The following is a 61,036-nucleotide window of genomic DNA, read 5'->3' as shown; positions in this document are numbered from 1 at the left end:
GTGTAATAGCTCACAGCAACCTTGAACTCCTGGACACAAACGATCCTCATGAGTGGCTGGGACTAGCACATGCCGCCACACCTGGCTTGGCTTTTTTTTTTTTTTTTAAAGAAATGGGGTCTCACTATGTTGTCCAGGTTGGTCTTGAACTCCTGGCCTCAAGTGATCCGCCTTGGCCTTCCAAAGTGCTGGAATTTTAGGTATGAGCCACTGCACCGGGTCAGGACATTATAGACCAATTAGTAACTTGTTTATTTGTTGAATAAGTAATTATAAGGCATCTCCTATGAACTAGGTACTGCGATTCTGTAGTGAACGCTACAGACATAGTCAATAGCTAGTCTAGGCTAGATAGTTTCTGCAATATTAGCCAGAAAAAAGAAAGCCTGTTGGGGACAGGGAAATGCCTAAAGGACTCCAGAGCAGTCACAGATAATGACATTTCTGAGTAGCTGGGATTACAGGCGCCCACCACCATGCCCGGCTAATTTTTGTATTTTTAGTAGAGATGGGGTTTCAGCATGTTGGCCAGGCTAGTCTCTAACTCTTGACTTCAGGTGATCCACCCGCCTTGGCCTCCCAAAGTGTTGGGATTACAGGCATGAGCCACTGCGCCCAGCCATGACATTTATTTTTTAAAACGTGACCCATAATGCCATTTTCCTTTGCCCACTAGACTTTTGATTTGTGACTGTGCCTGAGGGGACCACACAAGGAAGGGTGTTAGAATTCAACAACTCATAAATGACAGAAATTTAAAGCAAACAGCTAAAATAATCATATTAGCTCATAAAACGGAAAAGTCTACAGGTGTTCTGAATTCAGGTTTGGCAGGACGCAGGGGCTCACATGATTCATCAAAACGTGGTCTCTCTAAGCTCTGTTTTTCTCTTTGAGTTGAGACTTACTAGACCAGCTCAGCAATCTCAGTGGAAAGTGCATTCCCAGTAGTTGCAGTGGAAGTCCCAGGGCAGGCTCTCATTGGTCTGGACTGGGTCACGTGCCCACCCCCTGAACCAATCACATTGGCCAGTGGGGTGAAATGCTCTGGTTGCCCAGGGCTGAAAAATGTCCATCTGGATTTGCAGGGTTGTGATCACCTCTTCCTAAGGCATTACTACAAAAAGAAGTCAATGGTGGATGGGACAGGCAGCTAAATTCTTTAGAGGCCATAGGAGTAGCCTCACGACTGTGGTGTTGGTTTCCAGGCCCCACCAATCTGTGTCAGTTCACCTGGAGTCGACAAAAAAAAACCCTCAGCCTGAGTCCAGAGAGGTAAAGTGACTCCCCCAAGGTCCCACAGGTAGTAAGGGTAGAGCAGGCCTCAGACTCAGACCATTTCACTTCTGAATTCTGGGGGCTGGAAAAAAATCCTTCTCAAAACCAGAAGGTGTGCTGCATTGGGTCTGAGAGTGTTGGGGCCACTTGTGAGATCAGGGACTTGCAAACAAGTGCCTATGAGGGCCAGACAGGGAAAAATGCTACTTAATATTACTGAGCACTTAACTTTGCACCAGACTGTGCAGAGAGCTCTGGCATGGGTCCTGTCAAGCAGTCCCTGCAGCTCTGAGAAGTGAGTACTCTTTGCACCATTTGCAGATGGGGAAACTGAGGCACAGTGGTCCTGTAATATGCCCAAGGTCACACAGCTGGTAGGTGGCAGAATCAGGATTTGAGCCAGCGTCTAACCCAAAGCCCCTGTGCTTTAACGCTCCCATTGTGGAGAGGGAGGTGAGACAGGTGGCAGGCGAGAAATGTGTCCACTATGAGACAACTGCAGCATGCCTGAGAATGGGCTGCTGACGCTGGGGACTGGGATGACCTGGAGACATCAGGCCTGAAGGGCAGCTGCTACTCACAGCAGCTGGTTAAACAGGAGCCAGAAATCTAAACTTTAAAAATGCTGGCTCCGTGTTTAAAACGTACCATGGGCAAAACAAAATGAGTGCATAGGCCAACTGCCTGCAGCCTCCCTCCCAGCTGCTGTGGGATGGCTTGGTTTCAGGTAGGCATGTGCTGCTATCTGGTGGTGGCACAGGGTAGTGGCATGCAGGGCAAACATGGGTTTCCAGCTCAACCGGGGGAGCTGTAGTGAACTTGCATACCCCTGTGTGCTCACTGTTCTTTAGAAGGGGCCTGGGCACATACCTTAGGGCGCCTGCCCCCAACTGCAACTCCATCACCCCGCCTTTTTTTTTCCTTGAGACGGGGTCTTGCTCTGTCACCCAGGCTGGAGCACAGTGGCATGATCTGCGCTCACTGCAGGCTCAACCTCCCAGGCTCAAGCAATCCTCCCATTTCAGCCTCTTGAATAGCGGGAACGACAGACATGTGCCACCACCCCCAGCTAGTTTGTTTTTGTATTTTTTGTAGAGATGGGGTTTCACCATGTTGCCCAGGCTGGTCTCGAACTCCTGAGCTCAAGCGATTGGCCCACCTCAGCCTTCCTAAGTGCTGGGATTACAGGCATGAACCACCGCGCCCAGCCAACCCTCTTTTGATAAACCAAAAATATTTTTCAAGCTACCCACATATATATATGGGTATATATATATATATATATAGCAATATATATATTGCTATATAAGCAATAGGTAATGCTTGCATAGGTAAAGGATAAGAATCACGCCGGGTGCAGTGGCTCATATCAAATAATATAAACAGGGCTAGAGTATGGATAAGCTGACCCTGGACAGTGGGCCAAATCCAGCCACTTGCTTTTCTATAGCTCAGAAGCTTTTGTGGGTTGTTTGTTTGTTTGTTTGTTTGTTTTTTAGAGACAGGGTCTTGCTCTGTTGTCCAGGCTGGAGTGCAGTGGCACAATCACAGCTCACTGTAACCTCAAACTCCTGGGCTCAAGTGATCCTCCCACCTCAGCCTCCTGAGTAGCTAGGACTACAGATGGACACCACCACATCCAGCTAATTTATTTATTTTTTTTTTTAGAGATGGGGTCTCGCTATGTTGCCCAGGGTGATCTCAAACTCCTGGCCTCAAGTGATCCTCCCACCTTAACCTCCTGAAGCACTGGGATTACAGGTGTGAGCCACCATGTCAGCCACGAGCATTTTTTAAATGGCTGGGGGAGGGGGAACAATATTTCCTAACACAGAAAATTCAAATTCCAGTTTGTAAAGCTGAATTGGCACACAGCCATGCCCCTCATTTACATATTGTCCGAGGCTGCTTTTGCACTGCAGCGGCAGAGTTGAATCGTTGCATCAGAGACCACGTGGTCCACACTGCCTAAAATATTTACGATCTGGCCCTTTACAGAGAAAAGTTACCAACCTCTCCCTAGTCTAGAATGAAGGGTAAATTGCTCCCCATTCATGTTCCCTCAGGTACTCAGTTCCCCTCCTTAGAGGCCATCATTTTGACAAGACACTTGCAATGCCTTATGTAGGCAGAGGGGTATGTCTGCCCCACTCCTTTTCACACAATATGTAGGATATTATGCACACAGTTCTGCACCTTGCCTTTTTTCACTTAATATATTTTGGAGATAGTGTTATCATTAATGTTCACAAACCATTATTATTTTTTACAGCTGCATAGTGTTCCACCTTCAGGATGGAATGGACTTGACTTTTTTTTTTTTTTTTTTTTGAGACAAAGTCTTGCTCTATTACCTGGGCTAGACTGCAGTGGTGCAATCCCAGCTCACTACAGCCTCTGCCTCCTGGGCTCAAGCTATCCTCTCTCAGCCTCCCATCCCAAGTAGTTGGGACCACAGGTGCATGCCACCATGCTGAGCTAATTTTTTTTTTATTATTTTTAGAGACGGGGGTCTTGCTTTGTTGCCCAGACTCGTCTCAAACTCCTGTACTCAAGCAATCCTCCTGCCTCAGACTCCCAAAGTGCTGGGATTACAGGCTTGAACCACGAGTGTGTTTTAAATTTTGATAGTGCATACCAAATTGTCTTCCAGAGGCCATGCCGGTTTAAGTTCACAAGTTTTCAGAGTCCCTGTTTCCTCACACCCTTGCCAACACAGCGTGTTATCAAATGTTTTGTTCTTTGCCAATCTGATAGGTGGTTTTAATTTGCATTTCTCTTACTGTATTTCATTGATTCTAAGATGTCACTGATTCTAAGATGCATCCTGATTTCAGAAGTTCACATGTAAAAATATGGCTGGGTGTGGTGGCTCACGCCTGTAATCCCAGCACTTTGGGCGGATCACAAGGTCAGGAATTCAAGACCAGCCTGGCCAACATAGTGAAACCCGGTCTCTACCAAAAATACAAAAAAAATAATTAGCTGGGCGTGGTGGTGGGTGCCTGTAGTCCCAGCTACTTGGGAGGCTGAGGCAGGAGAATTGCTTGAACCCAGGAGGCGGAGGTTGCAGTGAGCTGAGATCGCGCCACTGAACTCCAGCCTGGGCGACACAGCGAGACTTTGTCTCAAAAAAAAAAAAAAAAAAAAAAAAAAACAAGTAAAAACGTATAGCTTCAAATCACTGAAATACAATATGTTTTGTGAGATTGGGTATCTTACTGTGAGTTTAAAATGCATTTGCATTTCCTCATCTGTTCATGTCCTTTTCCTATTTTTCTTGGAAGGCAGGGTAGTAGTATTGGTTAAGAGTGTAGGGTTCAAATCCCAGTTCTGCCACTTACAAGCTTGTGACTTTGGGCAAGTTACTTAACCGTTCTGTGTCTCAGTTTCCTCACCTGCAAAATGGGAATAATAATGGTACCTACCTCATAGGATAGGTGTGAAGATTAAATACATTATTATATGCAAAATACCATGTTCCTGGAATATGGCAAATGCTCAATAAATATTTGCTATAACTGTCATCTTTGAGTTATTTTTTCTTAATGAGTTTCGAGGGCTCTTTATAAGTTAAGGAAACATCCTTTTTGTCCCCCCACCTCCCTGCCCCAAACCCCGGTTTTCATTCCTTTTTCCTTGACCACAGAAGTAACATATAATACAAAATTAAGACATTACAAAAATTGTATCAGAAGAAGCCAATGGAAACAACTTAGATGTCCATTGATAGAGTGAGTTAATGAAGTGCACCAAGACCCCCTGCCCACCCATCCCCACCGCTTTTTGACTGTATATTTTGGAAACTACATCAGACATTAAATAAGATGTCTCAGCGCCATGGCTAGACACACCTCAGGGAGCCATGACTCCACATAAATGCCATAGAATTTCACTAGCAAATGCATCACACATCCTGTTTGTTTGTTTGTTTGTTTGTTTGTTTGTTTTTAGATGGAGTTTCGCTTTGTTGCCCAGCCTGGAGTGCAATGCTGCAGCAACCTCTGCCTCCCAGGTTCAAGTGATTCTCCTGCCTCAGCCTCCCGGGTAGCTGGGATTACAGGCATGAGCCACCATGCTCGGCTAATTTTTCTATTTTCAGTAGAGATGGGGTTTCACCATGTTGGCCAGGCTGGTCTCGAATTCCTGACCTCAGGTGATCCACCAGCCTTGGCCTCCCTAAGTGCTGGGATTACAGGTGTGAGTCACCATGCCCGGCCTCATCACACACTCTGTTAACCACACATCCCTTCTCCTCTCTGTCTTCTGCAAGTCCACAGCCCTTCCTGTTGACAGGTTGTCAGCTTTACTTTCTGTAGCTTATGCTACAAAAACTATAGCATGAGGTTGGGGGGGTTCCTTAACTATAAATAGGAAATTGAAGGTTGTGGATAACATTATATAATTTTTGTTTTTTCACCTTTCGAATATACTTTTTCAAACTACTCATGCCTTTTACATCCCAGAGATTCCAAACCAGCCCTAGTGTTTTCCCACTTGAAAACAGAGTTCACGAATGGACATTGTGGAACTGTCAGGTCTATATGCCTCTCAACCGAACCACTGCATCAGCTTCCTGTATCTATTAGGTATGCTTTTTGGTGGTAGGTAACAAAAACCTACCTTTAAGAACAACTTAAGCAACTGGCACATTATCTCATGTCTTCAGATGTCTGCAGGTGGGCAGCCCCGCAATTCCTTCAGCAGCTCAGCCACATCACCCAGGATTCTAATTCTAACCATTACAACCTCATATTGTAGGAAGGAGGAAAGGGGACAAAAATAGGCTTTTTCTTCAGCTTTTTTGTTTGAGACAGTCTCGCTCTGTCGCTCAGACTGGAGTGCAATGGCACGATCTCGGCTCACTGCAACCTCTGCCTCCCAGGTTCAAGCGATTCTCGTGCCTCAGCCTCCCGGATAGCTGGTATTACAGGCCTGAGCCACCAAGCTCGGCTAATTTTTGTATTTTCAGTAGAGACAGGGTTTTGCCATTTTGGCCAGGCTGGTCTCGAACTCTTGACCTCAGGTGATCCGCCCGCCTCGGCCTCCCAAAGTGTTGGGATTACAGGTGTGAACCAGGGCGCCCAACCTTCTCTTCAGCTTTTATGAGGGGAGGGAAAGTTTCCAAACACCCACCTTGCCATGTGGGGACATGGCGACTGGAATGGCGGCAAACAGTGCCCAATACACCTTCTCTCTGGGTTCCCTGCTACCAATATTGCTGCTGCCCAATTGGGTGTCCTCGCCCTCTCTCCTCATGGCAGCACGATGCACTTTGTAAAAAGGCAAACCTGCCCACATTTAGCTCAAAACCTCCCAGGCTCCACCTCCCTCATCACGGGAGAGCCAGAGGGTGACACAGGGTAAAGAGAACTGGATTCCAAAACTGATTTTACTCCTTCCTTGTTGTGTGACCTTGGAAAAGCCATCTAACTCCTCTAAGTCTCAGTTTTCTCATCTCACAAATGGAAATGGTAACAGCTACTTTGCAAGGTTCATTGAGGATTAGGTAATAATAGCAGCTAATACTTATATTGCACTTAGTGCCAAGCCCTCTTCTAAATTCTCTAGTTCTATTAACCATTTTAATCTTCCCCAAAATCCGATAAAACAAGACTCTTATCCCATCAGCTGAGTTTACCAGCTCAAGCGCAGAGCGGTGATCAGGCGCAGGCGCCGGAAGGAATCCTGCTCTGGGGACCGGCTGTGACGTCCAGGAATGGGGCAGAACCTCTTCGAGGGAGCGTGTGCGCGGGACGTACTACAACTCCCACCAGGCACCGCGCCAACTCTAGACTACAACAACCAGCATGCCTCGGGCTGTCTCGCTTAACCTCTTCCTGCGATGAGCTCTGCACGGGAATTATTATTGTCAATTTTACTTGCAAGAAGTTTCCTACAAGAGCCAAGGAATCCATGCGAGTAAACATTTACGGGCACCATTAGATAAAAGGCTTGTGTTTTAATCCTCATCCTCTCCACCTGTTAGCTCTGAGTCTCAGTTTTCTCATCTCTAAAAATGGGGATATTCACAGGAGTTGCTGCATCGAGTTGTGAGGATTAAAAGCTGGATGTAACGGCTTGGTAATTATGAGCTCTTCTAGTGTCCCTTCCTCTTCCCTGTGCCAAGGGGTTTTAGGAAAGCATTTTATCTCCACAGCAATTCTATGAGGTTGATACTACTATCCTCATGGAAGGGGAAACTGATGCCAGGAGAGGTTCAAGCGTCTTACCTGAAGTCACAAAGCAAACTGAGTGATGAAGGAAGACTTGAACCTAGAAAATTTCACTGCAAAGGTGAGTCCACCTTAGGAACCCAAATGCTTCCACTTGCTACTGATGCTTTACAGTGACCCCAAGTCCAGGGCAAGTATTTTCTGTGCTCCCCAAAGCAAACTTGTATCACGTGATACACGAAAAGTCAAGTTGCTTCACCTGTAGCCAGTGCTGGCACTTTGAGAGCTAATTATAGCTGAATTTGATGTGGTTGGAGGAATCGAGGAAGGCTTCCCTGAGGGGATGGTGCTGGATCTGAGAACTGAAGAGTGGGAACAGCACAGGCAAAGCCCCTGAAGTGGGAGAGGGCATGTGTTCCAGGGGGCTTGCAAAGGGCCAGTGTCGCCGCAGAGGTACAGAAAGTCTCAGAGGCGCAGGCTGTGCCAAGGCTATGGTGAGGCAAGTGGGGTACCTAGGGTGCAGATTTTTTTGTTTTTTTTTTTTGGAGACTGAATCTGTCTCTGTTGCCCAGGCTGGAATGCAATGGTGCGATCTCGGCTCACTGCAACCTCTGCCTCCCGGGTTCACTCGATTCTCCTGCCTCAGCCTCCCGAGTAGCTGGGATTACAGGTGCGTGCTACCACGCCCCACTAATTTTTGTATTTTTAGTAGAGACGAGGTTTCACCATGTTGATCAGGCTGGTCTCGAACTCCTGACCTCAGGTGATCCGCCCACCTCGGCCTCCCAAAGTGCTGGGATTACAGGCGTGAGCCACCATGCCCTGCCCTAGGGTGCAGATTTTAAGGAGTCACTCACCTGCAGCGCTGTGCATGTGCAGAGTCAGGACCTGAGTGAAAGCCCCGTTAAATCTGACCACCCCATCCTCGTCCCTGCCCTGGGTGCAGAGCCTTGTGCACAGGGTGTCCGGGCATCCTGCTTTGCCCTGGAGAGCCCTGGTTTCCACTTGTCCTGGTGAGATTATAATAGGTCCCCTTTTAATCTGATGTGTGTCCTCATTAGGTGATAATTCTATGGTCGCTCAACTTGTAAAGTTTGTATTTTATCCAGAGGGAATGGGGAGCCACTGAAGGCTTTAGCTGGAGGGTGTTTTGAGCAGATGTTGGTCTATATGGAGAATGGACCATAGGGGAGAGAATGGAAGCTGCTGGGGGCTTCCAAGTGGGAGATAAAGGCAGCTTGCCCTGAGTGGAGAAGTGAATGGAGTGGAGAGATGCAGAGTAGGCAACGCTGTCAGACAAAGGTGATGAATTGGATGTGCTGGGTGAGGGCTTCCAGCTTCCTTGTCCTTCTATGTTTAGAGTCCTGGTCCTTCTGCCAGTATTTTGCTCTGTGACCTTAAGCCAGTCCCTTCACCTCTCTCAGCCTCAGTGTCTACATCCATATAAAGGCTTCTCAGACAATTTATAATAAAGGAGGAGTACCTTCTTGGGTTTATTTATTTGCAAAAATATTTCCGAAGGGCCTTTGCACAAGCTGTTCCCTCTACCTCCTCATTGTTACAGTCTCTGCTGAAATATGACCACCTTAGGAGGCCCTTCCTGACCATCCTCTGCTGCTCTTTTCTTGGTTTATCTCTACCCTATCAGAATTATAGTTTCCTGTTTATTTACTTGCTGTCTACGACTAGAATGTAAGCCCCTGAAAGCAGGGATTTGCTTCTTCAGAGATGTCTATCCATCCCCAGCGCCTAGCACAGTGTCTGGTACATAGTAGGTGCTTAATGTTTGTTTGGTTGAATAAATGAATGAATGAATGAACGAACGAATGAATGAATGAATTGGGTAGATGGTTAGCAAATGCTTTCCCTGCCACCTTCATGCCCCTAAATCATTTAGCTGCACCCACTCCAAGCCTTCTCTGGCCGGGGAGCATGAATCCTAGGAGCCAGATCATCTGATCTGGAGGGTGATGATTCAAAAAATTTGAACCTGGAGGTTAAAATTCTGCCTGTCTCTGCCACTTAACAGCTGAGTTTAGACAAATCGCTTGATCTCTCTCGGCTGCATTTTTCACATTAATTCTGACCTTGCGGAGATGTGGTGAGGATCTAGATAGGAACTAGACAGGAAAAAGCCCCAAGCGAATTCGGCGCTTTTGTTTGAAGCTATCTTTTCTTTTTCTTTCACAATCGCGCCTTCCCAAGCCTAGTCACCCCTGCCCTTCTCACTAAGCACATCACAACTTCCCTCGCACCCGATGTGTGGGGACTTGCAGGTTGCTGGGCCCTCGAGCACGCTGATATTTCCTTTCTCTAAAAGGGAAGGAAAAGAGCCTTCCAGGCCACGGGTCGTGCAGGTCTCCGGGGCGGGCGTCAGCGGCGGCGTATGTGCGTGCGCGCGCGCCTGCGCATCAGGGCCAGGGGACGGGGGCGGGAGGGGGGTGAAGAAGGGGCCGGCCTTCAAGCAACAGCGACGCAAGATGGCAGCCACCACGGGCTCGGGTGAGCGGGGGCGCCGGGCCCGGCCGGCCGAGGGGGCATGGGCTTGGGCCGGGGGCCGGGGACCCTCAAAGGCTCCTGCAGCGGGGCCAGGGTCCCCGCGCTGCCTCTGTCTGCTGGGCTCCGCGGCAGCCACCGGCGCGGCCTGACCGGGGGAGGAGGAGCAGGCGGTGGCCGGAAGCACGGGCGGGGGGCTGAGGGGCCTGTGGGCGGCGCGGCGAGGCCCTGAGGCTCCCCCGGGAGGCATGAGGGCCCTCTGCGCTGTCTGGGGGAGCCGGAGTGGGCGAGGAGCGAGTTCCGAGGCACTCCTGAGGATACCGGGGCTGGCGACTCTTAAGGGGCGATCGAGGGGTCCCCTAGAGGAGGCGCCCCACAGCGGATGGAAGTCCCATACTGGGTGCCAGGGGTGCGGCTGAGAGGGGCCTTGGGATGTCTGGAGGGGACATCAGAGAGGCCCCTCAGGCTGGATGGAAGAAACGGGATCCTGAGGGGGTGACTTGAGAGGATCCCCTATCGGTTGAGGGAACGGCTCCGGCGTTAGTTTTAGAGATGGGGTTAGCTGAGGAAATAGCTATGTTGACTAGAAAGGAGGAGCCTTGGAGCAGCTGCTTTTGGGGAGAATGAAGGGGATCTCCGCATAATAAGTGAGAGGAGGGAAAAGGATTCAGATGCCAGAGGGACCTAATAGCGGTGATAGTGAAATGACCCCATCATTACCAGTATCTTGTTCGAGGATACAGATGGATTGCTTCAAGTTAGGTTTCAGGGGACAAGGTCCGAGTGGGGCAGTTGGTGGAAGCCTCTGATATTGGATGAGGGAGAACAGGTGAATTGGGAACCCCGAGGATGTCTCTTTGGGAGTGGGGATTCACCTGAGGGAAGCCCCTGAAATGAGGGAGTGGAAAAGGTCGGGTTCCAGAGATGTTTCCTGTAAAGGAGAAAAGTCTCCTCTTTTTGAATTGAGTGAGGGAAGCATATCCTAGAAGTGTCTCTTCTGTGGAGACGCTCACTCTCATCGACTCCTTTAATAATTGGGACAGATATGTGGGTTCAGCTCAGAAGTTCCCCACTGGCTGGTGGGAGTAGGGAGGTGAATAGATGAAATGGGAACTCTTGGGTGAGGCGGCACCCTCAGGTGCCTGGCAGTGAAGTTGGCCAAGGAGGTTCTCTCAGATGGGGTGAAAATGGGTTACCTCTCTGATGGAGGAAGCAAACAGGGCCACAGTGTTCCCCACTGTGGGGCTGCAGGGACACCAGCCTGAGTACAGCAATCATTGGCATATTTAAGGCCACAGCAGCAGCAGTGTTGGGAAGGAATTGGTGATCCATGGGAAATAGGGTGAGGGGAATTCTTTATAAATGTTGCTCCTCTGCGGTCTCAAGGAGCCATACTTGCCTGATGGTTGGGGTGGGAATAAAAGAAATTGAACGTGGGGGATCTGACTGAAGTGACCCACCACAAGCTGCTGCCTTTTGCGTTTAAAACAGTGGGGTCTTCTTGCAGAATAGCAGAGACCATGAATCCTTTTACTCGATTTTGGTTTCAGCTGGAACAGTGCTGAGTCAATTCATTTACCATGACGCTGCCCCAGGCACTCCCAGAAGAGAGATTCTGAGTCAGGCCAGACTGCTGGGTAAAACTTCTCACCAGAATAACACTCCTACCAGGTCGTAATAAACGAAGGGGCCCAGTGTGCTGGTGGTAGCCAGCAATAAGGTGCTGTTGCAGCTCAGCCCTGCTTGCAGTCACTCGGTTGGCTACCTACAATCTGGGTTAACAGCTGCCCGATTCTAACTTCTCCAGACCCTGACAGTTAAAAAGTGAGTGCTTCATAAATGGCTATGGTGATCAGATAAAATGTCAGCTGCTGTCTAGTGGAATACAAGAGCACTTGGCATGGTTTAGATAACACAGGACAGGCTTTGAGGTGCCCTAAAATGGACTTCCCAAAATTCTTTTGTCTGTTTATTCAACAGATATTTACTGAGGGCCTGTTATGTCCCATCGTGGAGAGCAAACAAGATGGACATAGTCTGTGTCCTTCAGGAGCTTCCATTCAAGTAAGGGAGAGAAGGCTGTTAAGGAGTAAATAAGACAATTTCAGATAGCAGTAAGTGCTATGGAGGAAATTGTGTGATGTGATAGTGTCTGGAGAGGTGGTCAGGAAAGTGACATTTCAACTGAGTCAAATAATGGAAAGAACCAACCCTACAGTGTCACAGGCAGGAGAGAGGGTGGGCTGTGAGTGTAAAGGCCCTGTGGTGGGACTGAGCTTGGCATGTTGAAATAACAGGATAAAAGGCCTTCATGTACAAGCAAGGCTTGTTAAGGAGATGAGTTTGAGAGACATGGCTTTGGATTTGAGATGGTGTGAGGGGAAGCCATCAAACAAGTGTCTGGTATGAAGTAGGCATTCAGTAAATATTTGTTGAATGAATGAATAAGAGTCTTAAAAAGAGGAGTGTGATAAGATCTGACCTTCGTCCCTAGGCAGTGAAAAGAGTGCAGGGTGCTAAGAGTAAAGCAGACCTTACTTGGGGTAAACTAAAATGAGTGTACAGGCCTCTCTGCTTTCTAACCCTGAGAAGTCTTCCAGGTGTGGTCAGGGCCCTGAGGCCTTCCTTAGTCAGGTTTAGAGTAAGGCTCTTGATTAATCTGTGCCTCCGGTTGCCAGGAAACAGCTGTGAAGCCTTTGAGTTCCTGTAAGGGCTGAACTTAGTTTTTTATGGTCACTGCTTTTAGCATTTGGCTACACCGCCTTCCCACTTCCTTTGGTTCTGCAATGTGTGATATCTACATATGTCTTAGAGGGTGGAACTGTGAAAAGCCCACCACAGATCCTCAGAATCCCCATGTTATGACGGGTGACTTCCTCCTGCCTTGGCCAGGATTGCAGCACATCAAATAGTGGCCCTTGGTTGCCAGGCCCTTCCTCTCACTCAGCAGCCCACGAGCTTCCCTGACATTTAATCAGAAAATAAGTGCCAGAGGGGTAAGCCCTGGTGGGGCATGATTTTAAATTTGCATACATCGGAGTGGCCTTATATGCACATTCAGCTTATAAAAACCATGTGGGCAGCAGAGATTAGTCTTCCCTTCCATTCAAGGGTCTTCCCCAGAGAGAGCTGGAAATGGATGAAAACTCACAGTCCCTTAGTTCTTCTCAGTTCCTGTGTGTCTCACTGTGTGAGCATCTTATGCCAATTGTAATTAAGTGCCTTTTGTACAACATGGGCCCTACATTCAAAGAACAGCTTCATATTGTGCTCAGCCAAAGAAATAGCAGCCTGCTCCGGTGATGGAGGGGAAACTGGCTTTGTTGGGCTAGTGCAAGCTTTTTTTTTTTTTTTTTTTGAGACGGAGCTTCGCCCTGTCACCCGGCTGGAGTGCGGTGGCATGATCTCGGCTCACTGTAACCTCTGCTTCCCAGGTTCAAGCGATTCTCCTGCCTCAGCCTCCTGAGTAGCTGGGATCACAGGCACGTGCTACCATGCCTGGCTAATTTTTGTATTTTTAGTACAGACAGGGTTTCACCATGTTGGTCAGTCTGGTCTCAAACTCCTGACCTCATGATCCGCCCGTCTCAGCCTCCCAAAGTCCTGGGATTACAGGCGTAAGTCACCGTGCCGGGCTGCAAGCTATTATTTTCTTAAGGGATTACCAAGGTTAATTTTGATGATCATGATTTTCCCCCTTCACGTTAGCTGAAAACCACTCTATTTCCCCCACCACATTCTCTTTTCTCTTCATATCTCTATCCCTCCCACCTCCCCCCAAATTGTACCTCTGCAGTAATTTGATAAAAGTAGAATGCAAAATAGGAAGTCAGGAATCCTCTGCTTAATTTTGAAGGGGCACAGTGAAGTTCAGAGCAGCACATTTGGCAAAGTAAATGTTTGAATACTATTACTGTTGTATTGTGGATAGTGCTTTAGAGTGTCCCATAGACTTCGACTTACCTGTGATGTTGTCTCATCTAACTCTCCACAGCCTGGTCACCAACCAGGGGCAGTATCCACCCACATTACTGAGGGAGGAGCCAAAAGCCAAGGGAGACTGGTGATGCTCGGACTAGAGCCCAGGCATTTTTAACTCCTGTTCCCTCACCAGCCTGCTCCAGTACCTTAGGAAGGAAATGGAAAAGGCATGGATTTAGGGATATGTTCTTCCTAAGTCTTGGAGTGTTTAATCTTGGAGAGAGAAAGGGCTTTAGTAAGAAATGTCTACTGCTACCCGTTTCAGGAACCCTTTTTATAGCATCTCTGGCCACTGTTTGTCCTCTTCTGGGTTATGTGCTGTCCAAGGAGAGTGAGGTCCTTTTTTCAGGAAGCTCTTGCTTATATTTTATACTGAATAACTCACACCTCTTGGGCTTGGAGCCCCATCATGGCATGTACAAAGTAGTTCCTCATCCTTATTTACATGCAAGCCATCAGACTTCTTTTTAAGTTGCACTCTTGGGTTTACTAAGTGCTAGACACTGTATTAACTGCATTATCTCACTTGTCACAGCAGCCTATTGAGGCAGGTATCGATTGTGAAGGTGAGGAAACAGGCCAGGAGAGGAGTGACTAGCCTGAGGTGCAGAGCCTGGGTGCTCTGGGATGGTGTTGCTTCAGGACACGTGCTCTTGGCTGGATGATCGTTCTTCCAGACCCCATTTCTTATTCTCTGAGGTAGGCCTCGCAAGCATCATCAGCCATTGGCATGTCTGTTATTTCTGCCTTGGCTGATTAGCTTATTCATGGGTAGATGGCAATGGCCTCTCAAGTAGTAGTCTTTCCTCATCTTCACATCCACCCTGTCACAAGTCCAGTAGGTGTAACCCCAAACTAAATGCCAAATCCTCCTTTCTGTCTCCACTCTTGTCCTCCTAATGTAACCAGAACCATCTTTCTCTTGCCTGGAAGATGGAAAAAGCCTCTTGCTTTCAGTCTTGCCCTTTCCATTTTCTATACAGGAGACAGAATGATCTTTCAAAGACGTAAAATAGAAACTGCCACTCCCCTTCAGCAAGCCCTTCCCACTGCTCTTATTACAGAATAACCCATCCCTTTTCCGTGGCCCACAAGGCCCTGCCGCCTTGACTTCATGTGGTATCACACACCTCTTATCTTGCTCTGTCCCCAGATCTTCATGGGCCTGACTGCTGTTCTTCAGGTCGCAGCTACCCAGAAAGGCTGTCCCTGAGCACTCCATTCAATAGTTTTTTAGTCATTGTCACAGCTTCTTGTTTTGTTCTGTTTCTCTAAAGCACTTAACCTTACCTGAAGTGTTGTTTCGTTGCATATTTTCTATGCCTTTTCACTAGGGCAAGATTCTTTCTCAACTTCTGTTGTGTCCCTAGCACCAGCACAGTTCTGGACAAAATAGTAGGTACTCAGTAAATATTTGTGAATGTTGCAGTGAGTTAATTCAGGATCTCTTTGATGTAGCCAGATGGATACATTTGACAATTTGTGGAGAAACAATGTATCCGATAGGGCAGAAGCAAAAGTGGCTATTCAGCCTTTCAAAAAACTGAAACTCTTATCCTTATTTGGTGGTATTTATAGAGGTACTTGATCATAGAATTAACCATCCTCCCCTTCTCCAGTTGTCCTGACTCATTTCCCACATCTTGTTTCCCCCTTTGTCAAAGAAAATCTGATGCTTGGCCTTGGTCACTGACCCTAGCAGCAGAACACAGGGTCTTGCATTCTGTCACTAGCTGTTGTCACGTGGCTGGACTGTAAAGAATGACAGGTTGCTACTAATTCTTTCCCTAGAATTCCCCTAGAGCAATGGATCTCAAACTAGTATACCTCAGAGTCCTGGAGGGCTTGTCAGATTCTTAGGCCCAACCTTGGAGTTTCAGATTCAGGAATTTTGGACTGAAGACCTGAGAATGTACATTTCTAGCGAGTTCGCGATGAGGTCCAGGCTGCAGGTCTGGGGACTAACTTGGAGAACCATTGCTCTAGAGAAGGAGAAGAACAGATCTCCTGGGCAGGCTAACTAGACAGCCAGACTACACTTGGGCGGTTGCTCAGAAATAAAAGTTACTTGCTTATGGCTTTATGTCCAGTTTTCAGGGACGTTGAATCCCAGTGCATCACCTTCCATACCTCCTCATTTTCTGAAGTGGGAGCAGCATCAGATTCCTAGTTCAGTTCACTGTCTTCCCTGAATGGGCAACCAAACCATTTTTAACTAGCAGCTTTCTTTTCAGGAGAAACCTCTGAGGTTCTACCTTTTTTTTGTTGGTTTTTTTTTGTTGTTGTTGGTTTTTTTTTTTTTTGGTTTTGAAACAGAGTTTTGCTCTTGTTGCCCAGGCTGGAGTGCAATGGTGCTGTCTTGGCTCACCGCAACCTCTGCCTCCCAGGTTCAGGTTCAAGTGATTCTCCTGCCTCAGCCTCCTGAGTAGCTCGGATTACAGGCATGCGCCACCACGCCCAGCTAATTTTGTATTTTTAGTGGGGACGGGGTTTCTCCATCTTGGTCAGGCTGTTCTCCAACTCCCGACCTCAGGTGATCCACCCACCTCGGCCTCCCAAAGTGTTGGGATTACAGGTGTGAGCCACCACGCCCAGCCAGCTCTACCATTTTAATTCAAGACCTAGGCCAGGGTTTTCCAAGATTGACATGCTGTGGTAGCTGCTGCTTGGTGGCCATGATTTTCCCAAAAGATGTTTTAAAGGACTTCAGAATCCTTTTTGTACCACAAATATTTTAATATGTTGCTGTGTTTCAGATTACTGCATTAAATGTTTTACTGTGGCATGGTGTAAAGCTCTATCAAATATTCATGCTTTTTCAACCTGGTTGCCATATTTTCTTTGTAATATCCTGCAACTGCTGACTTTTCAGTTTATATTTAGCTAAGAGAATAACCGGCTGACTTTTGATACTGACACAGATCCAGGAAAAAGCCTTCTGGAAAGAATAATTCTGAAATAATAGGAACAAATATTTTCTTCAAAAAGTCTTGGTTTACTATGATATTTTAGCACCTTGATGAAGTTTTTTTTAGCATTTTCATAATTCACTTTTTAATAGTCATAGTCTATTTGAGTATACTTATCATTAGCTATAGATTTTCCTAGTGTACTTCCTAGCTATTATAGAGCCTGTAGTTCTCTTGGTTTTGCAAGATTATGAGTCCTTTTGTTTGTCTGTTTGTTTTTTGTTTTTTGTTTTTTTTTGACGAGTCTCTGTTGCCCAGGCTGGGCTGCAGTGGCATGATCGCAGCTCACTGAAACCTCCACCTCCTGGGTTCAAGTGATTGTCATGCCTCAGCCTCCCGATTAGCTGGGATTGCAGGCATGTGCCACCACAACTGGCTAATTTTTGTATTTTTAATAGAGATGGGGTTTCACCATGTTGGCCAGGCTGGTCTCAGACTCCCACCTCGGCCTCTCAAAGTGCTGAGATTACAGGTGTGAGCCACTGCGCCTGGCCTATAAGAGTCCATTTTTATGTCTTCCATATTGTCACTTGATGCTGTTTCTCCAGCTGCCTTTTTGGTGTCAGATTCACAGAGAAATATTGGGAATCTTAAAATTTTATGTTGATTCAATTGATTAAAGTGCTAGAGGACCAAAACATATGTTAGAGTATTCTTGGGTTTTCTCATCTGTTTTGCTTCTGTTCTTTGGCATATGTAGGTTTAATTTTTTAATATATTCACTAAAATGTTTTGTTTAATGTACCATGATTTTGAATTTAAACTCTATTTAGGATAGGATGAGCTTTTCGCTTGTCACTGATACATCCTGAAGTCTGCAGGATCTCTGAATTCCAACCATATTTGGACTTATGTCCCTGGAGTAGACCCTGAATTCTATAACTAGGGTGTGATTAGGCCATTGGGAATTAAATGCTCTTTTGTTTTGTAGAAAATATTGATGTAACTTTGTATGCAGTTTTTAAATGGTTTGAAATATTAGTAACTTGCTTTCATACATACTTTATGAAACAAAGTTCATTTTATAGTGAAGAATTCTTTGACTTATGTGATTTGGGTGAGAAACCAGTTTTCCCTTATTTTAAAAAAAATGGTAAGTTTTCCTAAAATTCTCATTTATTAAAAATAAAACTAGGCTGGGTGTGGTGGCTCATGCCTGTAATCCCAGCACTTTGGGAGGCTGGGGCAGGTGGATCACTTGAGGTCAGGAGTCTGAGACCAGCCTGGCCAACATGGTGAAACCCCGTCTCTACTAAACATATGAGAATTAACTGGGCGTCGTGGCGCGTGCCTGTAATCCCAGCCACTCGGGAGGCTGAGGCAGGAGAATCGCTTGAACCCAGAAGGTGAAGGTTGAAGTGAGCCGAGATTGCGCCATTGCACTCCAGCCTGGGTGACAGAGTGAGACTCCATCTCTAAAAATAAATTAGAAATGGTTACCAAATTTTACTTATCTCAAAATAAAAAACCTTAGGTATGTTAAATTTTTTTTTTTTTTTTTTTTTTTTTTTTGTGACGGAGTCTCACTGTCGCCCTGGCTGGAGTGCAGTGGCGCGATCTTGTCTCACTGCAGGCTCCGCCCCCTGGGGTTCACGCCATTCTCTTTTCTCAGCCTCCCGAGTAGCTGGGACTACAGGCACCCGCCACCTTGCCCGGCTAATTTTTTGTATTTTTAGTAGAGACGGGGTTTCACCATGTTAGCCAGGATGGTCTCGATCTCCTGACCTCGTGATCCGCCCGCCTCGGCCTCCCAAAGTGCTGGGATTATAGGCGTGAGCCACCGCTCCCGGCCAGGTATGTTAATTATATGGCAACAGTGTCCAATATTTTGGACCCAGTAGATTAGAGTTTACAATAGGAAATACTGCCATTTCTTTTTTTTTTTTTTTTTTGAGACGGAGTCTGGCCCTATTGCCAGGCTGGAGTGCAGTGGCACGATCTCGGCTCACTGTAACCTCCGCCTCCCAGGTTCAAGCAATTCTCCTGCCTCAGCCTCTCGAGTAGCTGGGATTACAGGCGCCCGCCACCACACCCAGCTAATTTTTGTATTTTTAGTAGAGACAGGGTTTCACCACGTTGGCCAGGATGATCTCGATCTCCTGACCTCGTGATCCTCCTGTCTCAGCCTTCCAAAGTGCTGGGATTACAGGCATGAGCCACCACGCCTGGCCTGATACTGCCATTTCTTCAACCAGCAAACATTTATTGATATTGAGTATCATTATATGCCAGACAGCATACCAGATTCTGGGGAGGCGGGATTGAATGAATCACAGCTCTGACTTGAGAAACTTAGAGAGTGAGTCAGACAATAAAAAAGGAAGAAAATCAAATGTAAAGAAAACGTACCACACAGGCCTGTGTGGAAGTAAAGGTGTTTGGGACCGGGACCGGGGGCTCTGAGAGGGCCTCTCCTGACTGCCTGGCTTCTAATTAAGCTTTATAGCTTTTAAAATTATTATAGTTAGGCCGGGCGTGATGGCTGATGCCTGTAATCCCAGCACCTTGGGAGGCCAAGGCAGGCAGATCACTTGAGGCCAGGAGTTCGAGACCAGCCTAGCCAACATGGTAAAACCCCGTCTCTACTGAAAATGCAAAAATTAGCTGGGCGTGGTGGCAGGCGCCTGTAATCCCAGCTACTTGGGAGGCTGAGGTGCAAGAAATGCTTCAACACAGGAGACCGAGGTTGCAGCGAGCCAAAATCACACCACTGCACTCCAGCCTGGGTAACAGAGTGGGGCTCTGCCTCTTAATATATAACTGTTCTTAGGCTTTAAAATTCATACTAAGCCCCTTTAATAATCCTTATAATGTTAGACTCCCAGATAATGGTGCTGTGAATGTTTCTCTCTTGTATTTTCAAAAATAAACCAGAATTAGAATTTTGTGACATTGAGCGTTGTTCATTCTGAAATACTGTTCCTAGCTAATACCTAGTCATTCATTAATTCTTTCAATAAGTATTTGGGTGCTTACTCTAGAGGGCAAAACACCCTGACACATTGGAGATTCAGCAGTGAACAAAACAGATGAAGTTTTACTCTCATGGAGCTTATGTTCAGATGGGAGACAGACAAGAAACAACCAATAAAGTGAAAATGAATATATTTACAATGTCGAGTAGCAATGAGTACTACGAAGAAAAATAAGGCAAGATAAGGGAATGGACAGTTAGACCCTTGGTTGAGGACAAGGGAACCAGTCAGCCATTCACAGCTCTGGGACAGAGAATTCCAGGGTGAGGGACTCACAAATGCAAAGGCAGGATGTAAGGATGCCTCTTCAGAAACTTAGAGAAGGACTGGTGTAGCTGGAGGAGGATGGGGGACCAAAGCAGAGTGGCACAAAATGATGTTGGCGAAGCAGGTGGGGCTCTCTCGGCCAGGTGACAAGTTTGGGTGGATTGCGGGTGCAACGGGAGGCCAAGAGTAGGCTTCTGGTAGGAGAGCGAGGGCACCTAGTTTACCTTTAAGAGGATCGTCGGCCGAGCACGGTGGCTCACACCTGTAATCCCAGCACTTTGGGAAGCTGAGGCCAGCGGATCACCTGAGGTCGGGAGTTCGAGACCAGCCTGACCAACATGGAAAAACCCCGTCTCTACTAAAAATACAAAATTAGTCAGGCATGGTAGCGCATGTGGGAGGTAATATATCCATTACTCTGACCTGTCTTTTAAAAACAGAGTGGTAGACCAGGTATCCTTACGTTAGTGATTCTGGGTCATGACACCCCAAGATCATTGGTGAGAGTACAATGAATATGCAAGGATGCATACAAGCTTGCTTTTGTGTTTGTTTTTTAGAAAATGAGGTTTGCAGACCTTTTGTCCTTTTTTACTCAATTTAAAAAATTTTCAACAGGTATTTATCTGAAGTACTGCGTACAGGCCAGTTTTTTTGTTTTTTGTTTTTTGTAACATTGTTGTTGTTTTTTGAGCTACCACCACAGTCATGCAAATGAATATGAGCTGCTGAATTAATTACCCTATCTTCTACATCTCTTCTACTTCCCATCACGCAGGCCTATAAGAAGTTTGATGCCACATGTTCGGTCACAGTGTTTGCTCTAGGCAAATGCTTCTGGCTCTATATCCTGAGACATTAGCAGTAGCACACCCCAAAGCTGATCATTACCTAGGAGACTTGGATGTGCCTTATCTCTTGCCCTACTCCGAGCCTTTTGCAGCTCCCCCCGATTACCCTTAAGGTAAAGTCCAGTAGTAACATGGCTCCAACCTCTTCATCTTTTGTCAAATTTCAGAGAAGGCTGTGAGCCCTCAAAGGCTAAGTAACACTGTCCTCTGGTAGGTTCTGTTTCTCATGCTTTGATATGGTTTTATTTCATTGCCCTTTGTGTATATCTTGTTTCCACACTGACACCTTAGACTGTGTTAGGGAGACCCCAGTTTTTATTTTGTTCATAGCCCCTAGATTGTCTAGCAAAGTGCTGGATAGGTATTGGATAACTGTCACACTGAGAGAAGGTATGTGTGCCTATATGTTACTGATAATTTATGTATAGGGAAATTTTGACGAGCAGGTAAAAAGCCTAGCAAACTTTTTTTCACTGTGGTCCTGAAATGTGTAAAAATTTTTTTTTTTTTTTTTTTTTTTTGCTTATAAATGTGGAGTCCAGTTCTATACACATTAAACATCATGAGAATTGCTTGAACCCAGGAGGCAGAGGTTGCAGTGAGCTGAGATTGCGTCATTGCACTCCAGCCTAGGGAACAAGAGCGAGACTTTGTCTCAAAAAAAAAAAAAAAAAAAAAAAGTTGTTTGAGGTCTTCAATGATTTTGAGAGTAGAAAGCATTCTCGAGAGCAAAAGGTTTGAGAACTGCTGTTCAAATGAAATAAATGTTTATTATAATTGTTCAGTAGATAGCAGTTATAGATATTTATATGTGTATCACAACTCCTAGTTGCAATACAGATAGATATTGGTCAGTCCAAAGTTTTTCATTTATTAAACTGTTTCTGGTGCTGGCTTTACAACTTGAGTCAGAATCAAATTGTCCTATAATGCAGGAACAAAAGAAAGCTGACCTTTCCCTCTGTGGGTCTCAATTCCTGTTCCAAATCCTAGCCTAAAATAAATTGACCTGACTTATTTCTTTGGTTCAGTTGTATATGTGGGCTTTGCACACTTGTTTTTAAGTAATCGAATATCTAATCCAATAGAAATGTATGTTGGAAGTATAGGATTAATTACTAATATATTTTGCCCTACTTCACAAGTAAAAATTAAATATCAGAAAATTATAACTTGAATTCACTGTTTTGAAACTAATAGCAACAAGCTTGTGATAGTTGAATGTTAGGATTTCCTAATCAGATCTGATTGTTAGGTGAAAAGGTAACCTTTCAGCCATAGAGAAGTTCTTTGCTTAAGTTTACAAGAGGAATAGTCCTACTATAAATAGTCTAGTCCAGCTGACATTTAAATACCTGACATAAGAAACTAACACATTTTTTTGTCTTGCCAAAAAGAGCATCTCAAAATAGAGGTCACTTGTGTAATACAGCTTCCATTCAGTAATGAAGGGCTTAACTGTAGAAGCTGTTATACTTTGCCATTTATTTGACAGTCTTAACACTTTTTTTTTTTTTGGAGACAGAGTCTTGCTCTGTCACTCAGGCTGGAGTGCAGTGGTGCGACCTCAGCTCACTGCAACCTCTGCCTCCAGGGTTCAAGCGATTTTTCTGCCTCAGCCTCCCGAGTAGCTGGGACTACAGGTGCACACCACCACGCCCGACTAATTTTTGTATTTTTAGTAGAGATGGAGTTTCATCATACTAGCCAGGCTGGTCTTGAACTCTTGACCTCATGATCCACCCACCTCGGCCTCCCAAAGTGCTGGAATGACAGGTGTGAGCCACCGCACCCCATCTTTTTTTTTTTTTTTTTTTTTTTTTTTAAAAATAGAGACAGGTTCTTGCTCTGTTGCTCAGGCTGGAATGCAGTGGCGTGATCATAGCTCACTACAGACTTGACCTCCCAGGCTCAAGCAGTCCTCCTGTCTCAGCCTCCCAAGCAGCTGGGACTACAGGTGTGCACCACCACACCCAGCTAATTTATTTATTATTTTTTGTTTATTTTTGTTTATTGAGACAGGGTCTCACTCTGTCGCCCAGGCTGGAGTGCAATGGTGCAGTCTCGCCTCACTGCAACCTCCGCCTTCCTGGCTCAAGCCTCCTGAGCCTCCTGAGTAACTAGGCCCTCTCAGCCTCCTGAGTAACTAGGACTACAGGTGGGCAACACCATGCCCAGCTAATTCTTGTATTTTTTTGTAGACATGAGATTTCTCCATGTTGCCCAGGCTGATCTCGAACTCCTGGCCTCAGACGATTGTCTTGGCTTCTCAAAGTGCTGGGATTACAAGTGTGAGCCACCATACCCAGCTGACCAAGTTTTAGCAACATTAAAAACATTGTCCATTAAAAGTTAGTCACTTAAGGAATGCCGTTAAGTGAGATTCCTACTCAGAGAAGAACGCTTGATCCTTATTGAGATGAAGTGCTAGACAACCGAAGCCCTAAAGAAGCTGAGGGAGCTTGGCTTATGGATTCCTAGGGGAAGGAGCCTTCTGGACAGCAAGAATGACAGTCGCAGAGGCCCTGGGTAGGTCCTTGTGTGGGGTGCAGTTGAAATGGTTCCTAATTGGTTTTTTATTATGCAGATAACATGGGATTGTTGTAAAATCAGGAAATAGAGAAAGTAGGGGGCATCATCCATAATTCTTTTACCCAGAGATAACAACTGTTAACATCTTGTTCTGTATCCTTACCAACTCTATAAAGCTCCTTAAGATGTCACTTATCATCTATATGAGTTTGCTAGTGCTGTCATAACAAAATACCATAGACTGGGTGGGGCTTAAACAACAAATTTCTCACAGCTCTAGAGACCAGAAGCCCAAGATCAAGGTGTCAGCATGTTTTGTCACATTCTGAGGTACTGGGAGTTAGGACTTAAGTATATAAATTTGAGGGGAACACAGTTCAGCCTATAACATGATCTGTGAACAAGTACCTCAGTCATCAGCCTTCCTATCAATATGATTCTTTTGATGTTCATTTTTATTAGTGCAGGCTTGTAAATTAACCAGTAGTAATGTAGTGACTTTTCCCCCGCTAGCCTAATTAGGACTATTAAAGATTTAGATTGAGCCCTTTCTGAACAATAGTTGTGTTGTCTGGCTTTTTGCCTATAATGTCACCACTATCTTTCAGTTTTATGTTTGCTACAGGAGACTTAATCCAGTATAGCTGAATAATCCAGTTGGCTGCTGTGCAGATGAAAATGCCAGTGTTTTCCAAACAAGCAGTTCAAGTATGCTTGCAGGTTTCGCTATTTCCTTTCAAATACCATATGTAGTACTATTTAATATTTTTCTTGTAATCAACTGACTCTTTTGCTTACATTTATTTTAAAGGAAACTTTTACCATTATTATAAATGGGAAGTTAGTATATTACTTACCCTAAATAAGTTATTCTTAAACATAAATACATGACTGTAAAATGAAGTGTTCAATCACATACCACCGAAAGTCCTCTAACATACCGCTACCAACTCTGTCCTTCAGTTGCTTGGACCAAAAACCTGGGAACTGTAGTTGACTCTTGTCTCTCACACCTCACAGGCAACCTGATAGCAAATCTCCACAGCTCAGACCTCTAAAATGCCTAGAATTACGCCACTCCTCACTTCTTTCCTGCTATCACCCCGGTCCAAACGGGTATTACCTTTTGCTAGGATTATTGCAGTAGCCTCCTAGCTGCTTCTGCCCTTGCTCCCTTCACTCTCATCCTCACACAGCAGTCTGAGGGATCCTATTAAAAACAAGACAGATCATGTCACTCAGTAACAGTTGGCATCCTTAATCTCCTCTTGCTCTCTCATATTCCTCACTTGGTTTGAGCTAAATTGGCCTCCTTGCTGTCCTTTGACACCCTAAGCAGCCTCTATTTTAGGGCCTTTGCACTTGTTTGCTCTGTCTCAAAGACTTTCTCCTCAGCTATCCATAAATCATGCCCTCTCACCTTCTTCAGGTCTTTAGTTATGACACCTGATTGCAATAACATTTTTCCTTTATCCCTCCATTTAAAAGTATAGCCCCTCCCGTATTACTCCCTCCTCCGGAACACCAGGATCTCTCATACTGTATAATTTACATATTCATTTTTGTTCATTATATGTCTTCTACTAGAATGTAAGCTGCAGGCATTTTTGTTTTATTCACTGCTTGTTCTTCAGTGCTTAGAAAAGTCCCCGATGTATACTAAGTGCTCAAATATTTATTCCAATTGAATTAATGGCATGTGTCCTACACTTTGGGAAATACATATACTGGCAACACCTCCCACAATCTGGGGTCCCTCCAGTGAGCCTCTCTTCACAGTCACATGGTTAGTCCTGTTTGTCTCTGAGAGTCTGGCCAATTGAGAGCTCAGCATTCAAGGCAGAGAACTTGAAACTTGACTGGATCCTGAGTTTTTTCCAGAGAAAATAGTGCATATGCCAGGGAAAATGGGGGAGGAAGAAGAGACAGTCAGGATTGGTTGGGAGTGCAACCCTAGGAGAGATGATTTGTTCCCCAAGCACAGAAGGAAAGTCCATCTCTCTCTCCTCCCATAGCCGCATCCCTTGTCTGGCCCCAGTACCTAGGTTCTGTTCTGGAAGACACCTAGAAATGGCTCAAGCCTCAGCCTGAACCCGGTACGGTGGCTTGAACCTGTGAGGTGTTTTCATGCGTTGCTTTCAAGAGCTACTTGCCAGGCTTTGGGATTTTTGGAAAAAAATTGAGAACCAGCTATTCCCTTTTAGCTTTTTTGTAAGTTAAAAGAGAAACTATCACTTAAATAACTGAAAAACAATAGAATATTTTATCCTTGGTGCCTTCAGTTGACTCTTAGTTGATTAAGAGGATACCATTTTTATTTGCCATATCCATGGTGACTATTCCTCCTAAAGGTTGTTTGAGAGTCATGCCAACAAATAAGCATAATCTTAGCCTCTTGTCTTCCAAGGTACTTTTGTTAGCACCTGATATTGATGGTTTTCATCTCATACTAGTTGACCCCAATTCATAGACATTTAGACATGTAAGCCCCTTAGGAGGTTTGTCCAAGGAGTAGGGGTGGGGTATCTTTCTAAGTTTGGTTATCTAGCCCTAGTCACTTCACCTGTCAGAGAACCATGTGCCCCTTCCCTCTGGTTGTGCTGGTTGATACTGATAGCTTTATAAGTAGCAAGTTTGAGGTGTGATAACTTTCTGTGATTTTTTGCATGTTAGCATCTTGATTCCCAGGGAGAGATAATGAGCAGCTAGCTCTAGGCTTACAAGTTCCCCTGGAGTTGCTGGTATCTTGAATTTCTTTCCATTTATTTTAGGAGTAAAAGTCCCTCGCAATTTCCGACTGTTGGAAGAACTCGAAGAAGGCCAGAAAGGAGTAGGAGATGGCACAGTTAGCTGGGGTCTAGAAGATGACGAAGACATGACACTTACAAGATGGACAGGGATGATAATTGGGCCTCCAAGAGTAAGCGTCGAGCTACGGCTATAAATGTCAATGTCTTAAATTCACTGTGCCTCCTTTTAAAAAATATTAGCCTTATCACGGAAAAAAAGCTCACCAATGGTATATTTTCTGAAATGTGGCTATTCTTTTTTGACCAGTTTCAGTTTATATATTTGAACCTCCTCTGATGCTGTTTAACCCCTCTAAATGGTAAGCAATAACCTGTTTAGACTCATAGTGTGAATTTATATGACAATGTAGACAGTGAGGTGTGAAGTCATTGCACCGTCAGATGTCATTCAGAACAATCTCTGGGCTAACCAAATAACTAGGCCCTAGGTATAGCCAGCATTCCTGAAGCCAGTCTCCAAATTAACTCTGGAAAGCCTTCCCAGTTGTGGTTTTTCTTCACTGTCTCCCAGGTCTGCCGTGCACCTGTATCCTAGTTCCTTGGGCCATTCAGCAAAGGTCCCTGGCCAGCCTGTCAGCTCCTGGTCTATTCCAGGCACTACTAGACCCAGAGGCCTTTGCAAAGAAGACGAAGACAATGAGGATGGGGAAAAGTGGCCTCTTTCAGACCTTCCTGATATGTGAGAGTTCCCAGTCTTCATAATGCCAGCCAACCGTTTTTTGAGGACACATAGTAAACCCTCAAGAAACGTCTCTTAACTCTCACAAGACCCTATTGTTAGGTGCAATTGCATTCCATTTTACAGATGAGGAGACAGACTCAGAGGAGTCAGGTCTCTTGCCCAAAGTCACATAGCTGGTAACCCCCAAACCAGATCTGACTCCAGAGCCTGTGCTCTTAACCACTGTGCTGTGGTGTCTCTCTTTTGTTTACATTTTGAGTTTTCATCTGTTACCATTGTAGAAGATACTAATCAAGTAGTAACTTGATGTAGGAGTCCAGAAATTGATTTCCATACTGTGACACACACTTCAGACAAGCAGTAAGGGCTTCTGCCTGAATGTAGCAGGTGTTTAAGGTGTTTAAGGATGACGACGACATTCATTCTTTTGATTGTGTGCAGGACTCTGCACTAGCACTGTGAGAGCAGAAAGACATGTAGGGCGTGGCCCGGGCTGGAACAGGGACAAGTGACATGTTCGTTAAGTGTTAGGACACTAATGCTCACTTCAGATGGTCATCAACACTCATGGTGAATGATTGGCTTTGCCATTTAATGTTGCTTCTTAAGTCATTTTGTGACCCTATAGTTTTGTGGAGTTTTAAAAATATATGCATTTGATCTGTTTTTACTCATTTCTTTATCCTTTTTTTCCTGTGAAAACTAGAATTTTCTGCGTCTGCTAAATACTGGGGAAAACCCAATCTAGAAATCCTGTTTCTCCATAGAGATAATTTTCTTTGCTGTCTCTGAAGGTCCATCATATGCTGACGTCTTCTTCACTGCATGTCTTCTCTTCCTAAGAATGATTTCAGTTTCTTGAGGTTGAGAACTGTGCTTCCCTCCTTACTTCCCAGAATACCTAGAAATGACTCAGAATAGGGTACTCAATAGATTTGTTAATCAACTTACTGATTTACAGGTTCTGAAATACTGAGAATTGAACCAATGTACAACATTGCGATACACTAAATACCACTGAATTGTACACTTTCAAAAAGACACACAAAACAATGAATCAGTAAGTTCTGCTGAAAATATTCTGTCTGCCTAAAACAGCTTGGGCTACCCTGAATTTCAGTTTATCTCTTTCCAAAAGAGGCTTTGGAAGTTGTAATGCGTAGCTACGGTATGCCAGGAGTCCTCCATGTATTTGTTTTTAGTAACAGCTTTATTGGGATAGAATTCACCCTTTTAAGTGTACAGTTCGGTGGTCTTACATTCAGAGCTGTGCATCCGTCACTAATTTCAGAACGTTTTCATCACCTCAAAAAGGAACTCCATACCCATCGGTAGGCACCCCCCATTCTCCCTCCCACATCCCCCATTTCCCATCTTTGACAATCATCAGTCTACTTTCTAGCTTAATGAATTTGCCTTTTCTGAACATCTATTATAAATGGAATTCTACAGTATGTGGCCTTTTGTGACTGGCTTCCTTTACTCAGCATAATTTTTTCAAGGTTCAAGCATATTGTAGCATCTATCAATACTTTTATTCTTCTTATGGCTGAATAATATTCCATTGTACAGATATGCCATATTTTGTTTTTCCATTTGTTGATGAACATTTGGGTTGTTTCTACCTTTTGGCTATTATAAATAATGCTGCTAGGAACATTTATATACAGGTTTGTATGTGGACATATATTTTCTTTTTATTTTTTTATCTACACCTGCTGGAATAGATGGACATAGTTTTTGTTTTTGGCTACCTAATTTTTCCTCCTTTGAAGATGGACATATATTATATATAATTATATATTATATAATGCATTATATAATATATAATGCGTATGTTATATATATTATATATACTGTATATTTATATAACAAATATATATGATATGTAATGTATGTTACATATAATTATATATAAGATATATAATTATGTAATATATTTTTATTTAGAGAAAAATCCTCCAAGCCTATATATATTATATATATAACATACATAATATATTTATATATATATATATATATATTTTTTTTTTGAGTTGGAGTCTCGCTCTGTCTCCCAGGCTGGAGTGCAGTGGTGCAATCTCGGCTCACTGCAACCTCCGCCTCCCGGATTCAAGCAATTCTCTGCCTCAGCCTCCCGAGTAGCTGGGATTACAGGTACCCCCCACCACGCCCAGCTAATTTTGTATTTTTAGTAGAGACGGGGTTTCGCCATCTTAGCCAGGCTGGTCTTGAACTCCTGACCTCATGATCTACCCACCTTGGCCTCCCAAAGTGCTGGAATTACAGGTGTGAGCCATCGCGCCCTGCCGGAGATACATTTTTGAATTCCCCTGGGTGTATACCTAGGAGTGGAATTGCTGGATCATATGTTAACTGTGTTTAACATTTGGAGGAAATGCCAAACTGTTTCCCAAAGTGGCTGCACCATTTTACATTCCTACTAGCAATGCCTGAAAGTTCCCATTTCTCCACATTCTCACCAACACTTGTTATTGTCTTTTCACCCTTGTAGTTTTTATTATCCTGGTTCCCCAAGGTTAGAAACTAAGTCATAGAAGGAACTATCTGCATGTAGATGCTTCCTGTGACCAATCTTTCATGATTAGCGCATGAGCTATTTGCTGTGTGACTCAAATATCCACATAATTATTAAAGCATCTAGATAGAGCACTTGAGTAACTCATCTCCCTATTAGGTTTTCGTTATTGTTTTACTCAAAAGAACATTTTCCATCAAAATTTCAAAGGTTTATACCATATGATCCAGGAATTCTTCTAGGAATTTACTTTCCAATTTCTCTTGAATGTATTGCCCAAAGGCAGTGTACAAAATTATTTCATGCAGCATTGTCAGTAGTAGCAAAATATTGGAAACAACATCATTGTCTTTGAGTATACCATATTATGTCCTGTTTAGCTGTTGAACAATGAGACAGATTTATGTGTGCTGAAATGGAATGATCTCCATGATATTGTGAAAAAGTAAATTATAAAACAGGAGGCAGAGTATGCTGCCATTTGGAGTGGGGGGCCTTGGGTGCAGAGGAAGAGCTCGTGCATACACTGCTTCTGTGTGCTTAGAATACCTCTGGAGGAATGGGAAAGAAGCTGCTGACAGTGGTTGTCTTCTTCAGAAGGGAGCTGGCTGGCTAGGGCTGGAGTAGAAAGGAAACTTACTTTTTACCATATACCCTTCTGTACTCTTTGAATGTTTTAGTCATATGTGTGTGCTGTTTGAATAGTGCCCCCACCTTTTTTGTTTGTTTGTTTTTATTTAAAGAAAAGCAAATCCTCCAAACCTAAAAACAAAGCTTCTGAGCCAACTGCTCCTTGCGCAATTCTGGCAAATGTCTAGCTGTCCACAGCATTAGACGTGGAATATTTCTACTTTGACCACAGAAGTACTAACAATAGTCAAGTTACATAGAGCAGAGTTTCTCAGACTCGGCATATAGGGCTGGTTCTTTTCTTTGTCATGAGAGTGCTAGGTATGTGCATTGTAGGCTGTTTAGCAGCATCCCTGGCCTCTGCTCACTAGATGCCAGCAGTACCCCCTGTCTCCATTGCAACAACCATAAATGTGTCTAGGCAATGCTTGATCCTCCCTTCCCCTTCCCAGCAGAGGGGCAAAAATGGCCCTCATTGAGAAGCACTGTTGTGCCTCTGGGGTTCTCCAAAATAGTGTTTTTTCTGTTTTTTTGAGATGGAGTCTTACTCTGTTGCCCAGGGTGGAGTGCAGTGGCGTGATTTCAGCTCACGGCAGTCTCTGTCTCCCGGGTTCAAGCGATTCTCCTGCCTCAGCCTCCCTAGTAGCTGGGATTATAGGCACACACCACCACACCCGGCTAATTTTTATATTTTTAGTAGAGACAGGTTTTTGCCATGTTGGCCAGGCTGGTCTCAGACTCCTGACCTCAGGTGATCCGCCCACCTTGGCCTCTCAAAGTGCTGGGATTACAGGCATGAGCCACCACACCCGGCCAAGTGTTTTATGTGTGGATTAAAGCCTGGATGTGTGTTTATACCCTGGAGTACTGGTACCCATGCTTCAGAGGAACCAAACATCATTACAGGGGTGTAGGAAGTAAAAGAAAAGTGACCCTTTCTCTGATTCATTATGCTCACCATCAAATGAAACTTAAGTTGGTGTGTGGTGTGGTTCTACCCACTTTTGCTGTGGGTATGCAAACGTAAATATATATCTTTTTAAGAAAAATGGGATCTTCCTATGCATGATGTTTTACAACTTAATTTTTTTTCACCTAATAGATGGTAGACGTCTTTCTATATCAGTACATATTGACTGATCTCTTTTTTAAAAGCTTTGAGGCCGGGCGTGGTAACTCACGCCTGTAATTCCAGCACTTTGGGAGGCCGAGGCGGGCAGATCACCTGAGGTCAGGAGTTCAAGACCAGCCTGGCCAATATGGCGAAACCCGGTCTCTACTAAAAAAGTATAAAAATTAGCTGGGCGTGGTGGCAGATGCCTGACTCAGGAGGCTGAGGCAGGAGAATCTCTTGAACCTGGGAGGTAGAGGTTGCAGTAAGCCGAGATCGCGCCACTGCTTGCAACAAGAGCAAGACTCCATCTCAAAAAAAAAAAAAAAAAAAAAAGCCTTAAGTTATATGACTGATTAATGAATATGAATATATTCTTGTAAAAATTTTTAATGACAAAAGCCCAGGTGTGGTGATTCACGCCTGTAATCCCAGCGCTTTGGGAGGCCGAGGCAGGTGAATCACTTGAGGTCAGGAGTCGAGACCAGCCTGGCCAACATGTTGAAACCCCATCTCTACTAAAAATACAAAAATTAGCTGGGCGTAGTGATGCGCGCCTGTAGTCCCAGCTACTCAAGAGGCTGAGGAGGGAGAATCGCTTGAACCCAGGAGGCAGAGGTTTCAGTGGGCCAAGATCATACCACTGGACTCCAACCTGGGTGACAGAGTGAGACTCTTGTCTCAAAAAAAATTTTTTTTTTTCAACAATACAGAGTATATAGAATAAGAAGTTAACTTAGTCCCGCTTTAACTCTGTGTCAGTCAGGAAAAGAGAAATCATACCAGCTAATTTTTTTCCCAGCTTTATTGAGATGTAATTGATAAATAAAAGCTGTATATATCCAAGGTATACAGTGTGATGATTTGATATACATTGTGTAATGATTACCACAACCAAATTAATCAACGCATCCATCACCACATGTAGCTACCTTGTGTGTCTGTGGTAAGGACACTTAAGATCTACTCTTTTACCAAATTTCAAGTAAACAATCCAGTATTATTAACTGTAGTCACCATGCTTTACATTAGATTCCCAGAACTTACTCATAACTGAAAGTTTGTGCCCTTTGACCAGTATCTCTCCTTACACCCTGGTCCCTGTCAACCACTGTTCTGTTCTCTGTTTCTGTGAGTTCTACTTTTAGATTCCACGTATAAGTGAGACCATACACTTTTTGTCTTTGTCTGGCTGATTTCACTTAGCATAATGTCCTTCAGGCTCATCCATGTTGTCATGACTAGCAAGATTTCTTTTTTTTTTTTTTTTTTTTTGAGGCAGAGTCTCGCACTGTCGCCCGGGCTGGAGTGCAGTGGCGCCATCTCGGCTCACTGCAACCCCCACCTCCCAGGTTCAAGCAATTCTCCGACTGGCAGGATTTCTTATTTATGGCTGAATAATATTTCATTGTGTGATATATGCCATATTTTCTCTAGGACATTTAAGTTGTTTCCATATATTGGCTATTGTGAATAGCTGTGCAATGAGTGTGGAAGTGCAGATGATCTCTTTGAGATACTGATTTAATTTCCTTTGGATCGATACCCAATACTAGGCAACAGAGATAATTTAATATAGGAAGTTGATCAAATAGATGTTGGACTAAAAAAATCAAAGAAGGCACAATATGAGAACACAGAGATACTGCTGCAGAAACAGTAACCACCCTCTGGGTTTGGGAGGCCAGCAGAGGAAGCTTGGGCTGTCAGAACCTGGCACTTGGGGAGAAGGTGCCCCCTCTGCTGCTGCTGGCACCTGCGGGGCAGGGGCAAGCCTGGTTTGGGGAGTGCAAAAGACACTGAAGCCCAGAACCAGCTCTTGCTGCCGAGGTGAGGGGCTCATACTGGGGTGATACCTAAAGGAACAGCAAGCAAATGTGAAGGGGCAAATGCCTCCTCCTTTTTATTTTCTATTAGGATCATGTGGTTAATTTGACTATTCAGTCCTTAAGTCTGAGTGCCACCCAAATATTCTACAACCTAACTAGAGAAGTGAAAACTTACTGTTGCCTAGAGATGGGCCCCGTGCTCACTCAGAAAGATACCATGAATGGTGGGAAGAGGGAGAGTCTCTCTGTACAAAGGATAATTGTGTCTCGTCGCTGTGCAGAGAGGTGCCTTCTGCTGCTGGCTAGGAAACTCCAAGCCCACTTCTCTCCACTCTGCTTTGGATGCTGGGGCTGGGACTCTGCACACTACATTTTTCCTTTGTCAGCTGGCTTCCTCTGAAGGTTCCACCAGTCAGGGACACAAGAGAGAGCCTGAAAGGCATGGGGAAGGGAAAAGGGATTTGCTGTATCCAGTTTGCCTGTTTGTTCTGTCTGTACCACCCTGGTAACAGCCCTTCATCCTGGCATCAGCAGTGTGTTTCAGCCTCCAGCTTTCTGGGGACATTCACAAAACCAGCCTCATCACATCCCGCCAAGCCCCCTCCTTGGAGGTTCTAGCAGCAGCCAGGCAGCACCCCTTCATCAGAGTTCTGAGTTCAACTCTTCAGACCTCTTCCTTAGCCTCCAACCCTCGTAAACTCAACCCTGGTAAACTCCAGCTTATCCCCCGCTCCCTTAAGAGTTTCCATCCTGCCTCATTTCGTTATTACATCTGTGTTAGCTTAGATTCCCTCTGAACATTTTCAGTCCACTGACGCCTGTTTAAGCAATGTCTTATATTAAATTCTGTTATAAAACCTAGTGTGGAGTCTTTTTTCCTGACTTATCCCTAACTGCCATATCCCCACTCTTCTCCCCAACAGTTACTGTGATCTGCATTCTAATATAGCATGTACCCACATTGTACATTAAACGTAATTTATATATAACTACGTAAGATTCAAACTGAATAGCAGGTGACTGGTTGACCTAATGTTTCCTTTTTGTATGTTAGATTTTGTAATTTTCCTTGCATATTTTTGTAATTAATACCTTTTTCCTTTTCTCATATCTCATACTTTTTTTTTTTTTTTTTTTTGAGATAGGGTCTCATTCTGTCACCCAGGCTGAAGTGCAGTGACACAATCACAGCTCACTGCAGCCTTGACCTCCTGGGCTCAAGTAATCCTCCTGCCTCAGCCTCCCAAGTAGCCAAGACCACAGGCGCACCACCACACCTGGCTAATTTTTTTTACTTTTTGTAGAGACAGGGTCTCACTTTGTTGCCCAGGCTGGTCTTGAACTCCTGGGCTCACACAGTCCTCCTGTCTTGGCCTCCCAAAGTGCTGAGATTACAGGCGTGGGCCACCGTGCCTAGCCTAGCTCATACATTTTTAAAACAAATTTTATTTTCTAATACTTACAGGCTTATAGAAAAGTTGCAAAGGTAGTACTTCCTGTGCTACCTTTTCCCTGTTGCTAGCATCTTATGTTATTATGGTACATTTGTCACAACCAATAAACCAATGTTGATACATTATTATTAGCTAAAGTCCATACTTTATTCAGGTGTTCTTAGTTTTTACTTATATCTGTTTTTTGTTCCAGAATCCCATCCAAGATACCACATTACACTTAGTCATCATATCTCTGGCTCCTCGTGGCAATGACATTTCTCAGGTTTTTCTTGTTTTTGATGCCCTTGGCTGTTTTGAGGAGTACTGGTCAGGTATTTTGTAGACTGTCTCTCTATTGGAATTTGTCTTTTTTTTTTTTTAATGATTAGACTGTGGTTATCTCATATGTATGCATTTGGCCCAGGAAAAATTTATAATCTCCAGGCTCTGGGCCTGTAGTGCCTAATGGACAAAGTAGCCTGTGTGCACACAAATATACCCAGAATTGGAAGAAAGTGTATGTCTGCTTTTATAGGCTATACATATCCTACAATGTATCGTCTATACCTGGTGCCATGTTTTGCCAGTCTTTCGTGTGTGTGTGTGTGCCCAAGGAGTGTCCCTCAGCCTTTGAGAAGGCTACGAAGTCTCCGGGTTATATGAATATGCCATGTTCATATAGTCCCTTGCAAGGAGACATGTAGATTGTAGTTATTTTTGCTATTGCAGACAGTGCTTCACATTTTGTGTACAAGTTTGTGTCTCTCTGAAGGAAATTGCTAGGAAGGGGCCTGCTGGTCTGAGCATGCCCATTTCACATGTTGATGAGCACTGCCAAACGGCTCCACAAAGCATGAGCCATATCAACAAAGTGGAAAGTGTTTGTTTCATGATCAAATAATGAATCTTAAGAGCAGTATTTCTCACAGACACAGAATGTTCCAGCAATTCTCCTTCGGGCACATTTCCTTTGCTGAAACCTTTTTAGCAGGTCCCTGGAGCACTCATGAACAAAATAAAAGAAAAAAACCAGAAACCCTGTAACCCTGGTTTCTATTAAAGTCTAGCTTGGGGCTTTTTTTTTTTTTTTTTTTTTTTTTTTTTTTTGACAAAGTGTCGCTCTGTCACCCAGGCTGGAGTGCAGTGGTGCAGTCTCGGCTCACTGCAGCTTCCACCTCCCAGGTTTAAGCAGTTCACCTGTCTCAGCCCCCCGGTTAGCTGGGACTACAGGCACCTGCCAATATGCCTGGCTAATTTTTGTATTTTTAGTAGAGACAGGGTTTCATCATGTTGGCCAGATGGGTCTCGAACTCCTGACCTCAGGTTATCCACCCACCTCGGCCCCCCCCAGATGCCGAGATTACAGGCGTCAGCCACCGCACCCAGCCTTAGCTTGGGGTTTTTTGTTTTTTGTTTTTTGTTTTTGAGATGGAGTCTCGTACTGTCGCCCAGGCTGGAGTGCAGTGGCGCAATCTCGGCTCACTGCAAGCTCCACCTCCCGGGTTCGTGCCATTCTCCTGCCTCAGCCTCACAAGTAGCTGGGACTATAGGCGCCTGCCACCACACCCGGCTAATGTTTTGTATTTTTAGTAGAGACAGGGTTTCACCGTGTTAGCCAGCATGGTCTCGATCTACTGACCTTGTGATCCGCTTGTCTCGGCTTCCCAAAGTGCTGGGATTACAGGCGTGAGCCACCGCACCCGGCCTTAGGTTGGGGCTTTTAAATGACCCTTCAGGTGTGTGTCTGTGATAACTTGACTTGAGGCTTTTTTTTTACTGTCTTCCAGTGAAATTATCAGATGAATATCAGTGGTGAGAAATCTGATTCCTTAAAATGTAAGGAATTTCATTCTTGAATTGTGTGACAAAACCAGGGAGCATGATTTTTGCTCCATTCAGGATCTGTTCAGTCAACACTGAGTATATAGTTGTTGATGGAGACTATGATAGGTTCTGAGGATGGATCTGTTATATTTTCCATAAATCTGTATGTGAGTCATGCCTTTGTTTGCTTCCTACTTGTTCTGTTTACTGGGTTTTTTTTTTTCTTTGAGGAAACACCTTAATTGCAATGAGGTGTTTATTTTATAATATAAAAGTGTGAAGAGAAACATTCAACAAACATTTGAGTACCAGTTCAGTTGAGGGCCCCTGTCAAGGCCCCCACCCTCCTTTTTCTGTGTTTAGTGAGGGTGTCTGATGCATAACTGAGCCTCGGTTGGGAGGGGCTGAGGGGATCAGGAGCACTTCCAAGGGGAAGCAGCTGGGGTGAGAGCCCCAAGGTGGAGAGAACTTGGCAAGGTTGAAGAGGAATGGTGGGCAGGGGAGGGAGAAGAGTAAAAGAAGAGGCAGTTAGGGCTGCCCGGGTCAGTCTGGGAACTTTGGCTTCCTCTTCAGGTCACTAGGAGCCATCAGAGGGTTAAGCCAGCAGAGACAGCTTCCTGTTTTTAAGACATTGGTCTGGCTGCTGTGCCGGGAGCAAGAGAGAAAGACTTGGGGGAGTTCAGAAGAGGTGACGGTGGTGGAGGAAAGTGGTTGGATACGGGGTCTCTTTCAGAGGTAGAACAGTGGGGTCTCTTTCAGAGGTAGAACAGTGGGGTCTCTTTCAGAGGTAGAACAGTGGGGTCTCTTTCAGAGGTAGAACAGTGGGACCTTCTGACCGCTGGCAGGTAGAGGGTAAGGGAGAGGGGAATTGGGTTGCTTGCTAGTTTTTGCTTTAGCTAACTGGGTAGATGCTGATGTCATTCACTGAGGAGGAAGAGGGCAGGTTGAGGGTAGGTAGAAATTCACAGTTTTGGTTTGGTTATAGTTTGGGATCCCTGTGGACAAGAAAAGTTTCCATGGGTATATTATGAATGCCTTCTGAATCAAGGGTTTAAATCACATCCTCTGATTTATTCTCCCTAAAGACCACTAGATGCCGCTGTTTACACGGGAGCAATTATGCAGTACAAGACTCCTTTCCTGAGGAGAGGGCACGGATGCCGGAGAGGGTACTGATGCCTGACAGGGGAACCCACAGAGAGGGGAGCCCCTGCCTTTGAGGGGGTTACTCTTAACTGGGAGACATCACCCTTCAGTGTGGTCTTCAGACACGTGATAGCAGTGTGACTTCATATGGGATAGAAAGCTAGGGACTAGGTAGTGTTTGAGCTGGGTCTTCAGGGTTGCAAGGCATTTCAGGTGGGGGCAGGACGCTCCAAGCAGAAGGAACAGCCGGGCAACAGAGCACATCTCGCTGCTTATGGGGTAGACGGTACAGTGAAGAGGTTATTGGCATAGGGGGTTGGACTTTTCAGTGTTTCTCAACAAAGGCACAGTTAGCCTTTTAAAGAAGGACGGTTTTTGGCTGGGTGCGGTGGCTCATGCCTGTAATCCCAGCACTTTGGGAGGCCAAAGAGGGCAGATCAGCTGAGGTCAGGAGTTCGAGACCAGCCTGACCAACATGGAGAAACCCTGTCTCTACTAAAAATACAAAATTACCCAGCCATGGTGGCACATGCCTGTAATCCCAGCTACTCAGGAGACAGGAGAGTCGCTTGAACCCGGGAGGCGGAGGTTGCGGTGAGCCGAGATCGCACCATTGCACTCCAGCCTGGGCAACAAGAGCAAAACTCCGTCTCAAAAAAAAAAAAAAAAAACAAAAAAACTGCTTTTCCCTGTGCTACCTCACCCATTGAATGCCAGTAATCTCTCAGGTCAGACTACCAAAAAAAAAAAGACCGCAGGTAGGGATAGAACACCCCAGTTGAAATCCCTTACCCAGTGCCTAACCCCGGAGTGATGGAGAAGGGGGAAGCAGCTCTGAGTCTGCACCCCTCCCTCCTCTTGTCTTAATTTTGAGGTTCTCTAAAGCAGTGACCTGTTCTGTGCTTTAATACCACATAGTGGTATTTAACTGATTGGCTGATGATCCTGGTGAGTGGACATTTAACTTGGCTTCCTAGAATAGAGAATGCCTCTTACCATTCCCCAGAGAAGGACTGCAAAGTAGAGAAATTAACATAAAAACAGGTCCCTCTGATTAGACTTAATACTAAAAACTTCACTGGTACTAGCTTAAATGCTCCATCTTCTTTGTATTCCCCCAAGGCCCGGAAGTCATATAAACTAGTGTAGGAACTAGTATAGAACTGCTGACCTACCACAGAACAAGTAGACTCCATGCTGGAAGCAGATGTACCAGTTCTACAGTCAGGGATAAATGGGATTTCACAAGCTCTACCTTTTTGAATGCTTTGTTTGTAATTGCATGACATCTCTGTACCCTTTTTTTCCAGACAATTTATGAAAACCGAATATACAGCCTTAAAATAGAATGTGGACCTAAATACCCAGAAGCACCCCCCTTTGTAAGATTTGTAACAAAAATTAATATGAATGGAGTAAATAGTTCTAATGGAGTGGTAAGTTGTTTTCTCTGCCCCACTTGTTCCTTGGAGTTGACAATTGCTTTGTACTTAACATCAGGAGCTTTTAGACTGGGCCCAATTCCTATGTTCTTTGGTTATTTGTTGATAAACTGTATCACTGTGCATAGGAGCACAGATTTGGGATGGGGCCTGTTTCCCAATTATATCTGGCAATCACTCATATAGCACTTACCCTGGGCTAGTTCTGTGCTGGTCGCTTTGAAATATGAGCTCTTTCCTCATGCCACCCTGATGAGGTAGAGATGAGGAAACTGAGGCACAGACGTGGAAGATCTTTCCCAGGGCTACACCTTTACCCCCTGGGCCTTATTTGTGAACCACTGGCATGTAATATTTCTTTCCTTTAATGGCCTTGCTTTTTTATTTTTACTACCATAAATGAAAAACCTGTCTCAGTTGTCATAACTGGGCAATAATGGCAACAGTAAATATTACAAAAACAGAGCAATGTTAATAAATCTTGACTCCATGTGTCATTTGCCAAAAGCTTTGAGCCTTTGAGGCCTGCTCTCCTGTTCAAAGAGGAGATCAGCAAGTGTTGAAGGGATACTACACATGTTAACGTCACGCCAAGCCTTCGTCTTTGATATACTCAGAAGACTGGAAAATTGCAAAGATATGAGCTTTGTTACAGTGTGTTTAGTGTTTAATCCTGAATCTGAGTTCCACCTAAAGTCCTGAGCCCAGAGCTCAACCTATGCTTTGGGGAATTTATTTTGGGAAATGCTGCCCTAACCTGAGAGGTGCTGGCTCTGTGGCAGGCCCTTGTCACTAGAGCAGGTGTCCTGGCCACCCTTTGCCTTGGCTGTCCGTACTGCCCTGCATGCACATCTGTCCCCCTGACCTGGGCGCAGTGAAGAGGACAGGTCCTGAGCCCGGCAGCAGCCAGCCCAGCAGCGGCCATTATTGAAGAGCCAAGTAGGGCTGGGTTGAGTCTCACCCAAGTGTCAGTACCACCGTTTCCTTATCCCAGATAGTAATGGTTCAGGGCACAAAAGGGAAAGGCAGGCTGACTGGAGGGAGGGACTCTAGCAGGTAGGTATTCCGCATGTAAGGTATTAGGATTAGCAGCAGGTTCAGCTTGAAAAGTACATCTTACTCCAGTTTGCACCTTAGCTTAACCCCGGCATATAGCTATTTTGTTTGAGAGTCTGAGAGTAATTTGCTTTTGTTTGCCTTGTTGTAGGTGGACCCAAGAGCCATATCAGTGCTAGCAAAATGGCAGAATTCATATAGCATCAAAGTTGTCCTGCAAGAGCTTCGGCGCCTAATGATGTCTAAAGAAAATATGAAACTCCCTCAGCCGCCCGAAGGACAGTGTTACAGCAATTAATCAAAAAGAAAAACCACAGGCCCTTCCCCTTCCCCCCCAATTCGATTTAATCAGTCTTCATTTTCCACAGTAGTAAGTTTCCTAGATACGTCTTGTAGACCTCAAAGTACTGGAAAGGAAGCTCCCATTCAAAGAAAATTTATCTTAAGATACTGTAAATGATACTAATTTTTTGTCCATTTGAAATATATAAGTTGTGCTATAACAAATCATCCTGTCAAGTGTAACCACTGTCCACGTAGTTGAACTTCTGGGATCAAGAAAGTCTATTTAAATTGATTCCCATCATAACTGGTGGGGCACATCTAACTCAACTGTGAAAAGACACATCACACAATCACCTTGCTGCTGATTACACGGCCTGGGGTCTCTGCCTTCTCCCCTTACCCTCCCGCCTCCCACCCTCCCTGCAACAACAGCCCTCTAGCCTGGGGGGCTTGTTAGAGTAGATGTGAAGGTTTCAGGTTGCAGCCTGTGGGACTACTGCTAGGTGTGTGGGGTGTTTCGCCTGCACCCCTGGTTTCTTTAAGTCTTAAGTGATGCCCCTTCCAAGCCATCATCCTGTCCCCACGCTCCTCCACTCCCGCCCTTGGCCGAAGCATAGATTGTAACCCCTCCGCTCCCCTCTGAGATTGGCCTTCGGTGAGGAATTCAGGGCTTTCCCCATATCTTCTCTCCCCCACCTTTATCGAGGGGTGCTGCTTTTTCTCCCTCCTCCTCAAGTTCCTTTTTGCACCGTCACCACCCAACACCTTCCATGACACTTCCTTGCTTTGGCCAGAAGCCATCAGGTAAGGTTGGAAAGAGCCTCTGACCTCCCTTGTTTAGTTTTGGAACCTTACTCACTCACTCTCCACCAGTCTGGGAAATGAATATTGGGTCCTCAGCCCTGCCACCCTCTGCTGTCATCAGCTGATGCATTGTTTTTAGCTCAGGTTTTGATAAGGTGAAAAGAATAGTCACCAGGGTTACTCAGACCTGCCAGCTCTCGGAGTCCTTGGTGGTTGAACTTGGAGAAAGACCACATGAAGATACTTGTAAGCACACATGATCCCTCTGAATTGTTTTACTTCCCTGTAATTGCTTTTGCTTTTAAAAATTGAAGAAGTTTTAAACAGGGCTTTCATTTGGTCATCCTTGCAATCCATTGGGGTCTAGTTTGGAATCTGACAACTGGAACAAAAAGAACCTTGAATCCGGTGCATGCCTTGGTTTTGGTGCTGCTGCTGCTTCCCAAGATCCTCAGCAGGGATTAAGAAAGAACTCGGTGTGCACAGCAGATCCCCGAAATTGGTGGGCTTGACCTCCTGGCAAATTGCTGCGTCTTTCCACTTGCTGTTCAGGACCACTAAATGCTGAAATGTGGATGCATACCGAAATAAAAGCAATTCATTGTGTACTAAAGGTTTTTTTTTTTTTTAATTTAGTATTTGTGTAAAACCACCTTTTGAAGCAGCAACTATCAAGTCTGAAAAGCAATTGATGTTTCCATTAATCTTTTTCTGGGGGGAAAACCTTAGTTCTAAGGATTTAACATCCTGTAAGTGAAGTTTAACATAACAGTATTCCATAAGCAGCCTTTTTATTGTCAGACCATTGCCTGATTTTAATATAATAAAAAAAAGTGTGCGTTAATATTTAACAGGCTGTACTTTTCTTCCTCTTGGCATATTAGGGACAGAATTTAATGTTTTAGATGCTTTGGGATTCAAATTGACATCCTAAAGCAGGGGTTGGCAAACTTTCTAAAAGGGCCTAAATTAGTAAATATATAGACTTTGCAGGCCAAGAGGCAAAAGCTAAGGACATTGTGTAAGTACTTATATTCTGAGAGAAAACAGATTTCCCAAATTTTTAATTGGTGAAATTCAAAGTGGAATTCAGTTTATTTATAATGTTACTGGCCCAATAACGTGAGGACTGGAGTTCTTTTAGGAGATAACATGTTGTTTAATTGGGACTCATTAGTGTTCCCTGTCATCAAGCCTCTTGCAAATGTTCATCTGTAAAAATAATTCTTCATGCTAAAAGCCATACAGAATCAGTCAGTGGGCTAGATTTGGCCCATGGATCATAGTTTGCCAACCCCTGTCCTAAAGATGATAGGTTTTTGTTTTGTTTTGTTTTGAGACAGAGTTTTGCTCTTGTTGCCCAGGCAATGGCGCGATCTCAGCTCACTGCAACATCTGCTTCCCAGATTCAAGCAATTCTCCTGCTTTAGCCTCCCGAATAGCTGGGATTACAGGCACCCGCCACCACACCCAGCTAATTTTTTGTAGTTTTGGTAGAGATGGGGTTTCACTATGGTGCCCACGCTGGTCTTGAACTCCTGACCTCAGGTGATCCACCCACCTTGGCTTCCCAAAGTGCTGGAATTACAGGCGTGAGCCACCGTGCCCAGCCCAAGATGGTAGTTTACAAAAGGGTTCTTCCTTTGATTTAAGTAGCCTCACAGGTCTTGAGCTATTAAGCCTCCACTAGAAGCCATTTATTGGCTGGACTTAGTAGTCTGTTCAGAGAAAAAAAAAATCATAGGATTGTCACATGTATTTCTGATGTTAAAAAAAAATTTTTTTTGATCTGATGATTAACGATTTGTCTACCATCTACTGCATATGCAGTGGGAACGTGTCTGGTTTTTACCCAGAGTTTGAACTTCCTGCTGTAGTCGCGACTACACACACGTATGATCTTGGTGCCCTGTGGCAGGAGCAGGCTATTCCCTCTGGCTGTTGGGGCCAGCTCAGGCGTGAGAAGAGCTGGCTGTAAGGAAAGGGCCAGGTTCTTCCCAACAGGCCACCCTCCAGAAAGCCCTGCCCAGATTTCTTTGGATGGTCTTTGGAGTCCTCTGCAGGGACTGGTGCCCTTCAGTTCGGAAAGTACATACATTGGGCCAGAGAAAGCTGTGGGTTCTTCATCCTCAGTCAGCCCTCCCAAGGGAGGAGAGGAGAGGTTCCAAAATTATTTCAGGCCAGATACGGTGGCCCACACCTGTAATCCTAACACTGGGAGGCCAAGGCGGGAGGATCACTTGAGCCCAGGAGTTTGAGACCAGCCTGAGCAACATAGTGAGACCACTGTCGCTATAAAAAGTTAAAAAAAAATTAGCCAGTGTAGCCGGGTGCGGTGGCTTATGCCTGTAATCACAGCATGTTGGGAGGCTGAGGCGGGCAGATCACGAGGTCAGGAGATCGAGACCATCTTGGCTAACACGGTGAAACCCTGTCTCTACTAACAATATAAAAGATTAGCCGGGCATGGTGGCAGGTGCTGAGGCAGGAGAATGGCATGAACCCGGGAGGCGGAGCTTGCAGTGAGCCGAGATTGCGCCACTGCACTCCAGCCTGGGCGACAGAGCGAGACTGTGTCTCAAAAAAAAAAAAAAATTAGGGTAGTAGTGCACGCCTGTAGTCCCTGCTAGTCGGGAGGCTGAGGTGGGAGGATCACTTGAATCTGAGAGGTCGAGGCTGCAGTGAGCCATGATGGTGCCACTGCATCCAGCCTGGGCGACAGACGGAAACCCTGTCTCTAAAAAATAAAATGGCCGGGCGCGGTGGCTCACACCTGTAATCCCAGCACTTTGGGAGGCTGAGGCGGGCGGATCACGAGGTCAGGAGATCGAGACCATCCTGGCTAACACAGTGAAACCACATCTCTACTAAAAATACAAAAAATTAGCTGGGCGTGGTGGTGGGCACCTGTGGTCCCAGCTACTTGAGAGGCTGAGGCAGGAGAATGACGTGAACCCGGGAGGTGGAGCTTGCAGTGAGCCAAGATCACGCCACTGCACTCCAGCCTGGGCGACAGAGTGAGACTCCGTCTCAAAAAATAAATAAATAATAAATAAAATGCTGCTGGAAAACCCCAGAACAAATTCGTGGTTAAATCTAAAGGTGGCCTCTTCTGTGCTGAGTTACCCCCAAAAGGAAAACAAATCCTGTCTCAAATCCTAGAGTGTGCACTTTACCTGGCTTCCCTGGGTCACACCTCCGGTCCCCAGCCCCTGCCAGGTTTATATACCAGAGGGGATGCGGGCTGGGTGGACCTGGGCTTAAGGCCTGTGAAACAACACTCAAAACCCTCTGAGACAGCTGTTTGGATCTGTGATCTTGTGGGCACTGTGTCCCACGTTTGTGTAATTTGCTTTTCCTTGGTGGTGGGTTTACAGATGATCTAAAGTTTATGGACAGAGTTTAGGCCTAGGGCACACAGGAAGTGCTTGTCTGAGGTTCAGATGTTGCCACGTTTTTGTTTTTGTTTTTTTCCGAGACGGAATCTCTCTCTGTCGCCCAAGTTGGAGTGCAGTGGAGTGGTCTTGGCTCACTGCAACCTCCACCTCTTGGGTTCAAGCAATTCTGCCTCAGCTTTCCGAGTGGCTGGGACTACAGGCATGCGCCACCACGCCAAACTAATTTTTTGTATTTTTAGTAGAGACAGGGTTTCACCATGTTGGCCAGGCTGGTCTTGAACTCCTGACCTCAGATGATCTGCCCACCTCAGCCTCCCAAAGTGCCGTGAGCCACCGCACCCAGCCAGATGTTGCCACTTTTGCCAGGTGGTTTCCCTGGGTCACACCTCTGGTCTCCAGCCCCTGCCAGGTTTGTGTACCGGAGGGGATGCGTCCACTGGTAATTTTCACTGTGTGGAACCTTGTGGTGTGGGGAAACATCTGTCGTTACCTGACAAAGGTCGGGGAGACAGCGGGTGTAGAAAGCACCCCTTCTGGCTGACCAACAGCAAGCCAGCCATGGGGCCCCACTGCCCTGGATCTCTGACTGACTCTGGTCTTGGGGCAAGAGCCAGTTGCTTGGACTGCATCTCCACTGGAGAAAGTTCTCCGGCCCTCTGTGTGGGAGCACTGTTGGCTGTACTGCACCTTTAGCTGTGGTGTTGCATAACGATGTGGATGGTGTCACATAAACGGAGCGGCCCCTGCCTCTGTGCCCCTTTCCACCCTGCCTGTGGATCCCTGCTTGGCCTTTTTTTTTAGACGGAGTTTCAATCTTGTTGCCCAGGCTGGAGTACAATGGCATGATCTCGGCTCACTGCAACCTCTGCCTCCTGGGTTCAAGATATTCTCCTGCCTCAGCCTCCTGAGTAGCTGAGATTACAGGCATGCACCACCATGCCTGGCTAATTTTGTATTTTTATTAGAGACGGGGTTTCTCCATGTTGGTCAGGCTGGTCTCGAACTCCCAACCTTAGGTGATCCGCCCGCCTCGGCCTCCCAAAGTGCTGGGATTGCAGGCATGAGCCGCCGCACCCGGCCCCTGCCTGGCCTCTTGCACCTCCCCTCAGAGGACCTTAGGGAGCCCAGGGACAGTCACATTCCCTCTCTTGGCCTGTCCCTTCTTGACGTCACTCCCTCATCACGGAGCCTCATGACAAAGTTCAAGATACAGCATTAGGGATTTCCTTGCTTGGCAGAGGAGGAAATTCCTTTAAGAAGAGGCAGCTTGGCTTGGCGCAGTGGCTCACGCCTGTAATCCCAGCATTTTGGGAGGCCAAGGCAGGCAGATCACCTGAGGTCGGGAGTTTGAGACCAGCCTGACCAACACGGAGAAATCCCATCTCTACTAAAAATACAAAATTAGCTGGGTGTGGTGGCACATGCCTGTAATCCCAGCTACTCAGGAGGCTGAGGCAGGAGAATCACTTGAACCCGGGAGGTGGAGGTTGTGGCGAGCCGAGATCACGCCATTGTACTCCAGTCTGGGCAACAAGAGTGAAACTCGGTCTCAAAAAAAAAAAAAAGGCAGCTTGTGAAAGCTTCACTCTTTCCAGTTTGCAAGAAACAAGCTGCTGGGGTGGGTGGAATGTACAGAGCTCTGAGCTCCAGAAGATAACAGATCAACCTCAAAGACTTCCTTGTGAGACCTGGGCAAGGTCACCTGCTAGATGCAGTCAGCTGTCACACACGGGCCAAGGTGACCTTGGGAGAGAGGAGACCTTAGGCCAGAGCCACCTCATTGCTGCTGGTGGCCCTGTCACTGTGAGAAGAAGACACGGGCCACATCCTTGGGGTTCTGACATGTGTCTGATGTTATGCAGCTGGGTGGGGACAGGTGAGTGTGAAGGTGTTACTAAGTACTGGGCACATGGGCTGAGTGAATGCCAGATCTTTCTGATTTTCCAAGGAAGCTCTGAAGGCAGATTTTTACATGAAGTCTCCCTACATTTATGTGTCAATTAACAGAGTTGGCCAGAGGCAGTGGCTCATGCCTATAATCTTAGCACTTTCGGAGGCCAAGGCTGGCAGATCCGTTGAGCCAACAAGTTTGAGACCAGGCTGGGCAACATGGTGAAACTCTGTCTCTACAAAAAATTTAAAAATTAGCCTGGCATGGTGGCACATGCCTGTAGTTCTAGCTACTTGGGAGGCTGAGGTGGGAGGATCACCTAAGTCCAGGAGGTCGAGGCTGCAGGGAATCATGATAATGCCACTGCACTCCAACCTGGGTGACTGAGTGAGACCCTGTCTCAAAAAAACAAAACAAAACAAAACAAAAACTTCTCCTACCCCATGTAGAACAAAATAAACTCATCCATGAGCCGTGCCCAGCACAGGCCACAGTTGAGACTGCCATATGTGACTCCCTGTCACCAGCTGCCCCTGGTCCTCCCAAGATGGTCAATGTGACGTCCCTTTGACCTCTAGGAGGTCTGTGGTTCTGGCAGCTCTGCCCAGGGACAGGCTTGGAGCCTGGACGGCAGCACCTGTTTTTAGGGGACCCATGGGAACCAGACCCACAGGTAACTGAACCTGCTGCAAGATACACTATTAGTTTATATACCATCAAGAAAAAATGCTTGGCATGGTGGCTCACTCTGTAATCCCAGCATTTTGGGACTCCATCTCAAAAAAAAAAAAAAAAAAAAAAAGGAAAAATGTTGCCAATTTTAAGTGTAAGACACTATAACTGTAAGAAACATTCCAATTCCAGAAATGTGAAGATGTCCATTTTAGAGTCGGTGGAAGGCAGAGTGGGTTAGTCAGTTGTGACAGGGAATGAGCCACACTGCCGGTGAAGGCCAGAGACCACATCAAAACCCTGCTGACAAAATGAATCGGCCCCTTGTACTATTAGGGGAAAAATCCGAGCTGAAGAGCCCATTTTTATTTTATTAAATAGAGAATACATGATCCTAGAAGGGATTTCAAACAGCAGAAAGGGAATAGAGTGGCCTGGTGCAGTGGCTCAAGCCTGTGATCCCAGCACTTTGGGAGGCCAAAGTGGGCAGATCACTTGAGGTCAGGAGTTTGAGACCAGCCTGGCCAACATGGTGAAACCCCGTCTACCAAAAATACAAAAATTAGCCGGGCGTGGTGGTGCACGCCTGTAATCCCAGCTACTCGGTAGGCTGAGACAGGAGAATCGCTTGAACCAGGGATGCAGAAGCTGCAGTGAGCTGGGATCACACCACTGCACTCCAGCCTGGGTGACAGAGTGAGATTCCGTCTAAACAAAGAAAAGAAAAACAAACAAAAAAAGAGGCCGGGTGCAGTGGTTCACGTCTGTCATCCCAGCACTTGAGGAGGCCGAGGCGGGCAGATCACCTGAGTTCAGGAGTTCGAGACCAGTCTGACCAATATGATGAAACTCCGTCTCTACTAAAAATACAAAAATTAGCCAGGCATGGTGGCAGACGCCTGTAATCCCAGCTACTCGGGAGGCTGAGACAGGAGAATCGCTTGAACCTGGGAGATGGAGGCTGCAGTGAACTGGGCTTGCACCACCGCACTCCAGCCTGGGTGACACAGTGAGACTCTGTCTCAAAAAGGAAATAAAAGGAATAGAGTGCAGGGCGAAGTCTCACCTCTGACCCCATTCTCCCAAGACAAGCACCAGTGTGTGAGCCTCTGAGATGGCACAGGCAGCACGCGAGCAAACGCATGTGCAGCCAGCACCACTCCGCATTCTTTCCCCCTCCCCTCATGCACTTTCCCCCACTTTTTTACGCAAATGCGAATGTGATCTCCACTTAGCTCCTCCCCGGGATATTCTTCCCAGCGCCCTGCAGAGCAGCCTTGGGGATCCGCTCCGTAGTTAAGTGCAGCACACCCAGCACACGAAGGGCCACCACCACAGTGGCCAGGCCTGGACTGCTGGGCCTGAGGTGGTCTCCGCTGCTCTGCTGCCCGCTGGCCTCAGGGTATGTGTGTGCATTTGCATACCTCTGTAGAACACAGTTCTAGGAGCAGGTTTCTCCATCCAAGGATACAGGCATATTTTATTTTATTTTATTTATTTTAATTTATTTATTTATTTTATATTTTATTTTATTTATTTTATTTTTGAGACAGAGTCTCACTCTGTTGCCCAGACTGGAGTGCAATGGCACTATCCTGGCTCACTGCAACCTACGCCTCCTGGGTTCAAGTGATTTTCCTGCCTCAGCCTCCCGAGTAGCTGGGATTACAGGCGCCTGCCACCATGCCTGGCTAATTTTTGTATTTTTAGTAGAGATGGAGTTTCATCATATTGGTCAGACTGGTCTCGAATTCCTGAACTCAGGCGATCCGCCTGCCTCGGCCTCCTCAAGTGCTGGGATGACAGACGTGAACCACTGCAGCCGGCCTCTTTTTTTTTTCTTTTTCTTTTCTTTTTTTAGACAGAATCTCACTCTGTCACCCAGGCTGGAGTGCAGTGGTGTGATCCCAGCTCACTGCAGCTTCTGCATCCCTGGTTCAAGCGATTCTCCTGCCTCAGCCTACCGAGTAGCTGGGGATTACAGGCGTGCACCACCACGCCCGGCTAATTTTTGTATTTTTGGTAGACGGGGTTTCACCATGTTGGCCAGGCTGGTCTCGAACTCCTGACCTCAAATGATCCACCCGCCTTGGACTCCCATGCCCAGTGTATTTTAACTATCTCATTCATTGCAGTACTTATTCCTTTGTCCCTCTTGCAGGTGGGCGCCTCATCTGGCTTCTTCACTGCCATGAACCCAGTGTTAAAAATAGTGTTGAAGGCTGGGCACAGTGGCTCACACCTGTAATCCCAGCATTTTGGGAGGCCAAGGTGGGTGGATCACCTGAGATCAGGAGTTCCAAACCAGACTGGCCAACATGGTGAAACTCCATCTCTACTAACAATACAAAAATTAGCTGGGCGTAGTGGCACGTGCTTGTGATCCCAGCAACTCGGGAGGCTGAGACAGGAGGATCACTTGAACCCGGGTAGCGGAGGTTGCAGTGAGCCAAGATCAAGCCATTATACCAGCCTGGGTGACAGAGCCAGACTCTGTCTCAAAATATAATAATAATAGGCTTGGCATGGTGGCTCATGCCTATAATCCCAGCACTTTGGGAGGCAGAGGCGGGTGCATCACTTGAGGTCAGGAGTTCAAGACCAGCCTGATCAACATGGTGAAACCCTGTCTCTACTAAAAATACAAAAAATTAGCTGGGTGTGGTGGTAGGCGCCTGTAATCCCAGCTACTCAGGAGGCTGAGGCAGGAGAATCACTTGAACACAGGAGGCAGAGGTTGCAGTGAACCGAGATCACACCACTGCACTCCAGCCTGGGAGACAAGAGCAAAACTCTGTCTCAAAATAATAATAATAATAAATAAATAAATAAATAAATAAATAAATAAATAAATAAATAAATAAATAAATAAAATAAAATAAAAAATGGTGTCTAGGCCAGGCACGGTGGCTTAAGTCCATAATCCCAACACTTTGGGAGGTGAGGTGGGAGGATCACTGAAGCCAGGAGTTCATGACCAGCCTGGCCAACATAGTGAAACCCCGTCTCTACTAAAAATACAAAAATTAGCCAGGCATGGTTGTGCACACCTGTAATACCAGCTACTCCGGAGGCTGAGGCAGGAGAATCACTTGAACCCGGGAGGCGGAGGTTGCAGGGAGCCAACCAAGATCACACCATTGCACTCCAGCCTGGGTGACAGAGTGAGACCCTGTCTCAAAGAACAAAAAAACAACAACAAAAAACAGTGTCCAGCACAAAGTCTGACTGTGTAAACTGAATGAATGAATCACTCCTCAGGGCTGGGCCTGGCCTTCCTTTCTTGGTGGGTCACATGGACCTGTCAGGCCATTGGCAGTGACAAGGGAGGAGTCCCAGTGGCCCCGTGGGGCCTCCTGTTCCCTCTGTCCTGCACGCAGGGAAGCCGGGTGGCTGGGTCAGGGGGCAACAGATGGACTGGCTTAGAAGCCTGGCCTTCCCTGGCAGGAATTTTGAGAATCAGATCTGAGCAAGTCCCCCTTATACCCATTGCCAGCCATGAAAGGGAGCAGACGGGGGTTCCACGACCCAGGGTTGTCCATGGTGGGCAGGAAGCTAAGATGGAAGTCACTGCTTTCTGATTGGCCAGGGAAGGCCTGCGCCTCAGATTCTTCAGGGTCACCAGCAGAATCCAGAGAAAGCACAGGCCACAGTGGCTGGGAGGATCCTGGAGAGGCCACCCACCTTCTTCAGAAGCTGATGGCACCTTCATTCCCTAGGCCTGGCCCTGGGGCTGGCTTCATCTTGGGGTTCCCAGTGGGAGATTCTAGTGCCCCTGCCAGGAACCAGGGGAACTGATGTGGCATGCCAAGGACATTGATTAATTTAACAGTGATGTCAATACCTCACCCTCAGTCCAGGATGCTGTATGATAGGTGACAACTGATACTGGTTGGCTAGGTGTGGTGATATGAGATTCCCCCCCCACCGTTTTTTTTGAGATGGAGTCTCGCTCTGTGGCCCAGGCCAGAGTGCAGTGGCGCGATCTCGGCTCACTGCAGCCTCTGCCTCCCATGTTCAAGTGATTCTCCCACCTCAGCCTCCCAAGTAGCTGGGACTACAGGTGCGCAACACCATGCCCGGCTAATTTTTATATTTTTAGTAGAGACAGAGTTTCACCATGCCGAGATTCCCTTTTAAAAATACCCTTCGGCAGGCGGGCACGGTGGCTCATGCCTGTAATCCCAGCACTTTGGGAGGCCCAGGTGGGCAGATCACTTGAGGTCAAGGAGTTTGAGACCTGCCTGGCCAACATGGTGAAACCCCGACTCTACTAAAAATACAAAAATTAGCTGGCCATGGTGGTGCGTGCCTGTAATCCCAGCTACTAGGAGGCTGAGGCAGGAGAATCACTTGAATCCGGGAGACGGAGGTTGCAGTGAGCCGAGATTGTGCCACTGCACTCCAGCCTGGGAGACACAGTGAGACTGCATCTCAAAAAAAAAACAAACAACAACAAAAAAAAACAGCAACTTTGGCCTGGCACAGTGGTTCATGCCTGTAATCCCAGCACTCTGGGAAGCCAAGGTGGGCAGATCACTTGAGTCCAGGAGTTTGAGACCAGCCTGGGCAACACAGCAAAACCCCCTCTCTATAAAAAAATACAAAAATTAGCTGGGCATGGTGTTGCACACCTGTGGTCCCAGCTACTCGGGAGGTTGAGGTGGGAGGATCGCTTGAGCCCAAGAGGTGGAGGTTGCAGTGGGCGGTGATTGTGCCACTGCACTCCAGCCTGGGCAACACGGCGAGATTCTGTCTCAATAAATAAATAAATATATACATATATATAGATATAGATATACACACATATATATATACACTTAAGTAAAAACCAATTATCTAGGAGCAAATGTCAAGTAAAAGTACAGGTAGGGCTCAGATGCGGCAAAAAATCATGTTGGGGTAGGTGCCTGAGTAACATCAGCAAGCGCATACGGGTTTATCCTTTGGCCTCTGGCCCAGCTGTTAATGATATATTCATGTTTATTATCTGCCCCCTCCCACCCCCACTAAAATGTCAGCTTCAAGAGGGTAGGGATGAGGCCAATTGTGTTCACGGCTGTGTTCCTGCCATCTCACACAATGTCGGGCATGCAGTAGGTGCTCAGTGAATACTTGTGAATGGGTGAGTGGCTGGCTGGAAGGCCATGCATGAGTGAATGAGCGGAGGTGACACCTTCACATCCTCTCTCCGCCTCGGTGGATACCAGTGCAGGCCCAGGAGTCAGCCGTTTCCACTACCAGCTGTGTGGCCCCGGGAGGGCTCCTTAACCTCTCTGTGCGTTTCCGTTACCATTTCGCCGGGTCATTCTAAGGATTACGTGTGGTTTTACATGGTGTGGGCTTCTTGCAGTCCTCGGCACGGAGCACCCCTCCGTAAATGTTATTTCGCTATTGTTCTTTCCTTTCCTTTCGGTATATTCTGCTTATGTATTCGCTATTGCTCTTCCCCATCTCACCGACCAGAAGAGTGAAGCTCCTCCCCGCTCTCCTGGCGCCCGGCTTCCCTGTTCCGGCTCGGGCCTGCACGCCCGCCCTGGGCCAGCAGAGGGCGCTAGCGCTCTAGGAACCAACGCTCCGGCTGGGCCGGGCCACGCGTCATCTCTCAGCCGACCCGAGGCTGGGGCTGGAGGAGGGGACAGGCGTGACCGCCGGGGCAGGGGTGGACCACCGGGCATCTGGGTGTGTGCCTTTGGCACAGCGGGAGCCTGCTGGAGGCTCCCAAAGCGGAGTGGGCAAGCTTTTTCCCCTAGTGCGCTTCCAACCCTTTTTCTTTCTTTTTTTTTTTTTTTTTTTTGCGACAGGGTCTCTTGTCGCCCAGGCTGGAGTGCAGTGATGCGATCACGGGTCACTGCAGCCTCCAACTCCTGGCCTCAGGCGATTCTCCTTCCTCAGCCTCCCGGGTAGCTGGGACTACAAGTGGGCGCCACCACGCCCAACTAATTATTTATTCATTTAGAGACAGGGTCTCACTCTGTCACCCAGGCTGGGGTGCAGTGGCATGATCAAGTCTCATTGCAGCCTCAACCTCCTCCTCAAGCAATCCTCCTGCCTCAGCCTCCTGAGTAGCTGGGACTACAGGTGCAGGCCACTGGCCAATTAAAAAAAAATTTTTTTTTTTAAATTAGCCGGACGTGGTGGCGGGCGCCCTGTAGTCCCAGCTACTTGGGAGGCTGAGGCAGGAGAATGGCGTGAACCCGGGAGGCGAGCTTGCAGTGAGCCGAGATCACGTCACTGCACTGCAGCCTGGGTGACTGAGCGAGACTCAGTCTCAAAAAAAAAAAAAATTTTTTTTAGTAGAGACAGGGTCTCGCTGTGTTGCCCCGGCTGGTCTCAAACTCCTGGGCTCAAGTGATCTTCCTGCCTTGGCCTCCTAAAGTGCTGGGATTACAGGCGTAAGCCACCATGCCTGGCCTCCAACCCATTTTTCGCCAAGGACCAGCTGAGACTCAGAAAGGGTTGTCCAAGGTCACCCGGCAGGTGGGGGTAGTGGGGGTCACACTGTGAATACAAGGCTTTGAAGCTCACATACCTCAAGGACCTGATAGGGGCTGTGGAGAACACAGGACTGACCACCTTTGCCTCTAGAATGCTGGCCCACATGGCCAAATCTTCCAAGTCTTCAAGAGAGACAGGGACATCAGGATGCAGTGAAATGTCTCGATTTTTATGGTAGCAATGAATTAAAGGCTTTGCTTGTTTTTGTAGAGCCAGGGTCTCATATTGCCCAGGCTGGTCTTGAACCCTTGGCCTCAAGCGATCCTCCCGTCTTCGCCTCCCAAAGTGCTGGAATTACAGGCGTGAGCCATCACTTCTAGCCTTATTTGTTTATTTATTTATTTTGAGATGGAGTCTTGCTCTGTCGCCAGGCTGAAGTCCGGTGGCACTATCTCGGCTCTCTGCTACCTCCACCTCCCGGGTTCAAGCGATTCTTCTACCTCAGCCTCCCAAGTAGCTGGGACTACAGGTGTGCACCACCACACCCGGCTACTTTTTGTATTTTTAGTAGAGATGGGGTTTCACCATATTGCCCAGGCTGGTCTCAAACTCCTGACCTCAGGTGATCCGCCCACCTTGGCCTCCCAAAGTGCTGAGATTACAGGCATGAGCTACCATGCCTGGCCGCCTTTTTTATTTTTAATCACAGTTTCCACCCCTGAGCAACCTTGGAGGTAGCTCACCTCTTCCTCCCTTGGAGGAAGGTGTTTTGAAACAAAACCATCTCCCTGGTTTCTTCACCTGCCTGCCTGAGCTTCTTTAGGCTTCAGTTTACCAGTGACTGCATCTTCCAGGACTGCGCTACCCAGGACAATCCCCTCCCTCTGGGTTAGGAGCCAGTCTCCATCCCTGAGCTTCCCCAGTAGAGCTTTGTTCATTTGTCCATTCATTCATTCAACAAGCATTCATTGAGTGTTTACTGTGTGCCAAATACCGTGTGTAGGGACATGCAGTGATGAGACAAAACCCTCCCTTCGTGGAGCTGATATTTGAATGGGGGAGTTAGACAACAGACAAAGAAGGAAATGCACTAGGTTCTTTTCCAGGCATTCAGCACATACCCAAGTAAAGGAACAGAGGGCAGGCAGGCAGCAGTGGGCAGGGGGCCTCTTGGAGGAGGTGACCCCAAGTGAGGAGGAGCCGCCAGCCCTGGAGTCTGGTAGGTACCATTCCAGGCCAAGAGAACAGCAAGAGCAGAGGCCCTGGGTGGTAAGATGCAAGTCACATTATCACATTAAGTCCACAGCACAGGGGCTGGGCGCAGTGGCTCACGCCTGTGATCCCAGCACTTTGGGAGGCCGAGGCAGGTGGATCACCTGAGGTCAGTAGTTCGAGACCAGCCTGGCCAACATGGCGAAACCCTGTCTCTACTAAAAATGCAAAAATTAGCTGAGCATGGTTGTGGGCACCTGTAATCCCAACTACTCAGGAGGCTGAGGCAGGAGAATCGCTTGAACCTGGGAGGTGGAGGTTGCACTGAGCCAAGATCATGCCACTACACTCCAGCCTGGGTAACAGAGCTAGACTCTCTCAAAAAAGAGTCTGCAGCACATGGCATGCAATAGACTCTCTGTAAACAGATGGATAAATGGACAGATGGATAAATGGACACATGGATGAGCTTGTGGCCTCGGCAGCCCCCTCTCTTGGCTTGGTTGCCCACATCTCGCCCTGGGGGTGGACATGGACACCGCCTGGCACAAGGAAGTGGCTCAGTCAGCTCCGGGGCTCCCTGAGCTGCACCCCAGCCCAGAGTGGGGGTCTCCCCTCCCAACAGCAGCAGGAGCTGTGGACTGGCTGCCACGCCCCAGCCATTCACAATCTGGGGGACACTTCCCCTGACCTGGTCCGAATCCCAGCTCTCCAGGGTCACCCTGACCTACAGACCTGACCACTCTGAACCTCAGGCAAGGCCACCATCTGCCCACGCCAGCCCTGCCTCTTTCATACTCTTCCCTGCCCCCAGTGGCTCAGGCGCCCAAGCCATGGGTTCCTTGGAATGTAATTCTTTTTCTTCCCAGAAGCCTGGGCCGTTCACTTCCGGCCACACTGCCCTTGGTGCCTTCCTGACCCTTTGCTTTACAAACCTGACACAGTGGCCAGAGGCTTAAAGCCGGACCCAGCCACACCACCTGGCCTCCCCATCGTGCCACGGCCCATCTGTCAGCATCCTGCCCTGGGAATCTGACTGTAGACACCAGGACCCTCCACAGCCGTTTCCCACAAACCCCTGCTGGGAACATGCCTACCTAGCTGTGCCATCCAAAGGGCACTGCCCTCTACAGCTTACAGGCTGATTCCAAATCCTAGAGCTCCCGCTTCACCAGGGGCATGTTGGTATCCACACTCCAGAGCTGCCCATTCCACAGATATTTAATGAGCAGCTACCGTGTGCCCAGCAGACACAGCGGGGAACAAAATAGAAAACGCGGCCCTCGTGAAATGGATGTTCTGGGAATGGTGATAGTCAGAGCAAAGGACTAGGGAGAAACAGTAAACAGATGAAAAAGTAAACGATGTAGAAGATGAGATGGTGATAAATGCTGTAGAGGGAAACAAGGCAGGGAGGGGGATAGGGGATGGGGTGGGGCAGAGGTGCCATTGAAAATTGGAATGGGGGCAGGTGCCTGATGCTTGAGAAGTGGCATTTGAGCAAAGACCTGCAGGAGATGAGGGAGTGAGGCATGTGGACATCTGGGGGAAGAATGTGTCCTGCAGAGGAAGCAGCCAGTGCAAATGCCGTGAGGCAGGAGCATGCCTAATTTGTTGGAGAAACAGCCAGGAGGCCAGTGTGGCTGGAGCAGAGTACAGGGTCAGGGAGGGAGGAGGAGGCTTAGGAGATGGGGTGGGGGAGGGGTAGTGGTGGGGCAGATCCTACAGGGCCTTTCAAAGATCTATCTTTTTCTGCAAGGGAGATGGGAACCATTGCAGAGGAGGGACGCATGTGCCCCAGGTTTTTACCTCTAGCTTCCCTCTAGCTTCCTGCAGAGAACAGACCACGGGGCATTGCTGGAAGCAGGCAGTTGACTGCAGTAGACCAGAGGGGCAGAGGATGGCACTGGACCTGGTGTTCCAGAAGAGGTAAGAACTAATCAGTGGCCGGGCACAGTGGCTCGTGCCTATAATGCCAGCACTTTGGGAGGCCGAGGTGAGAGGATCACTTGAGGCCAGGAGTTCAAGACCAGCCTGAGCAACATAGCAACAGAATGAGACTCCAGCTCCCGCATTTCCTTGATTCCGGAATGCATGCCTTTCCTGTGGCCGCTTAGATTTCCATGCAATGCAGAACGCTCAGACCAGGGAGCCCACAGGACTCAGAAGTGAGAGGGTAAGAGGGGGAAAGGAGCTGGGGGACTCCCAGGTTTTGGCCTAGCCCAGGGGAGGCTCAGGAAGAGCCAGTTTGTGGGGGCCTTCCGGGGCTGCGTGGGAGTGTGTTAAACTACGATGCCTGTGAGACCCTCAGATCGGGGGCTCAAGGAGGCTGGCCAGTCCAGAGTGACCTGGGGACAGGCACCAGAGTGGCCCCTGTGGAAATGGTGTGAGGCTGTACTCCCAGGGGAGGGTGTGGATGGAAGAAAGGAGGCCTTTGTTCAGATTAGGAAAAGTCTCCCCTCTGGCAGGCACGGCCCACCTGGGCAGACGACCTGGGAGCCATCACCCTCCCACCTCTCCTAGTGGGTGCAGCACTGTGCCAGGCATTGGGTGCAAAACACATCACTGACTGGATGCCAAGTTACACTCAGCCCTCCACTGTATGGTCCTGGGGTCTTCTGATGTCAACAGGATGAAACTGAGGCCCAGAAAGGCCAAGTGGCTTGCCCAAGATCACACAGCTTTGAGCCACAAAGTGAGATTCCACTCTGATCCCTGTGACCTTGAGCCAGTGGCCTTAGCTGCCCCTCTGCCACCCACCATGATGATAAATTAGCTACTTCTAGCCTGGCAAGGTCAACAGAGGACAACTTTACTTACCCTGATGAGCTGAGGTGCCTGAAGTGCCTCACAGCCACCATCTCACTTTGCTCCCAACCATTCCTTGGTAGTGTTGGTGGCCCCATTTCACAGATGAGGACACTGAGGCTCCAAGAGGCTCTGTCACTAGCTCAGGGTGACCCACCAGAGCTGGGATCTGAACCCAGGACTGGCAGCACCCAGCAACCAGTGCTAAGTACAGAGCTTTCCAGATGGGGTCAGAGATGTGAGGCAAACCAAGAATGACAGTCAAGGCTTAACGAGCAGCCGGGTGCAGTGGCTCAGGCCTGTAATCCCAGCACTTTGGGAGGCCAAGACAGGCGGATCACCTAAGTCAGGAGTTTGAGATCAGCCTGGCCAACATGGCGAAACCCCATCTCTACTAAAAATACAAAAGTTAGCCAGGTGTGGTGGTGCATGCCTGTAATCCCAGCTACTCAGGAGGCTGAGGAAGGAGAATCGCTTGAATCTGGGAGGCAGAGTTTGCGGTGAGCCAAGATCGCACCACTGCACTCCAGCCTGGGCAACAAAGTGAGACTCCATCTCAAAAAGAAAAAAAAAAAAAAAAGACGTAATGAGCACCTTCTCTATGCTGAGCTCATTATAAAGCAATTCACGGACTCTCCCCCAGCCCTGAGATCGGGACTATTGATCAAACCGATCTTACAGAAGAGGAAACTGAGGCATCAATGACTTGCCAGGAGAAGGTCTGTTGGCCCCTGCAGGTTCCTGTACCCCCACCGACCCTGTCCTTCCCAAAGGCCCCAAGGTGGTGGAAGAGGTCAGGCAGTGCTGGGTGACCCTGGGAAGGCTGCTGGCCCCTGGGCCTCTGTCTCCTCACCCTGACCACAGGCAATGACCCAGATCCCTGAGTTCCCCCACCCTGAAGAACCCAGCCCCAGGAGGAGGACTCCAACCCTCCTGCTCACTGTCAGCCAGGCCGAATCCATTAGGCTGATGCCCTGTGACATTTTTGCCCAAGGTCAGTGCTTCCTATGAAATCATACACACCAGAACCTGAAGCCTGGCCGAGCAGGGACCTTGGGAGGCCACTGAGCCCTACCAGCCGGCCAGGCTGCATGGACACCAGCTGTGTGTGGTGGTCTCTGTGTCCCACTGAAGCTCTGCTCAGATAAATCACAAAGCAGCCTCAGCTCACAGAACCCCTAGTAAAGTCCTGGTGTGCGGGGGTGCTGGGGTGGCAAAGACCCTGAGGCTCAGAGAGGGGCTCCATTTGCCCAAAGATGCACAGCTGGGGAGTGGGCTGATGGGGGCTGGAATGGAGTCTGAGAGATTTGGGATTATCTGCTCTCAGCTGGGCTGCAAACCAGACACAACTGTTGCGGCCCCAGGTCTCGGAGGGCCCGGGAGACAGATGCAGGGGTTCTTGAGTATGGGGGAGCAGCTGCCACTGTGTGTGTGTGTGTTTGTGTGTGTGTGTGGGTGTGTAGGTGTGTGTCCAAACACACATATGCATGTCCACAAGCCATATAAGATACTGAATGGGTAAAACAAGGATTCCTGAGCAGGCAGTCTGTATTTAAATCCCAGCCCGTGATTTACTGCTGTGTGACTTTAGGCAAACAACCCCACCTCTGGATGGAAGGAGAAAGGGAGGCCTTTGTTCAGATTAGCGAAAGGTCCCCCTCCTGCAGACATGGCCCACCTGGGTAGACGACCTGGGAGCCATCACTCTCCCACATCAGGGGCGTCCTTATTTGTGTAATGGGAATGAGTGGCCCCTCTGTGTGTGCCTAGGAGGGAGCTGTCAGCCCTGGGCCCTGGCCCTGCAGCCCCTGGGCCTCCTTCAGCAGAGTCCTCCCTGCAGTGGCTGCTGCAGGGGACGGCGGGTGCAGGGCCTCTTCCTCTCACCCTGCCTCTCTCCCTTCCTTTAAAAATTTATTTTTTATTTATTTATTTTTTGAGATGGAGTCTCACTCTGTCGCCCAGGCTGGAGTGCAGTGGCACGATCTCAGCTCACTGCAAGCTCCGCCTCCCGGGTTCACGCCACTCTCCTGCCTCAGCCTCCTGAGTAGCTCACGCATGTAATCCCAGCACTTTGGGAGGCTGAGGCAGGCAGATCACATGAGGTCAGGAGTTTGAGACCAGCCTGCCCAACATGGTGAAACCCCGTCCCTACTAAAAAAACAAAAATTAGCCAGGCCTGGTGGTGCACGCCTGTAATCCCAGCTACTCAGGAGGCTGAGGCAGGAGAATCGCTTGAACCCAAGAAGTGGAGGTTGCAGTGAGCCGAGATCGCCCCACTGCCCTCCAGCCTGGGTGGCAGAGCAAGACTCCATCTGAAGAAAAAAAAATGGGGGTCTTGCTCTGTTGCCCAGGCTGGAGTGCAGTGGCGTGATCACTACTCACTGCAGCCTCGACCTCCCGGGCCCAAGTGATGCTCCCACCTCAGCCTCCCAAGTAGCTGAGACCACAGGCTCATGCCACCACGCCTGGCTAATTTTGCATTTTTTGTAGAGATGGGGTCTTGCTGTGTTGTCCAGGCTGGTCTTGAACTCCTGAGCTCAGGTAATCCTCCGTCTTGGCCTCCCAAAGTGCTGGGATTAAAGGCGTAAGCCACTGGGCCCAACCCCTCACTTCCTTCCCACCTGCTCAACCCCTCTTGATTCCTTATCCTGCTCTTGGGGGCCCCTGGCGCAGAAGTGGTCCAGACAGGGGGTACCCTGAGGAGCCCCGGGGGTCCTGACCCAGAGGGGACGACATCTGCAGCCCTGGTTATGGAGCCACACTGGGTTCCAGAGGTTTACCCCTGGAATTCTGGAACCCTGTCCAGTCTCTGAGCCTCAGTTTCCCCATCTGTACAAGGGCAAAGACAGGGGAAAGCCCCAGCCAATGGACCTGTGACAGCTCCTGGCTCAGGTCACGGATGCCAGCATCACTCCATTATCACTCATGGTACTGCTCTCTCTCCTTCACCCCAGCCCAAGAACATGGATTCGCCTAAGTTCAATGCATGTGTGATGTCACCCAGCTGTATTTTTTATAAGAAAATGCTAAATATATGTATGTAAATAAATAAACAATTTTAAAATTTCTTCCTGCTGACAGGTCAACAAACGTTGTTGTTTTGAGACGGAGTCTTGCTCTGTCGCCCAGGCTGGAGTGCAGTGGCGCGATCTCGGCTCACTGCAACCTCCACCTCTCAAGTGATTATCCTGCCTCAGCCTCCCAAGTAGCTGGGATTATAGGCACGCACCACCAAGCCTGGCTAATTTTTGTATTTTTAGTAGAGAAGGAGTTTCGCCACGCTGGCCAGGCTGGTCTCAAACTCCTGACCTCAGATGATCTGCCTGCCTCGGTCTCCCAAAGCACTGGGATTGCAGGTGTGAGCCACCACGTCTGGGCCAGGTCAACAAACATTTTTAAAAATTAAAAAATAAAGAGAAAATGCAAGGCATGCAACGAAATGCCTATTTTCCCCAGTGTGTGTAGTTAGAGAAAAAATCCAGAAGAAAACACTCCACC

General features: G+C 47.1%; 1 protein-coding gene across 10 annotated transcripts; it reads left to right on the top strand.

Annotated features, from left to right (window-relative positions):
• Positions 1-7,093: 7,093 nt before the first annotated feature.
• Positions 7,094-41,970, top strand: UBE2V1 (ubiquitin conjugating enzyme E2 V1). 10 transcript variants are annotated; one of them, XM_055373200.2, is made up of 5 exons: positions 7,094-7,200; positions 7,439-7,575; positions 26,297-26,445; positions 38,843-38,968; positions 40,182-41,970. In XM_055373200.2, the coding sequence occupies exons 1-5, from the start codon at positions 7,124-7,126 to the stop codon at positions 40,326-40,328; spliced, it is 636 nt and encodes a 211-aa protein (XP_055229175.1). In that variant the 5' UTR covers positions 7,094-7,123; the 3' UTR covers positions 40,329-41,970. The 10 variants fall into 10 exon arrangements, with proteins under 10 accessions (XP_055229175.1, XP_018872626.1, XP_018872628.2 ...); XM_019017081.4 differs by having other exon boundaries at positions 7,104-7,362; XM_055373203.2 differs by lacking the exons at positions 7,094-7,200; positions 7,439-7,575 and adding exons at positions 9,897-9,956; positions 11,501-11,587.
• The last annotated feature ends 19,066 nt before the right edge of the window (positions 41,971-61,036 follow it).

This window comes from Gorilla gorilla, chromosome 21, assembly GCF_029281585.2.
Source record: "Gorilla gorilla gorilla isolate KB3781 chromosome 21, NHGRI_mGorGor1-v2.1_pri, whole genome shotgun sequence".
NCBI lineage: Eukaryota > Metazoa > Chordata > Mammalia > Primates > Hominidae > Gorilla > Gorilla gorilla.
This window is presented reverse-complemented; position numbering and strand designations above follow the sequence as displayed.

Coding starts and splice junctions, on each gene's coding strand:
- UBE2V1 (XM_019017083.4), top strand. CDS start 9,713: ATGTGTGGGGACTTGCAGGTTGCTGGGCCCTCGAGCACGCTGATATTT. Junction 26,446..38,842: donor TGATAATTGGGCCTCCAAGA/GTAAGCGTCGAG, acceptor CTTTTTTTCCAG/ACAATTTATGAAAACCGAAT. Junction 38,969..40,181: donor TAAATAGTTCTAATGGAGTG/GTAAGTTGTTTT, acceptor GCCTTGTTGTAG/GTGGACCCAAGAGCCATATC.